Source organism: Simochromis diagramma, unplaced genomic scaffold (genome assembly GCF_900408965.1).
Source record: "Simochromis diagramma unplaced genomic scaffold, fSimDia1.1 OVJJ01000337.1, whole genome shotgun sequence".
Classification (NCBI taxonomy): domain Eukaryota; kingdom Metazoa; phylum Chordata; class Actinopteri; order Cichliformes; family Cichlidae; genus Simochromis; species Simochromis diagramma.
Window position 1 is genome coordinate 1,208,653 of NW_024386982.1, and position 72,089 is coordinate 1,280,741.

Genomic DNA, 72,089 nt, shown 5'->3' on the forward strand with positions numbered 1-72,089 from the left:
GTCCACCCGTCTTTCCTTCGTCCCGGTGCATGCTTGATACAGCACATGTGCTGTCCGTCCGCAAAGGAACACGGCGCTGGCCAGTCGCCGTGTTTTATAACATGATTGACATGGCAGCACTGAATGCACATGTGCTGTATTCAAGACATCACATATTTGCAAAAGTGCTCTAATGTTTTCGGAGATGCCTGTTATATAAATGTATTTTGCCCAAAATTCCAGAATCTCAGGTGAAACGTCACAAAATTTTGACAACCACCAAACATTTAAAACAGTAAATGAGAGCAGGTACACGGCTTCTGCACAAAGACGTAAACACACAGCGCGGACCCGCGGATCAGAATCAGTGAGACGTCGCCTTTCTCACCCGACGGCAGGGACACGGTCGGGGCTGAAAGCCGACAGCTCGCTGATTCTGATGTTTTGGCGGGTCCGCGCTTTGTGTTTACGCCCTTTTTGCGTTGATTCTAAAGCTGTTTCTCTCCAAACAATATTGACCGAACCAGCAGCAAAAGAAGATCGAAACTAAGCTTCACATAAACATCGTCAAGGACTCCCTCTTACTTTTGCTGTTTTGCTTCCACCACAATAAAATCACACTTCATGCACAGCTCTCTCTCTCTTTCTCAGTGTACTTCAAGAACAGTTTCCCATCTATCCCTGAAATCTGTTTTCTGCATTATTCGCTTATTTACAGTGCTGTCGGCCGATGTTTTTTTCCCTTTTACTTACTTCCGAAAAGAAAACCTAATTTCTGCCGTTCAATAGACTTCTGAACAAATTTAAACTTTTTAAAATTATACAAAATAGAAAACCGCTGTAACTTCAGAGGTGATGTTCATAAGCTGATTAATGGTTTTCTTTCGTTTTTGATGTACTGCAGAATATTTTTATAAAATCCCAGCCCAGGAAAATCACCTTCATGTTTTTCTGTGTTTTATCTTCAGCTACTTTGACACAAAGGCATCTCCTGTGATGCTCACACCTTTGATAAAGTCTGGAAAGTGTCAGCTTCCTTTTTATAGATACAAAAATATGTTAATGTACTGATCTGAATTATAATATTTCTGACTGTCTGAGGCAAAATTTCCCAGATTCAAATCGAATTGAATCGAATCGAATTGAGCCAGGTGCTCTGGTTGCATCTTGTTCACATTTCCACTCTGAAAGGTACCCATTTGTATGGATTACATAAGTCAAAAGAAAAAAATATATGTAATTTTTTGCCATTTGTCTGGTATGTTCCTAACTTATTTCCTGTCACTACCTGGTTTTTCCCCTAGAAGTGACTTTTCCTCAACTTGATGGGATGCATCTTCCTGCACTACCATATCACCTGACGATTGCTCTGCTCTTGCTGAGGTTATGGTGGATTCCAAGATGATAGCATCTGGTACCTCTACCCCCGCAGGACAGATTCCAGGTATCACTGTTGCTACAGGATGGGACCTGTGACCTTGCTACAGTACTACGAGTCTGCCTAGCCTGACTTTCTGCTAGGTCAAATTTGACTGCTTTAGCTGGCACTGTGTCTGACATATGATCATTTAAACAGAAGGTGTGTGTGTAAATGGAGCGGTATGCTTTCTTGGAAGATTGCGGGGTCAGAGATGAAAGTGGTTCTGAGGAAGGCCTCGCTCTGTAAGGGGCAAACAGTCTTGACACTTCAGCTTTAAAAAGGGAAAAGCAATATTAAAAAAAAACAATTCTAAAAGCTTAGATTAATTGCTATTTCATTTGCAAACATTATACCCACTTACAAAATCACTACATTGAACTAAAATTGCTTTCTTTTCGTTCACATAGATTACTCGTCTTCCATATTAGCAGAGACGATAAGACACTTTAAAACAGTCATGATTAACTATTACCTACAACAATGTAACTGTAAATAGTGACACGGACATCAACCAAGAAGACGATTATTTTTTCTTACCCTAATTTATTGAATTCTTTGCTATGATAAAAACAGTATTAAAAAAAAAATCTGTGACTAAACTGATTAAAAAACTAATTTTTGGCAGACAAACAGACTACCCAAGCAGTAATAACATATCGTTACTTACCCTGAACAGCGTTTCGTGGAGTGGAGCTAGCTGTGATAGCGTTAGCATTTGCTAACGTTAACACCTTGCTGTTTTGATGAGAACTTGGACCAGGGACCACTTCATCTCCAGTACGCTGCTGCAATACTCTCTCAGACTGAGGTGAAGACGTACAATCTAAGCGGTTAGCAACTTCTCTGAGTAACTAAGAAACGGACTTGTCTCCTGCAGCCATGCCCTTCACAAGCATTGATCCACCTGTAATGTTATTCGCGCCCAGTGTTTTACATTTGTTGGTGCCTTAACTTTATTTCGAGCTGCATACTGCCGCCGTCTGCGTAGGAGACGCACTGCACCATTAGACCTAAATTGACACTTTTTTTCTTTTTTTTTTGTTACATTTGAACAATTGAACAACAAATATACATAGTGGTGTAGTTATAGAAAGGGTATGAAAAATATCACAGCTTGCAGTATCTTTTACAAGTCATGTATACAAATACAAGTACATAAACAAAAAGGTATACTTTAGGAGAAAACAAACAAACAAAATAACCGATTAAAAAAGAAAGAGGTGCTCAAGGTATAAATAAACAACATATAAATCAAGTGAAACTATACATTCGACACAGCTCGTGTGTTTTACATGCTTTGGAGTTAGTGCTGTTCTTTAGATTCTCTAGATAATTGGAAAACAGGGCTTTAAAAGCAAATATGTTTGGATGCTGTTGAGAAAATTTTGTACAATGTATGTGAAATTTGGCAAAAATAATCAGAAGATTGATTTTTTTTTTCCCCTGGATTTATTTTATCAGTATGTGAGAGGCCAAATAAAATGTTGAAACTTCAGTTTACATGAGGAATCAATTTTGGTGTTTATAAAATTATTTGGATCAATCCAAAACATACGTGTATACGTGCATTCCCAAAATAGATGAAATATTGTTTCCTCTGCATTGCTGCAAAAAGTACAAAGAGTATCAATATTTTTCTTAAATTTAACCAGATATGTCTTTACCGGATAACATCTATGGATCAACTTAAGAGTAACTTGTCTTACCTTATTAGTCATAATAAATTTCCTTGATAGAATCCAAGTGTTTTTCCAGTCTACATCATTGTAAATATTGTTCCAATAGAATACAGCTGCAGGTTTGGAAACAATATCTCTTTGAATAATTTGTCTAATACCTTGATTTGTGGCTTTCATAAGACATCAATCAGATCAAAGGTTATCAGATTGAGGAGGTTTACAACATTAGGAATTGCTGCGGTGCTTCAGTGCAACATACTGTCATAAAAATATAAAAATAAGAATAAGAATTAAAAGTGCTAAGTGGATAGATATATACATGATATATACATGAGTGCAGGTGGTGATCAGTGCCAAGCATGGAATGATGCAGTGAACACAGCGTAGGGTCATGTGTTAGTGGTGGGAACAGTCATATGGTTATTGTTCATGTGTCCGACAGCAGAGGGGAAGAAACTGTTCTTATGGCGAGAGGTTCTGGTGCGAATGGACCGGAGCCTCCTGCCTGAGGGGAGCAGGTCAAACAGATGTTACCGATGTATATGCTAGCGGGATTTAGTTCTGGAATAATACAATTTCTACCTTTAGGAGCAGACACCAATAACCTTCTCACCCCATCAGGTATTGCATCAAAAACTACAGCATATTCTTTTGGAGTGACAGGAAAATCATAAACAGACAAAAATTATAAGAAAATAATTGACCATTATCATTCAGTAATTGACTCACAAGTAAAATTTTTCTATCAACCCATTTCTGAATATATAATGATTTGTTCTTAAATTTAATATCCTGATTGTTCCAAATGAGATATTTATGGGGCTAAAAGTTGTGAGAGTATATAATTAACCAAGATGATAAGAGTTGACTATGAAAGTTGGAGAGTTTAATCGGTAATTTGGAGATATTGTAATTACATCTTAGCAGAAGGTGCATTCCTCCAAGTGAGTTAAAGATATGATCGGTAATAAAATTCCAAAATGAATTGGGATTTTTTTTAAAGAGTTTGATCCATTTGATTTTAAAAGACACATTTAGGGAAGTGAAATCTAAAGAGTTTAGGCCACCAGAACACAACTTGTTTATCATTACTTTTTTTTTAATATAATGTATTCTCTTTTTCCAAATGAAGATAAATAATATTTTATCAATTTTTGTGCATAATTCATTTGAAACATCAAGTGCCATAGCTGCATAAATAAGTCTGGAGAGGCCTTCAACTTTGGCTACCAAGGATCTTCCAGTAATGGATAAATCTCTTTGAAGCCAAACATTAAATCTTTGTTGTATTGCAGTTATGAGAAGGTTGAAATTTTCAGATAATCTAGCATCTTGGTCTTTTTAAATGATAATACCAAGATATTTAACCTTACTTTTAACAGGAACACCTGATATAATAGTATCTGTGCAGAATTTAACAGGGAGAAGTTCACATTTTGGAATGTTGAGTTTAAGACCAGAGGTTATTAAGAAATTATTGACAACTTTGAGAGCTTCATCAACTTGATACTTATCCTTTAAAAAAAAGTGTGGTGTCATCCGCTAGTTGAGTAATAGATAATGTTCTGCCAGCAACAGAGAAACCCATTACACTGCTGTTTTTAAAATGAATAGAGAGTAACTGCATAGGAAGAAGGAAAAGAAATTGGGCAACCTTGACGGATCCCACAGTCCCACCATATGGGAGTTTGATTGAGGTATTTGCATCTGCATAAAAAGTTTGAATTGATTTTTTTAAACATACCTCCAAAACCAAAAATATCAAGTGTTCTGAACATGAATACGTGTTCAATGGAGTCGAAAACGTTATAAAAATCAAAAAAAAAAAAGAAGAATGAAACTATTATCTGTGATTAAACCTGAATGATCCAAAATATCAATTACCAGTCTTATATTGTTAGTTACGTGTCTGCCAGTCATAAAACCAGACTGTTTCATCAACAATATCATTAAGTGCACATTTTAATTTTTTAGCCAAACACATAGCAGTTATTTTATATTCATTATTCAGCAGTGAAATAGGTCTCCAATTTTCTATCAAAAGGGTGTCTTTTTGAGATTTAGGAATCAAAGTAATTAGTCCCTGAGTCAAGGAAGGAGGGAGCTTTTCATTAGCAATCCTTTCAATATATACTTTGTGTGTGATAAGTCCTTTGAAAATCATTTGTATAATTTGTAAAATTCAGAAGTCAACCCATCATTCCCTGGACTCTTATTAAGTTTCATTTTATTAATAGCACCTTCAATATCTAGTGTTGTGATGGAGGCATCACACATAGCTTTATTATTGTCACTAATTGTTTTAATATTACCTAAGGAATTATAGAATTTTTCCATGGCTTCTGTAGAAAAATTAGACTTATATAAATTTTTTTATAAAAAAGTTCACAAGTCTTGGAAATCACTTGAGGGTCTTGTGTGATGACCCCATCTGAACAAAGTTTAGTCATGCTGCCAAATGTATTGTGATGTTTTTCTAATTTGAAAAGATAAGTTTTGTTCTCCCTCTTCAAGCCATTTCCTTCTTGACCGCACAAAGGCACCTTTTGCCTTGTAAATATATATATGTTATCTAATTTTAATTGTAGAATTTGAAGTCTGTTCTGGTTATCTTCAGATAAATTATCAGGTGATCTAGGCAAAGCGATAATTTCAGAAATTATTTCTGACTCTTCTTTTTTTCTATTTTTAACTATTTCAGCTCCTCTTTTCATTAAAAGGGACCTAAATTCAAATTTCATGAACTCACAATTTTTACAAAAAACATTCTCAACACATGCCTTATATGTTTTAATTTCCTTTACCAAAAAATCATTCAGTAGAAGAGAATTATTTAATTTCCAATATGAATTCACTCTTAGACAGATTACTGGCATACAAACATATCTCCAAAAAATTGTTTTATGATCTGTCAAGGGTGTTTTTGATTTTTGATGTAGAAACATATTCGGATAAAGGATCAGAAATTAACCAATAATCAATACGATACTGTAATGAACCTGATCAATTTTTCCATGAAAATTCCTTAATTGTTGGATTTTTGAATCTCCAGATATCAATTAGGTCTCTTTCATTTATAAAATCCAACATATAATTACTACTTTCCTGACTTTTACTTGGCCATCTATCTATCATGTTATTGAGTGAATGATTCCAGTCTCCTCCTAATATAATCTTTAGATTAGCAAATTTACTTATTAAAGACTCAATTTTTTCATTTACTACAAGTATTAGGTCAATATTCTCTTGTTTGTTATTATAGACGTAAATGTTTCCCAGTAAGAGGGTCTGATCATTAAAAAAAATAACCAGCAAAATAAAATGTCCTTTTGGATCAGTTTCTGAAGATATAATTTTTCCATTAAATTTATGCTTCTAAATCAGAGTTCCCCCTGAATGGTTTGTGCCATGAGACATCCATAAATCTTCGCCCCATTGGGATTTCCAGAAGTTAGCATCCTTAGGTTCAGAATGGGATTCTTGTAAGAGACAAAAGTCAGTATTCAAACTTTTAGCACATAAAAACAGAGCTTTCCTTTTGGTATTGTCCCTTAGGCCTCGAGCATTGAAAGAAATAAAGGATAAAGATGAAATTTTGAAAAGTAAATTAACTTTTTACCCTGAGAAGAGTGTGTAAGCTTCCTTGTCTTCAGGTAGTCAGATCGCTTCACTGCCTTCCAGATGATGTCTTGAAAGTGTCTCATGGTAAATTGCAAGATTATGGCGCGGTGCAGTGGCGCAGAAGAGGACTCACATCGTTGACCGATCCTGTGGACTGAATCAAGTACCTCCGGGAACTTTTCACGGTGGTCAGGATCCATGTTTTGGCAAATTTCAATAACCCTTACTGCATACATTTTTTCCTTCTTCTTCAGGTAGCCTATGAAGTCGCGGCTTCCATCTTTGTTTCCGAGACAACTCCAACACCTTGTTTTCCAGTGTTTGAATGTTCTCTTCTGCTTTATCCACCCTTACTTCAGTACGAGACACTTTTCCTTTTAGCTCCCTGAGATCTTCTGAGATAAAGTTAATAGTAACCTTCAGGTCGCTAATACTCTTCTCGATGTTAGCTCCTTGCTCTTCGATAGCCATCTTGAGCATCGTCATAATGCTTTCCGCCGTGTCAGTTTCCATCACTCTTTTCTTACCAGAAGGTTTTGACGGGGAGGAAGTAGGAGTGATAAGAGCTCTCTTATTTGAGCCCAGGTTTTTTGCCATATAGGGCATGAAGTGCCCGATAACACTTTATGTGGTCCTAAACTTTTGGAAGGAAGAACCATACTTAAAAGCAGCTCAAAAGAAAAATGACAGTATAGAGACAGATTGCGTCCGGATGCAAATAGTGTGCATTGGAAATGTGGACCCGTATGAATTACGGTAGAAACCCTGAAGATCAACCGCTATTGACTTAGCCTGATATATTTTCCTACCTTGTCTGTGGAGTCAGCGCATACACGGCGTGCCAATTTCTAGATTTTTTTTTCCAATATATTTCACAATATCATTCTCACAGTACATGTCTGTGTCTTATTTATTCACATAGTTATTTATTTCATCATGTCCTATTTATTTATTTAATTTTGAACACTTTGGAGTTCTGTACCTTAGTGGGCGGCCAGTAGCTTTACAGTGGGGGCGCTACGACTTTTCTAAGCTACGCTAACAGAAGTGCTGCTGCTTTGCCTTTCCCCGTCTGTTTCCATTTGCGAGGGTTCTTTTTCTTTGCTGCTGCCAGCCAGTGGACAGTGGCATGGACAGCGGTTACATACATACCGGCTACATACATACCGGCTACGGGAGTTGGCTGGCGTGCATGTTGACTGACTTAATTATTAAATTAGAGTAGTCGGGCGGACGGCAATTTCCAATAATACGGTGACTCCGTCTGCTCCAAATTTAAGGTTTTATTTAGTTTGTATGTCTGGCTCTCTGTTGTTTTGATTTGTAATTTGGTTTTTGTTACACCACTGGTAGGAGGCCCTTTTTCTAGCTGTGGATCATCAATGTGTTCCTGCAGTTGGGCTAACCCCAGCGTGTGCATATTAGTTTTTTTGAAATATATTACAATTTTCTTTGTTTCTTTTATTCATGACGTGGAGGAGACTGGGGTGCCTTGGTGATGGTATCCTTTGAGTATTACACACCTGTATTTTTAGTTCATTAGTGTGAGGGTGTGACAGTGTGCTGCACTTGTGCATTGGTGAGTTTTCCTTTTCTTGAATTGTTTCTGTGTGTGGCATCCCATATTTATATATTGATATGTATGCTTGTGCTTTTATATGCCGTTTTAAATAATTATTAATAGAGATGGCACGATACCACTTTTTTATGTCCGATACCGATACCGATATCATAAATTTGGATATCTGCCGATACCGATATGAATCCGATATAGTGTTTTTTAATCAACAAAACTGTTTTTTAAAATATCTTGCTGCATTTTGCAAGTCTGCAAGTTCATACTCAAGTTTAAAACAACAACTACACTAAAGCTATTCTGTTTACTGTATACAAAAACAAATATTCATAGTTCAGCAATACTGATCATCTAATAAACTTAGACCTACACCATCCTCCCTATTCTGGTAGTTTAAAGAGTACTAGCGTAAATATTAAGCAACCTAACTAATAGGGTTCCAACTCCCAGCAACAACAAAAATAAATAATAAAAAATAGGGACCACCCCTCACGCTCCACCTCATGATGCTTAATCGACCGTAATCAACCTTAATTTGATGCAGTGTGAAAAAAAATGCACAGAAATCAATTATTTTTCAAGAAATATTAAATAGATTCAACATCTTTCTTCAACAAAATTGCAGACTGCACAGATGGTACCTTCCCAAAGGAAAAAGTACTATAGCTTACTAGGGTATATATATTAGACTTAATAGTCACTATATACAGTAATTGACTTCTATTCATTTTACATCAAATTAAAACTTTGGGTGTCAGATAATTATTTATTAAAAGCTAGACATTTTAAATGAGAATAAGAAAGAAAAGTATGTCTTTGTGCCCCCTTTTCCCAGTTAATGCCCTATCGGCCCCCCTGGCTAAACTTTGCTAGATCCGCCCCTGCACAGTTACCAGCCGTCAGCTACGTAGAAAACGATCCTGGTGTAGAAAGTAATATTAAATAAATTGTAACAACAGCTTATCAAGCTTAAACGTGCTTCTGTTGTTCAGCCGCTGGTTTCCTCTTTCTGGCGCAAAGTGGACCAAAAACAAACAAGAGAGACTCGCGACAGAAAAGCCGATCAGCTGATCATTAGCAGTTTCACGATTGAAGTAGCAGCCGGAGAGCGAGAGGCAGTCGCTCGTTAAGCTTAACGCAGGAATGCTTTACAAACATTCAGAGATGGACTTACACACTTGCTTTACTTCTCTCGGGGATAACTTTGTCGGAGATGAAATGCCAGGTTGCTAGCGAAGCTCCAAATGCTATCCAGACCACCGACAGGTCCCGCATGCCACAGCCGCTCTATCACGTGATGCATACTGCTCCGACGTGCTAACATTCTGAGGTGAGTTACGGCGTGTTGCAAGTTTTGTGAGGTGCTTTCGTGATATTTAATGGATCGGATTACATTTTTTATTTTTCTCCGATATCCGATCCAGTAATTTAGGTCAGTATCGGACCGATACCGATACGTAATATCGGATCGGTCCATCTCTAATTATTAATAAATTGTCAGTCTGTTTTATTATTGAACCACATCTCTGTACTGAGTATAACGAACCTAAGTGCCTTCTTGGTGATTAGTATCATCTCGAACTAGTAATCTCTGGGTGAAATTCCCAGGGTGGCGTTGTCGGGTTTTATTCAAATTGTGAAGAGTCTCCATTCTTCCCCACCTTATGCTGCCACATACTGTAGCATTGTCCTGTTGAAAAACCCAGTCGTTACCACACAGACGAATGCCTTCAGTCATGAGGGATGCTCTCTGCAATATCTGGACATAGCCAGCGGCTGTTTGACGCCCCGACACCTCCTGAAGCGCCATTGTTCCACTGAAGGAAAAAGCACCCCAGAGAATTATGGCGCCCCCTCCACTGTGGTGCGTAGAAAGCATCTCAGGTGGGATCTGCTTGTCATGACAGTAACGTTGGAAACCATCAGGACCATCAAGGTTAAATTTTTCTCATCAGAGAATAAAACTTTCTACCACCTTTCAGTGTCCCATGTTTGATGCTCTCTTGCAAAGTCCAAACAGTCGTTTGGACAGACCTTTTTCATTTTTGAAGCCCTTCAGTCTCAGATGCCGTCTGATGGTTGCGGTCTGCACCAGTAATGGCCTTAATTTGGGTCAAGGATTGTCCAGTGTCTTGACAGACAGCCAATTGGATCCACCGGCTCAGTGCCTGTGAAATTATTTTGGGTCTTCCACTTGACTTTTTTGTTCCATAGCCCTCAGGATCATTTAAAAAATTCCAAATGACTGTCTTACTGCATCCCGCCTCAGCAGCAATGGTGCACTGAGAGAGACCCTGCTTATGGAGTTCAACTGGGTTTTTTTTTTAGGTTTTTTTTTTGCCATGTTTCAAGTGGTCTTAAACTTTTGATCGGGACTGTATTTCAGCTGTGTGGCTATTACTCATTTGTATATCTATTTATATGCTAGCAAATATATATTAGCATGTGTTTGCTAACTTGCTATAAGGAATAATGCTAGTTCACTGAAGGTTATGTTAAATTTAATCAACTTTAAGATTCATGTTGTTGCTGGTTGTCATTAAAACTCAGTCTCAACTAATATATTATGTATGCTCAGTGAATGAGAAGACAATGATCTGTTTAGTGCTTATTTAGTTTTACAAAAAAAGAGAAAGGAGAGACAAAGAGGACAATGGATAAAATATAGTATAGAAAACTCAAAGTAACATGCCATTGTAAAGTGAAGATACCAGAGTAAAGAAGAATCTGAGTTGAAACCATTCTCTTCTCATTCTGTTCATTGTCTGTCTAACTGGATAATTTAAGTCAGGTCCACATCTAGTTAGGACAGAACACTATCTCTTCCCCATCATTTTAAATACCTTTGATATGCAGAGGAAATAATTATAGCATGTTGCTTAGAAACTGAGATATTTTAAAACACCTCCTCTTGTGAAACTTTTCGATGCCTTCTATGTAAAGTCAGGTAAAAATATAACTTAAAACAATGCCCAGGAGATATCTCCTTATAATTTATCTCACTTCTGTTATATTATTTGTAATTCTAGGCAAACTTTTCTTTACTTCAGAGAACAAGAAATCCTTTCCATTCAGTGCCTGTATAAAAAACAAGTTGGTTCATCTTGTTTTCCATTTTCTTTGTAGTAAATTAACTGTTCTTGCAGCATCCTTTAGTGTTTTTCACCCCAGCAGCATTGTTGTTATTCTAGACACTATCTCTTTACTGTAACATGGAGAAAATCTGTGTGCAGATGAAATAATCCTGGTGTCCTTGTAATATTTCATTTGGGATATTATTTAAAGGATTTGGTTAGTTGTAACCATGCAGAATCCTAGTCAAAAATTCTCTCATTCAGAAGAGAATACAAAAATATTGCTCATTTATTACAGGTGAAATTTTATTAAAGAATTAAATAAATGTTTTACAAGTATGTGGGGCGAGTCGAAAACAATTGAATAAATGAATAAGGAGGATCTTTTTGTTTTCTGCTTATTTGATGTAAAACTAACCAATGAGTCATTCAAGCATATTAAAAGTCACCCACCTCAAGGATAGACCACTGTTGTGTCTATATTTATCACAAATTGTAGACATAAATGAAATTAAAATGTATTGCACTGGAAGTAAGTAAACCACTGAGGATGAGAAACAGGGCTGGGCCTCTAAATTGCACCATAGAAGGTCCATAGATGTGAACCAAAATGAGATTTTGTGGATATGCGCTGCCCAATAATACAATAGGAAGTGACAATCCACTGCTGAATTTGCATCTCTGAAGTGTGGATTTGCAAATCCACACTTCAAACACTTGAACTCAGGACCTTCTTGCTGTGTGGCAACAGTGCTAACCACCGTGCCACCCCCTTTTAATATCTCAAGCAATTCAAAATAATGCATGTATATGGATCTCTTTTGATCAGATAACAGCAGTCTGCAGAGCACTTAGCTGTAGCCAACTTCCAGAAAGAGAGTGACCCTAACTTAGCATTACATAGCATTATATATACAAAATTGTGCTCCTATCTAATTGGTCAAAACTGTTGGGGAGAGGCCTTGGTTTAGACTTGGCGTATCCTCACTGGCCCACAGGCTGGTTCCAGCCTGTCTTTCCTGTTTCTGTATAATGACAATGTATGTAATGTGACATAATGTGACATTACCAATAGGTTTGATGTGTCACATGGCCCTCTTCCTATTGAAAAAACAAAAGTTGTATCCAAGATGCCCGACTTCTAAATGGCCACCATGGTCACCAACCATCTTGAGGATTTTGCCCCCTCACATATACTAATGTGCCAAAAACAGGACTTTAATATCACCAACCATTCCCATGTTATTACGGTGTATCCATATAAATGGCCCACCCTGTAGATCAATGTGTTATTGCCAGAAGGTTTCCAGGAGACTGCATGTTGCCATCTGTATTAGGGGGCAGGGACAGCTTTTATTTTATTTACTTTTATTTTACTTTCATTTTTGACAACCTCTATGTGGTTAGATTTTTGAGAAATTGAATCAAAATAATCATTGTCAACATCCATATAAACAAACCTGTCATGAGCAGAGCATTTGAGCAGAGCCAGTGGGTTCATCAGGTACATTTTAGATTTTAGATGTTGAGAAGTTCCTACTGGCAGAGGATGGCAGCACTCTAGTACAACATTAATTAAACCATCATATGCATGTGTAAGAGAAATTGCTCATAAAAGTAATTAAAAATGCAAAGGTCTAATTAGTGGCATTTAGCTATACTATAAAAGAATGTGTCTGTGTGTGTGCATGTTTGCTGTGTGGCTGTCTCTTTGTTCTCTCACCTGCCTAGGCAGAGACAAAGATCATTCATGAGGAAGTAGCCTGAATTCTCCTCTCCATCAGTCCTTTTAGGGTATGTATGACAAATTTGGGAAATGGTGCCAGGCTAGCAAAAATAATGATTAAGTAACTAATATGAAGTGCATAGCATGGCAAAACTAATGATCCAAAGTCATTGCAAGTGATCTTTGATCGAAAGGCATCAGCTGTATATACCCTGTGATGTAGTCAGTCAGTCAGACTTCTGTTGCAGGGTTGTTCATTACTGCAGGTTTGCCGTGATAGCTAGAAGGAGCTTTTTCGATGCCGTCCTTCCTCAGTTCCAGGTTTAAGGACAAGCGTGGCTTCTTGGAGTATTAACACTCTGTGCTAACTTGCAAAAAACCTTTTCACTTGGTTAGTCATATTATTAAACTCGTTAGTAATGTTTTACAGGCTCTCACATGATGTGAGAGTAGAAATGGAACACTAGGCAGTTGTGTTTTTATTCACCTGAAGTGGGTATTGTCACTTCGGTGTGGGGTCATTGTACTTGTCATTAAAATGAAAATAGAAGTTGTACTCCTATGTGGTACTTTAAAATAAATAAACACACACTGACATCTGATATAACATATAATATACATAAAATGTATGAGGTATCATCAAGTGCCTGATGAAGGTGGCAGATAAAGGTAAGGTAAAACCATTATGGAGCTGTCTTTGTTGAGAGAGAATACTGCATTTCGGGGGGGGGGGGGGGAGCTCTTACTGAGTCTGGTAGTTCTTTATGGATTGATAATGTCTAGCAGAAGGAAGCAGTTCAAACAGATGGTGACCTGAGTGAGAGCAGTCTTTGATGGTGTCCTGGGCTCTGGAGAGAATGTGGCTGTTCACAAAGTCTGTGAGGGAAGCAAGAGAAGAGTTGATTATTTCTTCTGCGGTGGACAAATTTCGGTGTTAGAGAACTGACCTTAATCTGTACTGGTATTGCTGTGTTAATAACACAGGCACAAAATATTTAGTAATTGTGAAATTACTAAATACCAATAATCTCACAGACCAACAGGCCTATTTACATAAGACCAGATTCTAGCAGTATAGCAGTAGAAGGCTAACCAATTCATCTAAAACAAGTACGTTTCTCTTCCACACATTTGTATGACCATTGTGTCTGTTATGATACATCCAATAGCTAATCAGTGTCAAAGAGGCCAAGTGGAAATGAGTCTAAATTCTAATGTAGAATTAAATTCTAGTAAAAATAACTAACAGCCACAACAGCGTGCAGGAAAATTTGTTCCAGTACACTGAAAAAGGACTGCAAGGGGAAAAAATAACAAGCTGCAAGAAAAGTCTTGCTCTTGTTCCTAGTTTGTATGATGGAAGTGTTGCACTGTCAGTAAGAGGGTTAGGGAAGAAGGGGATAAAGGCAACTTTAAGCTTATTAAAACACGAAGGTGTTGAATAGCCAGATTATAAGCACTCCTCCCTAATTTCACAAGCAATGCTGCAAACCACTTTTAAGCCTCTATCATCATCCAGCAGGCCACTGTTTTATTTGCATTATCTTTTTCACTTTTCACTTCTTTTTCAACTGCAGGCAGAGATGAGAGCAGCTGTTCTTGACAGGGACAAATAATTGCAGCAAACTTTTTTTTAATTTCTTATATCTCTTGTAAAGTCTTGGTGTAAGACAAGGGAGCTGCAGCTTGGTGTGATCTATCACAATTGCTGTGTGCCCATTTAATAAAACCCTTTGGTGTCATAACACTAACACCCTTTAGACTTTTAAATGTATCATCTAGGTCATGATGTATTAGAAAAATACTTAACATGCAAAGGAGTTCCAAAATGGCTTGACAAACAATGCCTACAGGCTTTTTAATGTTGTTCCTTTTGTTGACCCGGAGGGCCTCAGAAGCCATTTTATTCCATTCGTTTTTCATAGAGACTAGCCAAAGTGAGAATAATAGCGCTATATCAGGGGCAATTTTGGAATTCAGCTCAAGTATCTCTAAATATATCCTAACTTTTCAATGGATCAATTACGACTCTTTCCTTCAAACTTGATATAGAGTTTAATCATACTACATATAGAGTATTTAAAATAGAGTATCCTAGAGTATTTAAAAGTAGAATGGGAGGCAGAGCCTTCAGTTTTCAGGCCCCTCTTCTATGGAACCAGCTTCCAGTTTGGAATCAAGAGACAGACACTCTCTCTAATTTTAAGATTAGACTTAAAACTTTCCTTTTTGCTAAAGCATATAGTTCGGGCTGGATCAGCTGACCCTGACTCCTCCCCTAGTTATCCGGTCTTTAAGTCTGACATCATTAGCCGTGCCTGGGCCCAAACTCCGCTGCAGGTCCCTAAGTCACACGATCACTGCGGCATCACTGAGAGTTAAAAACTGTCTAAATTCTTTCATCTGTAATAAAATGATCAGTGTGGCTGCTCTACCAGGTGTAACAATCAAGTTTGACATCCAGGCATCCACGAAAACAGAATTTATGAAATTTAACGGAGTTAGAAGTTAGCAGGGAGTTTGCTCGCTAGTTTCCATCTAAATATAATACACCATGTTCTGACTGAGAGATTTTCGAAACAAGTTAAGACGTACAGCTCTGCTATCACTTCCAACATAAATGAAGACAGTAAAGTAAACAGCAGTGACATTTGTAGGGTTACTGAAGTTTGGCTAGCTGGTATATAATAATGTGCTATGCGATTGCTAGCAACACAGCTATGTTAGCATAATTAAACAGTGAAGCTGGAGGATGAACACTAACTTTTTTCCACTCGATAAAAGTTAACGTGAGGGTTCCTGACGGTTACGAACAAATGCAGTCGCACGGCAGGATGCTGTAAACAGACCGAACTTGAGTCGGGAGAACAACTGAGATAATCCATCCACAATACGAGGTTAGTCATTAATATACTGCTGTATGGGCTGGGCTGTAGTTACATCGTACGGTTTTACAAAATGAGCTTTAAAATGAATAGAGGTAATAAAAACCGAGAGAGGCCGACAGTGATCACTGACTGTTTTTAGGGGCTTGTTGAGATTAAATAGAAAAAGATACAAAGCATTAAAACATGTTAAATACACAACAGCCTTATTAAACGCAGAGTAGTTTAAGCCCGGAAGAGGGATTTGTCACGTCATCACTTAAAGACCGGATAGGTGCAGGCTGCTGGGGGATTCCCATGATGCATTGAGTATTTCTTCTTCAGTCACCTTTCTCACTCACTATGTGTTAATATACCTCTCTGCACTGAACCATACCTGTTATTAATCTCTGGCTCTCTTCCACAGCATGACTTTATCCTGTCTTCCTTCTCTCACCCCAACTGGTCACGGCAGATGGCTCCGCCCCTCCCTGAGCCTGGTTCTGCCAAAGGTTTCTTCCTGTTAAAAAGGAGTTTATCCTTACCACTGTCGCCAAAGTGCTTGCTCAAAAGGGGTCATATGATTGTTGGGTTTTGTAGGATTGTACACTGTAAACCCCAAGAGTCCACCTGACTTATAAAGTTTGTGGATACAACAATTAAAATGCGTCACAAAGTTGAAACAACTTAAAATATTTCTGTTCTCTTAACGATTCAAACAGTTATAATTGTACATGGCTTAGAAGTTAAGAGTAAATACTGCTTTTTTAATTATGATTTTTGAGTAAATGTTTTTTTTTTCCGAGCTCCGCATTTGTACGTCATGACTTCATGACGTTTTCTCTCTAACCTGAACGACGTTGACAGAAAATTCTGTTCAATATGGCTGCCCTTCTCGAGCGACTGGAGAACACATTTGGAGAAACTTGTAAGTAAAACGGAACCTTCGTTATGTTTATTTTTTCCGTAAAAAAGCAAGTATATTAATATGTTGCAGCCATTAACTTGTTTTTGAATGCGCCGTTGTGTTAAACAGCACAGACCCAGGTAGTGAATTGTTGTTCGCTGTTGTTCGCGCTCTTTTTCAAATCGATGATATCGTCAGTTTTACAGTTTTAACCGATTAAAACACAGTTTTAATAAGAATTGCACATAAAGAAAGTGTCTTAGTGATATTTTAACGACCCATTGCCAACGCAAGAAAGTTGGCGTTTTTACAACAGCAGCCTCATTGTTCGGCCGGGTTTTTTTCTTCTTCTCATTAGCATCATTCAAAAGTGACTTAGCTAGCAGTGGCAACTTCTATCTTAAGCAGCAGCCTGTAAAAGAAGTAGTTTGTAAGTAGAAGTTCTGTGTAATATTACAAGTATCTCACTGATGTATTATGTACTATTGCATAACAATGTGTCTTTGCAAAGATTTATCCCGCAGTTTGGCTTGGTTTTTTAAAATAACTGCAGTGTAAATTCATATGTATTCTGTGCTTTTTTTTTCTTTTTCTTTTTCCAACTTAACAGAATTTATACATGGTGAGACAATGTTGATTATATGGTAAAAACTTAAAACTAAAAGAGGGTTACTGTTTACCATGACTAAATGGAATGATGGCCTGTGACTTTGTAACATCTGAAATTCTTACCTATGTTTTGGACTGTTGGATGATCAGCCATAGAATTCAAGACTGCACTCAAAGTAAACAGCAGTAATTGTAAGGTTTTTTTTTACCATGCTAAGTGTTTATTTTGTCATGAAATGTACAGTGTACTTTTGAAATTTTTGAAAGCTGTAATGATGGCTGAGTATATAATTATCACTGACCATAATAAGGTTAATGGTATGATGTACAGTGTTTTTATATATGAGACGATTCATTTTTTAAAAATCATCTCCATTCCTTGTTTTATTCATAGGATGATGGCAGTATCCCAAAAGTTCCTGCTGAGAGTTCACCTCACCACAGATGTTGTTGTGAAGGTTTCTCTAACTAAGCGGCCTGAGTCGGTGGAAGAACTAATCACCATACTCCGTGAGAAGCTCAACCCAAGGCTGGACTTTGAGTTTACCTTACAATACGAAGACCCCGATTTTGATGGGCAACTTACCTGCCTACTGGATATTCAAGAGTTGCCGGAGAAGGGCACACTAAAAGTAGTGAGATCTGAAAGTGATGTCAGTTCTTGTGCAAGTTCTGATACAGACATCCTTCCTCATGTGCCTTTAGCTCAGCGTCTGAAGTGTTGGCCTGACACTTTCCAAGTACCTACCTTTTCTTACGAAGTTGAACATCTCCTTGAGGAGGGAAATAGAGCCTTTGAGATGTCTGGAAAACATCTGAAGTTGACTCGAGCCCAAAAGCACAACATCTTGGAGACCATGGCTTCAGTGATGCACACCTTCAAAGCCTATCCGAGTGATGGAGATGTCGGTTTGGCAGCAGAAGCTCTTGTTACCACTCATCCATGTCTTAAAGAGCCTGGAAGTAGGAATGGAAGTTATGGTTGGAAGACCAGTTTAAAATTCAAGATGGGAAATTATCGCACCAAGCTAGCCAGATCTGGATGTGTGGAGGTGTCTGTCAACGCTGGCAGGAGGAGTGTTAACAACCCTGAAGGAGAGCATCCCCACTCAAACATAAAAAGAGCCAGAAGAGCTGAGGTGAACTACCTCCCAAACTTTCCAAGAGGAGAAGATCAGGTCAGTTTGGAGGATATGAGAGTCCAGATAAAAAATGAGGTTGAGAAGACTGAGCCCAACAAAGTAATGATTGAAAAACTGATGCAGACTACCTTCGCACTTCGTCGCCATGAAATTGTTCAAGACAACCCAATGGTAAAGAACTTCTTAGAGAAATGGCCTGCTCTGCGATTTGACTCTCAGGTATCTGTGCTTTGATTTTTTTTTCTTCTTCAGTTTAACATGAAACAATGCAAGTTCAGCAGATCTCTTCAGATTCAGATAATAAATAAATAACACATAAATAAATAATAGATAACAAACAAAAATATATTTCAGCTTTGTGATACACTTGTGCTTGTGGTTCGGGTCCAATTTAAAGAAAAAAAAAACACTTCATAGGACATCTATAAAGCAAGGTTAGACAGAAGTTGGGCAATTCCTCTTTAATGATAAGATGTAAATTTGGTCAGTAATTTGGCTTCATGTTGGATGTTTTTGTCCTGTTTTATTTTAGATTTGTGCGGAGTTCCACCGAGTCACAAACATTAACCTGCGGAACCAGTTCTACGCTGAACTTGACAGACACACACCACGACTTATGGCTCTATACAGACAGAAGGCTGCACGGACTGGCAAGATATCAGAGGCTCTGCGAACCATCCTGAATCATTATGATCTTCAGGTGAATATTGATAATGATAAAATTAACACAAATTAAAAGTTTCACTGATAAAAACTCAATTTTTCCTTGCTTTGAACATTTGTGTTTTATACAGATTACAGCTCTGATCTGGTATTTTACTTTAAAATACTGTGTAGGATTTTTGTCAAATGAATGTCAAAAATGTCAAATTTTGTCTTTGTCATAAGAGACAGAAAGGTTGTGTCTTAAAAGAAATGTCTCCAAAATTATGTAGAGTCACATGTCATGCAGTTTCATAAACATGTATTCTCCCCAAAGAATGACACCTGAAAACTTTGTGTTCAATGAACTTTTCTTTTCCCTTTTTAGGAGGCGCCTGATATCAACGTGAAACGCACTGCAGTGCTTCGTGCCCTTCCTGTATACCTGCGGGAGGAGGACCCAGAATTCTTTAAGACATGTAATGTAAGTGTATTTTTGCATCACTTAAATTCTGCCAGTGAGATAAAACACCATGGATTTTTTTAAATACAATTTAATACCCTAGCAGCTACCAAATTGTACAAGCAAAATACCCTCTCTTTAGAAAACCCTCACACACACACACAGGGTCAGGAGCAGGGCACAGGCGTATCACAGCACTTCGGCTACGCTGCAGGTGGCCCCAAAAACAAGGCTGAAGTCAAGATTTAGTTTCTTTTTGAGATAAAGTCATAAAATAAAAAAATGACTTCTTTTTTTTTTTTTTTTTTTTTTTTTAGAAAAATAACAAACATACTAATTATGTAATGCAAGAAGCTAACGTGTTAATGTACATTTTTCAAAAAAGTAGAGTACCCTAACCCGTTACAAAGTAACCCACTACACTGGTGAATTTTTTGCTAGATTACAGGTCTTGCTTGTCACATTCTCTCAAACCAACCTTACTTATTGATACTGTGTCTATTCCAGGCGGACACATTGGATGAGTCGACCCTCATTGACACTCCAGTTGCCCTTCTCACAGTGGTTACCGACGGCGCTTCCCAGACCAGTCCAGTCCATTTTACTTCCTCAAGCATGGCCATTGTGGTGGAAGGCGACTTGGTGATGTGTGATATTCCCAGATTTGCAGATGCATTTGCCTTATTGTTTGGCTTGATCTATGCTCTGCATTTAGACTACCCCAGGAAGCTCGTTCACACATTTACCTTTGTCCAAAAAATCTTCATGGGGCTTGTTGACGGCAAACCTCTGAAACCCTGCCTACATGCTCTTAAAAATGATTTGTTGCTGAAAGAGTAGTTCTGGAAGGAATATAAGGCAATGTTTGTTAGGACATGCACTCTGTTACTGAGCATTTTGTTTTAAGCACTTTATTTAAAGCACTTTAAGTTTACTACAGACTTTGGGTGGATTTAACTCCATCAGTTTACCTAACTTTGCTCTGGTTATTTGGAAGATGATCATCTTTATTTGTACCCATTTTATAAAATTGTTTTTCATTTCTTTTCCAAACAAAAGTGATTAGTATTTGACTTTTTATTTTGAATTTATGTATTTTGAGAAAGATGCAATTAGGACTGATGTTGTCCTTTGTGATTTTATAAAAAGATACATGTTCTACATTGAATTTATAATGCTCACTTTATGGTGCCAATGTCCATGTTAGTGGTTTTATAAAAACACTAAGTGATGTTTTTACATTTCCATAAAAAATGTTAAATAAACAAAATGTAAAGTAAATGAATTTCTCTAATTTTTTTTACTAGTCTACACTCAAACATTTAAAAATAAATATCTTTTAATTAATAATCATATAATTTGCGTTTAGTTTGTAATATAATTGCATTGTGTTGGATCAAAATAGTAAACTACAAAAAACACAAAAATATTAAAATTAAAGTATATAGTTTTTAAGTAAAGCTCAATTAATAAAATAAAAATATAATTTAAAATTTTTAAGTTAACAATAAATACCAATTTTGAGTACCCCATACTTAGAAAAGATGAGTTTGTGTACTTAAAATTTTTGAGGTAATCAGTTTCCACAAATGTTTTAAGTTCAGTCAACTGATTCGGGTTTACAGTGTAGGGTCTACCTTACAATTTAAAGCGCTTGTTGTGCTGTTGTGCTTTGTCACTGTATAAATGAAATTGAATTGAACTGAATTGAATTTATATATCAAATGATCTACTGGCAAAAATCCCTTTGCACTTAGCAAATTTATTTGAAAAAGCTTTCAATATAGACTGATATCCAAACCCCCACACGATGCATTTTAACAGGTATTTGAACCAGATACTGAAAAAGTGTAAATGCATCTGGGTGGAAATTGATATGGGTGAATGATCTGTGATTAGTCATTATGTTTTTTTTTTTTTTTTTTTTTTTAAGCAACACAAGCTCAAATGTTGTTGTATCTTATGACACCTTATAACCTTCATCTTTTTCTTTTAATATCAGGGTTCAGCTGTTCCTTCTGGACTGGTTTACTTTCTAGCTTTCCTGTTGATATATAGTTATTTATTTAAAATTCAATTAACAGTAGTTAATTTCCTTAGGTAAAGTCTACAGAGCTGCAGATTTGCAGCATGTTTACATAAAATGTGGTTGATAGTATTTGCATCTTCTTTCAAAAGAACCATTTTTATTTTCTCCAAAACTTAGGGTTAGTAACTAGGGTTGACTTTGATCTCAGAGGGTTAAGCTCTGTGTAGGTGTGCCCCAGTCTATCTAATGACTCTCCCTGCCCTCATAGTCCTGCTCAAAGAAAACCTCTCGGGTGAGCAGAAAAGCGAAGAACCATAACACGGAACTAAAGTTAGATATCAACGATAAACCCCAGCTACTCGGCACCAGTGGAAATGTACTCAAAGCAAGAAGTAAAAAAGTAACTTTTCTGAAGACTTTTCTATCAGCTGCTTTTATGCTAAGCCTTGTGCTATTTTAATGTAATAAAATTGTAAAAGGGAATATCAGCTTTATCCAAAGGTGGAAAATAACGAATTACATTTACTTGCGTTACTGTAATTGAGTAGTTTTTTTGTGTATTTGTACTTTTTAAAGTCATTTTTCAAGTCGGTAATTTTACTTTTACTTAAGTATATTTTTTAAAAAGTATTGTACTTTGCTACATTTTCAATCACACCTGTTACTGAGTAAATTAAAAGAACAAACAAAAAAACAACAACAACATTGCACTTCGGAAATACTGCAGGGAATGATGGGTAGTAGAACAAATTGGCGTTGGGTCACGATAAAGATGGAGTCTGACATCAGTGGTACGGATCCAGCGAAAAAAGAATTCTGCTGACCCTGAACTCGAAGAAACCGATGTGAACCCCTGGCCGTATTTAAGGGATTTCGGCTTCAAGTGCAAGAAAGGCAACAGCTTTATTATGCAGTGTAAGCTGTGTTTGCCAGAGAGACCGAGTTAGCAGCTTTTAAAAATTCCACATCAAACCTGCGCAAGCATGTAGAGGTAAGTTAAATGAAACTTGTACATTTATTTTAGCAAAAAGGCTGTGCTCAAGTTAATCACATTAAGTTAAGACATAAGCTGTTATTGGGCACGTTGTTGTCCACGCAACTTAAATTTTTTTTTACTGGATTGGTAAATTGCCAAAAGAAAATGTGTTTACTTACATTTTTCCTGTTTGTTAATAATAATAATTTATTTTTTTTATTAAAAAGTTAAATTAGACAGAAGACAGAAGCGGCTACTTTCTTACTTAACCCACATATGTTCACACTGCAGGCAAAAGAATATCATGTGCTATGTGCAGAGGTGTTTTTTTCTGTTCTCAAACTGATCTCCCTGTTGGAGCTCAGTCTGGAGGAGTTATTTTTTTCTCCTTATCTTTCCTCATGTTGTGCGTTTTCCATTGTTATACCTCTCTGACCTGTCTTCCCCATGTTATGTTTGTGTAATGTATGTATGGTCAGAAGGGTAAGATGGCGCTGGCAAAGGTCGGCAGCCTTAACCCAATTTCCTTCGAGGTCAACCTTCAGGATCAATAAAGTTTTATTGAATTGAATTGAATTGCTCCTCAAAGTTAACAGAGCAGGGCCAAGTTTAAAAAATTAAAACACGTTTTTATAGCAGCTGCCGTACAGCTCAATTCAGTACTTGTTCTCTTATTTGACAGTTTAGAACACATTCTCATGTAAAAGAATTATATGGTTTTGACAGTTTGGTTGGTTGGTTTGGTGACCATTATCCATTTTGATGTATAGACTTGCAGTTTAACTGCCACTGCACTTTAATTTGTAAAGTTTTTCTTTTAATTAAAAAACAACTACTTTGAGATTTATCCCATTGTCTTTTTTGCACTGTTCAGAAGAGGCTGTCCTCCTGCTGACAAAAATGTAACTATGTAAAATTTCAGCAAAGTAATAGTACTTTTACTTGAGTAAAATATTTTAGTACTCTTGTATTTATAACACAGAAAGAGTTTGTTAATATGAAAAAAAATTCTTTATTTAACTGAAATTTCTATAGCAGACAGAGGAAAACTGGAATTTTCCTATCATTCAATTTTTTTTTTATTATCTATTACTTAATTACTTTAGTGTAGTATGGGGAGGTCTTTATCAGCAGGAAAAGCTGTAAAACTGCTAAAAAAATACAGGCCAAAAATTTATGCCCTTCTTCTTATTTTCCAAAGTCATCCAGCAGGGTGTTTGCAGGGCTGATTCTGGCCCCGGGCCATATATTTGACATCCATGCTGTAGAGGGTAAATTTGCCTCCGCACTTAACCCTTGTATGATATTTGGGCCAAATTGTCCTGGGAATGTCATTCTTGCTGTTGTCTACAGATCAAGAGCGGAGCTGATTGAAAGTCTGTGGCATTCTGAAACATAGAGAGATATTTTTAAAACTACGATATCTCTTCATGTATTCTCAAGGATCATCAGATTTGATGATTGGGAATCAAGACCTGTTAGAAGGCAGAGTCAATCTGCACTGTGTGGGACCAATGGGTGGACCAGCTTCCTGGCTTCATGACACTGGGCCCAATGTAACTGTGCACAAATGGCTTGTGGGGCCACTGCCATTTCAGGCAGTATACACCTTCAAAACCAGCAAAGTATGGTATCAAAATGTGGGCTGCTTGTGATCTTGCTTTATTTTATGTATGGAACGTGTAAAAACCAGGGAACACAGGTGGTGCTAGATGCCCTAATGACAAAAAAGAATCATGCTTTCGTAGTTAATTATTTTCTGGATGAGATCAATTGCAATCATTAAACAAATATGTTTTATCTATATCTATAATCTGGTGCGCCTTATTTATGAATTCTGGTGTGCTTACTGACCTCGAACCGATTTTGTGTGGTACACTCTAAAAACTAAAACTGACATTTACTTAAAATTTTTGAGGCAACACTTTTACACTTAAAAATATTGAGTACATTGGAAACCAGTCAAATCTGTTCAATATACTTGATCAATTGAATAACTTAAGCTTAAACATATTAAGTTGAAATGAACAATTATAGTTGTTACACAAACATGAAAAAATTGAGTAAATAACACTGACATGCTTGGTCAATGTAACTAAAATATAGATGTCAGTTAATCAAAAATTTTGTTCCATTTACTTAATTTTGTAAACTGAACGTAATCAAAATTGTACTTAATATTAAATATGGTAAATGGCCTGTATTTGTATAGCGCTTTAAACTAAGTCTAAGTCTTGTGTGTTTCATAATACATGTATGAAAAATGACCACATGTTAACATTTTTCCAAATGAAAATTTAATTTTCATAAACATGGCAATAACTCGAAATAAACAAGCACTAAAAAGTAGGGGTGCAACGATATTCGTATCGATATTGAACCGTTCGATACAGTGCTTTCGGTTCGGTACGCATATGTATCGAACAATACAACATTTGTAATTTATTTTATCAATTTTCCTTCTGACAATGCTGTCTGTGTTGAGCGCTCAGTGAATCTGTGTTCGACTACTCCGCCTAGGCTGCACTGTCGAGCGCAGATCCACTGAGCGCTCAACACAGACAGCATAGTCAGAAGGAAGAGCGCAGGGCAAGCTAGCGAGACAGAAGTTAAGCTCTACTTGCAACAGCAATGAACTCATTCAGATCTGGCGTTTGGAATTATTTTGGTTTTCATGTGACGTATGACCCTGAAGGTAAGCGAGTCATGGACTAAAGTAAAACAGTATGTTGGATGTGCCATGCAATGCTCAATTACATTGGTGTGAACTAGTGTGTTAGCGCAGTTAGCTCGTTAACGTGTTTGCCGTCTAGCCCCATGCACGGAGCGATCGGCGGTAGCTCGTTAACGGAGATTTGCCGTGTTGTGGCGTTAAGGTCATTTCAACGAGATTAACCTGAAAGCACTAGTGGGAACACAACGAATATGACTGCACATTTACGCCGACATCATCCTAGTGCAAAGACAAGTGGAAGCAGACAAAAAAAAGCAAGCATGCTACTAACTTTAGCCGAGTCATTTAGACAGCTGTTAGCACATGATTCTCCTTATGCTGCTGAGAATATAGCCCAGAAGAAGCGGATAGTATAGCTTTTATTTTGGAAAGAGACATTTCTCTGTAATAAACTCTCTTTTCCAAAGATGAGTGATTCCTCAATCAGATACAGGGCTTGCAATATCGCTAGCCCGACGTCCCGGAGCTAGCGATTTTTTTCAGTCGGGCTACCAAAATCTATCTCTTCCCTGCCCGTTGGGCTATTGTAGGAAAAATATATGTCAATGCTTTTGCATTCTTTCAGAAATGTAGCTGGGTAATTATGTCATTGGCATCGGTGAGCCACTGTCAATATGTGACATATTGAAGTCGCGTTTGAATTTGCGCTTGTTTTTTTGCTTTCACTTTGCAATCGTGCGAACTGTGTATAGAGAGCGACAGCACTGATCTGTGAGTGATGATAATTTGTGCACCAATTCCTCTGACATCGTCTTATTAATCGTTAGCTTACTATGCAAACATGACAAGTGAAATCTCCCGCAGCAAGCTTAAACATGTGAGAGGTTGATCGCGCAGAGAATCGCTGAGCTTATGTGAGTGAGCGTGTAAAAGCATTTCAGTTCTGCTGAGCCAAATAAGACAGGTCAGGGTGAAGAAGTGACAGCCAAAGAAAAGCTTACCACAAAACGGAGAAGTTATGACAAATCAGACTATAAGGCAAAAAGAAAGTGCAGCTTTATGGTTTCATGGACAAAAGAATTTCTGTGGCTGCAATATGATGAGCTAAATAACCAGGGCTGCACATAAGTGGTCCGCAGGTGCGCATTCGCTGTCAAAATAAAAAACACGCACAAGGGTTAGGGTTAAATTTAAAAACTGTACTTTTGAGTTAAAATATATATTTATAATTTTAATAAATGACAAATTAAAAATGCATGAACATTTTTTTGTATCGAAAAAATATCGAACCGTGACACCAAAGTATCGAACCGAACCGAACCGTGAATTTTGTGTATCGTTGCACCCCTACTAAAAAGACAAGAGCCTTTTCCCTTTTAGCTCAAAGCCTTACATACTTGAGGGATAAATGGCAAACCAGGAGAGCAAACACAAAAGCTCAGAGTATTTAAAACATTTAAAACTAAATGAACAAAAACAATGAAAAAGGCTCATGGTACTCAATTACTCTACGTTATCGTGTTTTACTTACACTTTTCAGTTGTAGTTGCTGACAATAAATAATATTGATTTGAATAATTAATGATTGTAGTACAAGATACTGATGAGTATAGATACCTATTTCTCAAATATTTTGATTCAATTTTAAACAAAAATATTAAGTTAATGCAAAGAAGGTATTCTGTGAACCACATACGGAATTTATTGTCTAAGATAAATGTAAATAAATACCTTAATTTAACACAAACGTTAACATTTTAGCCATTTATTTCAATTTATCAAACTCGAATAATTACTAAAAGGATATTCATAGATTTTATCAGGCTCATCTAACTTATATTTATAGTGATATTTACTAAGCCTCTGAATTACTTTTTAGTGTATTTTTAGTGTCTTTAGTGTATTACTTGTTAAATAAGAAAAACCATCCAGCAAGATATAATAATACTTGTAAAGCCCAGCAATCATTATGATTGTTGGGCTTTACTCACTATTATTGTAGGTTTTTGACCTTACAATATAAAGTGTTATATAAATAAGATTCAACTAATCCTAATTGACTATACAATGTGGGCAAATGACAAAGAGGCAGGAAAAGAGAAAACAGACAACTATACATTGTTGGGACTCTACACTGTACATTTATACAAGCTCTGAACACACTCAGACTCTGGTTGTTGTACTCTGTTAGTACAGAAATACAACAGCAGAACAGATCAGCCATCAGCCATTGCTAAAAGTAAACTGTCACATGCAGAAGTGCAGTAAAACTAACATGTCGCAACCAACAACTTTACTATGTGTACTGTACATAATGTCTTTATATATGCTGATTTCCTGTCCCAGTACACCCCTGGCTGTAGCTCAGGTCATCTACTTTTGAGAAAGTTACTGGTTTGACCCCAATGCTCCACCTGCACGCCAAATATTCTTGGGAAAGATACTAACTCCAAGTTGTGTTCCGATGACTCCTTCGGAATATGAAGGTGTATGAATGTCAGATAGAAAACGAGTGTTTGTATGAACAGAGGTAAATGAGGCAAGTTGCACAAAGTGTTCTGAGTGTTCTGTTAAAGTAGAAAAGGGTTATAAACTATTTAGCTACCAATGTCTTGAAATTCTTACAGACAGCGGCAGCATCATAAACCAAGTATACTTTTAGAAATCAGTGTAATCAAATACATATATCATATCAGTATGTAACTCTACTTCTTTTAATTTAATTTCCTGTGAAACCACCGTTTGTGAAGAGCTTGTGTGATCTTATGTTCAATTGAACATACTAATTTGGCATCAATGGTAAGTCTCAGTTTCAAGAAAGTCCTAAACTTCATCAATAACTGGAAAAGTTTTCAATAGGGCCTTGAAACATGCTGACTTATGCAGTGCTTGTAGATGTTTCTGTGGAAAAAAGGACACTTTGAAGATCCCACTTCCATCTTATATCAAAAGAACCTCTACTGGGATGCAGACCTGAGACCTGACCCAAAGTCACTGTTATGTGTTGAGGTGGGTTTTTTTGGGGGGTGGTATCTACCTGTTGCAGACTTTGGCAGTCTTGGCTGTCCTTTCAAAGTATTAATGTTTTATTTATGCCTGCAGTTGAATTGAAAGTTTAATTAATTATGACAAGAGGGTTAATTATCTTAATAGAAGGCATTTAAGATATTAAATTAGCCTTAGCTTAATGTCTGTACTGTATACTGCAAGAAACATATTCAATTAAACTATAACCCAGTGCTCTTACAGAAGGATCTTAACCACAGCCTGAGTGTGTTCAGAGCTTGTATCATTGTACAGTCAAACTGGCCTAAGGGTACGACAATCTATATTTGTCTCTTTTCTCTTTTCCTGCTGTTTTGTCTTTTGCTTTTGGTTTGTCTCTCTTCTTTCACAGCTGCTCATCCTGCTGCAATGGCAGCACAGCTTGAATCTTCCACTTCCTCTCCTCTTCTTTTTCCTTCTCAAAGCCTGGGAAGGATCGATAAGCCAGTGCACACGCTGCCTGATGATCTAGCCTCAGAAGTGTCTTTTGGGAAACTTTAAGGGGTAGCTGGCATGCTGCCGAGTACCTGCTTTCCCATAATTCCAGAAGCCAGCAGGGCATTAAGAAAACAAGAAATGGGGATAAGGTAGAGCCTTGTTTCACTTTTTTTAGATCAAGAGTTTCTTTGAAAATTCAAACCTATTTTTGTCTTGAAGGTAGTGAAGCCAGTCGGTAAGAAGAAATAAATCATTACTAAATGAAATAGAGTGTGTATAGCTACCTAACAAGGCAGTGCTACATGTTGTCAAAGACATGTACATAATGCACATTTCTTGTTTTGTTTTTGAGTTTTTTTGTGGGGGGGGGTCACAGCTGGATCACAGGTGGGGCAGTGTATTCATTTTACCTCTCTCTTATATATATATATATATATATATATATATATATATATATATATATATATATATATATGTATGTATGTGTGTGTGTGTGTGTGTATCACTATATCACACACACACACACACACACATATATGTGTGTGTGTGTATATATATATATATATATATATATATATATATATATATATATATATATATATATATATATATATATTAGGGGTGCAACGATACACAAAATTCACGGTTCGGTTCGGTTCGATACTTTGGTGTCACGGTTCGATATTTTTTCGATACAAAAAAAATGTTCATGCCTTTTTAATTTGTCATTTATTAAAATTATAAATATATATTTTAACTCAAAGTACAGTTTTTAAATTTAACCCTAACCCTTGTGCGTGTTTTTTATTTTGACAGCGAATGCGCACCTGCGGACCACTTATGTGCAGCCCTGGTTATTTAGCTCATCATATTGCAGCCACAGAAATTCTTTTGTCCATGAAACCATAAAGCTGCACTTTCTTTTTGCCTTATAGTCTGATTTGTCATAACTTCTCCATTTTGTGGTAAGCTTTTCTTTGGCTGTCACTTCTTCACCCTGACCTGTCTTATTTGGCTCAGCAGAACTAAAATATATATCCTGCTGCTTTTACACACGCACTCACATAAGCTCAGCGATTCTCTGCGCGATCAACCTCTCACATGTTTAAGCTTGCTGCGGGAGATTTCACTTGTCATGTTTGCATAGTAAGCTAACGATTAATAAGACGATGTCAGAGGAATTGGTGCACAAATTATCATCACTCACAGATCAGTGCTGTCGCTCTCTATACACAGTTCGCACGATTGCAAAGTGAAAGCAAAAAAACAAGCGCAAATTCAAACGCGATTTCAATATGTCACATATTGACAGTGGCTCACCGATGCCAATGACATAATTACCCAGCTACATTTCTGAAAGAATGCAAAAGCATTGACATATATTTTTCCTTCCTACAATAGCCCGACGGGCAGGGAAGAGATAGATTTTGGTAGCCCGACTGGAAAAATCGCTAGCCCCAGGACGTCGGGCTAGCGATATTGTGAGCCCTGTATCTGATTGAGGAATCACTCATCTTTGGAAAAGAGAGTTTGGGGCGACCGTGGCTCAGGGGGTTGGGAAGCGTATCTGTAACCGGAAGGTCGCCGGTTCGATCCCCGGGCTCTCTGTCCTGGTCGTTGTGTCCTTGGGCAAGACACTTTACCCTACTTGCCTACTGGTTTTGGCCAGAGGGGCTGATGGTGCGATATGGCAGCCTCGCTTCTGTCAGTCTGCCCCAGGGCAGCTGTGGCTACAACCGTAGCTTGCCTCCACCAGTGTCTGAATGTGAGAGTGAATGAATAGTGGCATTGTAAAGCGCTTTGGGTGCCTTGAAAAGTGCTATATAAATCCAATCCATTATTATTATTATTATTATTACAGAGAAATGTCTCTTTCCAAAATAAAAGCTATACTATCCGCTTCTTCTGGGCTATATTCTCAGCAGGATAAGGAGAATCATGTGCTAACAGCTGTCTAAATGACTCGGGTAAAGTTAGTAGCATGCTTGTTGTTTTTGTCTTTGCACTAGGATGATGTCGGCGTAAATGTGCAGTCATATTCGTTGTGTTCCCACTAGTGCTTTCAGGTTAATCTCATTGAAATGACCTTAACGCCACAACACGGCAAATCTCCGTTAACGAGCTACCGCCGATCGACCCGTGCATGGGGCTAGACGGCCAACACGTTAACGAGCTAACTGCGCTAATACACTAGTTCACACCCATGTAATTGAGCATTGCGTGGCACATCCAACATACTGTTTTACTTTAGTCCATGACTCGCTTACCTTCAGGGTCATACGTCACATGAAAACCAAAATAATTCCAAACGCCAGATCTGAATGAGGGTGGGGGAGGTCCATGTTGCAAGGAGAGCTTAACTTCTGTCTTGCTAGCTTGCCCTGCGCTTTTCCTTCTGACTATGCTGTCTGTGTTGAGCGCTCAGTGTATCTGCGCTTGACAGTGCAGCCTAGGCGGAGTAGTCGAACGCAGATTCACTGAGCGCTCAACACAGACAGCATCGTCAGAAGGAAAGTTGATAAAATAAATTACAAATGTTGTATTGTTCGATACATATGCGTACCGAACCGAAAGCACTGTATCGAACAGGTTCAATATCGATACGAATATCGTTGCACCCCTAATATATATATATATATATATATAAAAATTCCCCGCTCACCCCTGTGGGCGGTTAATCCTTCAAGCTCGGGTCCTCTAACAGAGGCCTGGGAGCTTGAGGGTCATGCGCAGTATCTTAGCTGGTCCTAGGACTGCGCTCTTCTGGACAGAGATCTCCGATGTTGTTCCTGGGATCTGCTGGAGCCACTCGCCCAGCTTGGGAGTCACCGCACCTAGTGCTCCGATTACCACTGGGACCACAGTCACCTTCACCCTCCACATCTTCTCGAGCTCTTCTCTGAGCCCTTGGTATTTCTAGAGCTTCTCTTGTTCCTTCTAATTTAGCCATTTAAATCAGCTGTGTTGGTTCAAGGACACATCTAAAACCTGCAGGGACACCGGCCCTCGGGGCCTGGAATTGCCTACCCCTGCTGTACACTATGCCGGCCACTTGGTTATGGCGTTCCATGTATGCCTTGCCTGCTAGCATCTTGCACCCTGCTGTTATGTGCTGGATTGTTTCTGGGGCATCTTTACACAGCCTGCACCTGGGGTCTTGCCTGGTGTGATAGACCTCAGCCTCTATGGATCTTGTGCTCAGTGCTTGTTCCTGTGCTGCCATGATCAGTGCCTCTGTGCTGTCTTTCAGTCCAGCTTTGTCCAGCCACTGGTAGGATTTCTGGGTGTCAGCCACCTCCGCTATCATATATATATATATATATATATGTATAAGTTTATGTATGTATGTATACCTAAGGGCCTTCATCAGGAATGGGAATGTGGTGTTCAACACTAGAGGTCAGCTTCAAGCCCATAGTACAGGTTGCCATCAAATGAGGGATTTACCAAGGAGAAGCGATGTCCCCGCTGCTGTTCTGCATAGGCTTGAACCCCCTCAATGAGATCATTAACAGGACTGGCTACGGATACCAAATACGGAATGTCCTTCATATCCCGCACAAACAATTTGCAATGAATTCCAGATTAAGTTCAAAATAAGAACGCATGCAAGGCTAAGCAGTGCTAGCCAATAGATCCTCCTCGCACTGTTTGGCTGTTACTCTGGGGAAAGACGAGAAAGACAGTGATGAAAGCCGTGACTGGATCTGCAATGTAGCCTCAAATCTCTCCATGGCTGTCCTAAGAAGGCAAACACCTCAGTCTGCGTGCCAAAAGATGAAACACGCCCCTTCCAACCACAGAGGAGAGAGACAGATGAAGCAAGCCTCCTGAAGCTGGGCATACACTACGATTTTTGGCCCATTTTGAGACGATTTTTCAGTCGTTCAAGTGTTTTGGGGAACGGCCCGAGTTTCGCCTTAATCTTGTGTCGTGCATCATGTAGTATAAATGGGGTAACGAGAAGCGATTAACACCTCACGACCAGCTCCCAATCATCAATCATATGGTTGCAAGAAAATCAAACTTGTTTGAAATCCGGTCGCCCCTTGTGAGGGGGTGTCTCACACTGCGCACGCGCAAACACAGAAATACATCGTGGGATCTGGACACAAGCGATGGAGGCGCAGCTTGAAGAACTTTTGCAAGATCATCCAAATACGGAAGCTTAGAGCTGCCACCCAGGCAAAAGAAAAATAGAAGTATTTCTTGTTATAATGTGACAAGTTTATTGTTCTAACAATATACTATCATGTTAGTAAAATATACTTTTCATGTTTGTACAATATACTATCACATTATTACAATGTACATAATTATCACATCATGACAAATATAAATATTATATAGTACGAATGTGATAATTATGTATATTGTAATAACATGATAGTGTATTATACAAACATGAAAAGTATATTGTTAGAACAATATACTTTTCACGTTATAATGTGATATAGCTCTATTTTTCTTTTGCCTGGGTGGCAGCTCTAAGCTTCCGCATCCAAGTCTTTTCAATGTGGCCTCACAAAATTATCACGACTACAACAACCGTAAAAAAGGTTGGATGGACATTGCTGCTCAATTGCAGCTACCTGGTTAATGTTTTTCATTAGCAATCTAGCAAAGTTGATGGTATGTTTGTGTGTCTGTTTGAGTGAAAGACAGAGAGAGGGAGAGCGAGGGACAGATTTTGTATGATAAGCTTCATCTTATGGACGCACAGTTTCAGCACTCAAGTCGCATGAGAGCATCAGGCCGTATAGTGTGAGACCCTGCATTGTGACCTATGAACTTCTAACGCCTGCAATTCAATCGTACAGTTTGAGAAGGAGCTGAATAACGTGACTGAAAAAAATTGCAGTGTTTGCCCAGCTTAATGCAGACTGTTTAAACTAAACAAGCCGTTGTTTCACATGATAAACCCTGTCAACCGCAGCATTTCCTTCTGATTTAACAGTTAAAGCAGTAGAGACGAGCTGTGTTTACATGTGCGTGGAAGTCTACCTTCATTAACCAGGCTAGCTGTTAGCTTATACCTCACGGTAGCTAACCAGCGAGCAGTTAAAAGCTGCGGAAAGAACACCCACAAACTTATCTCACTACAACGTAGCGCTGAAAATATGTTGTGATTCTAGTTTAATCAAACTGCCGTGTCAAGCTCAAACTCGACACAGCTGCTGTAACATAAGACTGACATCCAACTAACCACAGCTAAAAAGATATTTAGAGTAAACTTACCGCAACACGTTTCCTCTGGTTAAATGAGTTGAGTTTTTTCACGCTGAAAAGTCAGTTTGTTTTGGCTCACACTGAAGAAACCGACACTGAAGACATAGGTGTTCTTTTTTACTTCTTTTAAGCGAAACAATCTTTGTATATGAGGCCAAGGGTGTTCATCCTCTTCAGTTCTAGCCGAGACAGCTGACTCTGCCATGTTTTCATGTGTTTCTTCTTTCCGTGTGTCCGCTACTTTAAAACGCTTGGGCTGCTCTGACCGCCACAGTTTCAAACTGGTCATGCGACTGCATGGCCACATATGATTGGTAAAAGAGTTACAGGAAACTCCACTGGTGGCATGATCCATTATTAGTAGTATTATCTAATGTGTGAAATGAATCTCTTTTTTTTTTTAAAGTAACGAGTCGAATATTGCCAAATGAAGCAGAGTAAAAGTACTGTTTCTTCTTCACAAATGTACTCAAGTAAAAGTAAACAGTATCATGCAAAAAATGTACTTTAAAAGTACGTTGTTTTTTCAAAAACTTACTCAAGTAAATGTAAACGGAGTAAATGTAACTCGCTACTACTCACCACCAAGTACCTGAAGAGTGTCAGGGAAGTCCTGAGGAGTCAGCTGAACGGTAAGAACAAGATCTGGGCTATAACACCTACGCCCTGCCCGTGATCAGATACCCTGCTGGGATAATAAGCTGGCCAAAGGAGGCGATAGAAGCCACTGACATTAAGACCAGGAAGCTTCTGGCCATGGATGAAGGGGTTTCATCCCGTTCAGACTGTATGCAAAGCAGAAGGAAGGAGGCCAGGACTAGTGAGTGTCAGAACCACTGTCCAGGATGAGACAACAAACCCCACGTGCAGGTGTGTAAAAATGCTCCTGAGACAATCCAGCACATAACAGCAGGGTTTAAGATGCTAGCAGGCAGGGCATACATGGAACGCCATAACCAAGTGGCCGGCATAGTATACTGTGAAGTACTGGAACTGTGCCGAGTATGGCCTGAAAGTCTTGAGGTCAAAATTGGAGACACACCCTAGAGTGGTTGAGAATGACCGTGCTAAGATCCTGTGGGACTTCAGATAGAGACGGACAAAATGGTCGTGGCTAACCAAAAGGACATAGTAGTGTTGGACAAGCTCAGGGAGATGGCTGTACTGATAGACGTAGCAATACCGAATGTCAGCAATATCAGGTAGAAGGAACACGAGAAGCTGGAGAAGTACTGAGGGCTCAGAGAAGAGCTTGAGAGGATGTGGAGGGTGAAGGTAACAATGGTCCCAGTGGTAGTCGGAGGACTAGGTGCGGTGACTCCCAAGCTAGGCAAGTGGCTCCAGCATATCCCAGGAACAACATCGGAGATCTCTGTCCAGAAGAGCGCAGTCCTAGGTCCAGCTAAGATACTGCGCAGGATCCTCAAGCTCCCATGCCTCTGGTAGAGGACCAGAGCTTGAAGCATAAAGACCGCCAGCAGGGGCGAGAAGGGAAATTTACAGAGCCCCTCTGATGACATGGTCCAAAAAAGAAATAAATTATGGCCACAAAATACTACTTCGTGGGCACGAAATGGGTATAACGTGCCCACGAAATACTATTTCAAGGGCACGAAATAGGTATAACGTGCGTACGAAATGCTAATTTGTGGTCACGAAACACTTGACCGATAACCGTGATCCTTCCCAGGCCCTTGCAGTTGGTTGACAATAAAATCTATCCCGGCGTCCAGGTCATACTTACGTCTGTAAAGCAACTGTCATGGACCTGGTTCCAGGGACTCGGGGTCCGTGAGCAGTATGGACTATGATGATGATGATGATGATGATTATTATTATATTATATGGGTGTGTTCTGCTCTGCTGCTTTTCCTGCGCTCCATGTTTGTGTTTTGGCAGGTGTGTGTGTGTTTGTGGGCGCGGTTGTGACAGGCACCTTCAGGCCTGGTGGGTGTGGCCCTGCCAGTTGACCGGTCACACCCAAGGATCTCCACACACACCTGGCGCCGATCAAGCCTCGTCAGAGGAGCTACAAAGCAGTGTGGCTGAGAGCTCCTCGGCGCTGGATCATTGAGTAACTACTCGTCAGTGTTTCCAGCAAAGTCAGTGCATGCTAAGTCTATCGCTGTTGTGGGTTAACGGCTGCCTTTGTGGTTTTCCAGCAGGAGTGCGGGAACGGGAGAGCAGCGAGCACAAGTTTCACGGGAGCAGAGACACGGAGCACGGGCACTGAGGAGACACGGCACGGGAGTTGGAGACGCACGGGGAATTTATTGTGTACTATTTACTCCACTCTAAATAAACGCATCGTTTGCATCGCAGAGTCCTGCATCTTGGGTCCTCCTTCCCCACACACCCACGGTCTGCCACACAGACCGTGACAGCAACTGGGCTCTCAATATTCTGTTTAAATGCCTCTCCGTAATAATGGTTCCCTGCATTGCCAGGCTTTTCAAAATGCATTTGTAGCTCATTCCCAGCCTAAAATCAAACTCAATCATACTGTCTCTGTCCGTGGTTTATAGGTTTAGCCTACTCTCATGCTTGTGTCTCTACGCAGCTATCCAGGAATTGTATCAATATGATGTGCGCACGTTATCTATTTCGTTGCCACAAATGCGTAATTTGTTGCCATGTTATACCCAATTCGTGTCCACAAATTAGCATTTCATGCGCATGTTATACCTACTTCGTGCCCTCGAAATAGTATTTCGTGGCCACAAATAAGTATTTTGTGGGCACGTTATACTATTTTCAGGGCACGAAGTAGTATTTTGTGGCCACAATTTTTTTATTTTTTGTACCATGTCATCAGAGGGGCTCCGTAGAAATTTGTTGTATGTATGTATTTTTTTTTCCTCAAATGTGTGGGAGTGGAGTGGAGTATATACAGCTATTTGTAACACACAGTAAAGACCAGTATTCATGAGCATCAGAATCAGATTACTTTTTTTAATCGCAAAGGAAATTATGTGGGTTACAGCTGCTTCAAGACAAAAAGCATCTTGTTGAAACTGATAGAATTATAAAATCAAAAAACATATTGTCAGATATTTATCCACAACATTATCTAGAAAGGACTTAAAACTGTACTTGGATATAAAATCCCACAATTTAACACTATCAATGCAGTCACAGCCATCAGGCATTACAAATAGCAGATGTGCTATGTCAGACATACTGTATGAATTTCCCTTTGGAATCAATAAAGTTCTTATTCTTTATTTTATTTTATTCTTATCAGTCATGGATTGACCTCCCCAAAGCCAGAAACCTCAATGTTATTGAAGAAGTGTGGGATCATCTTGATATAGAACAAAATAAAAGGCAATCAACATTCAAAGAAGAGCCTTGGAATATCCATCAAATGTCCTGGAGAACTTTTCCTGAAGACTACTTAAAGAAGCAGATATAACACCTAAAATAAGAAAAATGAGGGACAAATTTAATCCATAGATGAATAACTTTGACACATATACATTCAGAACATGAATTCAGCTAAAATAAAACTAGTCTTTTGGCCTAAGGGGTTGTCTGTTATAAGACTTTACTATAACAATTTTATTTATAATAATTTATTTATTAATTTATTTGATTTTGGTATATGGGTGAAAAAAAATACCACCAAAGTGGGTAGATGTGAACCTATTTATTTACTAGAACTCATAAACACTCAAAACAAAACAGTTTAATTACATGATAGGGGTCTATCTATATGGAACTCCCTAATAAACACCATATTGCAACTCATACAACCCATAATTCAATACTTTTAATTTGAAAACAAGTCTAGTTGCTTTAGTGTATAACCACTCTCTGTTTAATTTTTTGTTTTCCTATGTCAATGATCCCTACAATCATACCTACAAATACACTTAATAATAAAAAAAATTAAGGTAAACAAAGAGAAATTGCCATGCGTCAGCAGATGAATTAAATGGCCTAATATCTAAGTTGAGTTTAAATGTTAGATCTTGGATATATCAAAGTGAACCTAAGGCAGATTTTGGTTTTACAAATCATATATGTTTCATAAAATTACAAAATGCCTGTAAGGTTGTCAAACAAAAGGAAGGTCTTAATTGATGCTAAAAAATAATATTGTATTAGATAGTTGCTAAAATATTAGCACCCATCAACCATTAGCAGTTACCTGATAACCCAATTACCCATCTGTTGTGTTATCAAGGTAGCATCTAGTGGCTGTGACAATTAATTAAATGATAGGATCAATGTTGGAACTAGGCAGCAAACATGTCTGTAACATTAATAGACAGTTTTGAAAGCACTTTGAGTTCTCAGTTATAATAGAAAAGCATTATATAAGTATCAGCCCGTCTGATTTAATCATCAAACAGGATAATACATTTTTGGGGGGGGACTGAAAAGTAAGTCCCGACTAAATTTGGGAAAAGTCTATATAGAAAGAGTGGACGTCTACCAACTCCTTTTGATCACAATTTTATGGATTATTGAGCTGCTCCAGTCTCTTTGAAAAAATTAAATAACATTAAGAAACATCACTGAAATGAAAATGGCATAATAGACTAGTCTGCAAAAACACTTACGTGTCTAACTGGGTCATAAATCAGCACGGAGCAGAAACAGTGCATTTTGGTCATCAAATGACAGGGTTAAACTAACCAGCTATAGTGTGCTTTTGTGAACATATGGCTTTGGTGTGTTGGTGTGCACAGCAAGGGTCCAGCCAGTCACAAAGAACAAAGTGCTGCTCAGCAGGCAGCCTCTACCAAGCTACCTGTCCATCACTCTCTTTCCTGGTTTCACACAAATGCTCTGCACTTCCTAAAAAAGTGCTACAGGATACAGGTTGTTAACAGGACATCCAAACGGAGCCACTCTGACGTCCTACTGTTACAACAGAAAAATGAAAAAGTATATGTAGTGTGGCTCTCTGAGATGTCTGTGAATATAGTACATTAAACTTATAATACAAAGCTATGCAGTATCTATGTAAGAGGATCTCACAGGAGAATCTGATGAATCTTTTTTTTAAAGTGGCATTATATATTAATTTGACATTGTGATTTAGCTGTGATTTGGAACAGAATGACAAATGCTCAACAACACATTGGTCTACAGTCCTGTTGTGGCTTAAAGAATGGTGTAAATTGGCACACAAATCTGTAGCGTTCATCACAAGGGTGTAGATTTGGTTTTGGCATTGGTGGGGACGGATGCCCTGTTTCTTATTTTTTCCTTTTTGTTTTTGCTTCTTGATAAAAGGAGAAATATACTTGCCTACATATGCTATTCTACATGCTTTTAAACCGTTTAAAATTACAATTCATAGTTTTATATGTGAATTATATAATGTTAAATTACTATTAAACAAATGACTGACTAAGTATTTTAGACTTTAGTTTACTTCAGCCATATTCCATATAAATCAGGTATCATACAAAAATAAAAATAGCTTCAAATACAGTCATGACAATAAAAGAATATGACTTTAAGGACTTAACAACATTACTTCAGTTATAGTACACCAACATCTCTGACACATTAGCACTAAGGGAACACTGCATGACCTGGTGGGTTTTGTCCATAAAACTACTCGTCTAAGATTACCACAAAGTAAAAGATCTCTCTGCAACATTATGCAACATTTTAGGCACTAGTGATGTGTCGTTCGCGAACGAAATGGCTCTTAGAGCCGGGTCTTTGACGTGAACGACGCAAGCCAGCTCCTTATCGCGAGCCGTGTGTTTTTTTCTTTCTTTCTCTCACCCTCTCTCTCACACTTTTTTCCGCTTCACTCCGCATGCGAGCCTTGTGCTTTGCGCTGGGAAGAGGGGGGAGGGGCGGTAGTTACACTCAGTAGCACAGGAACGGAGCGGGAGAGAAAGAGAGAGAAAGAGAGCCAAGGGCAACAACGTCACATTAGAAAGGTATAGTATCTACATCTATTTTCAGTTGCAGATGATAAAGGATTCAGAAAGTTTATTCATGCAGGCCTATATGACAGAGAATGTGCATCTTCTTTTTGTTTTTATATTTTAATTTATATTTAATTGTGTTGTGGTTTGCAGCGTTTTGTGTTGTTTCATTTTAAATTTGTTTAAAAGCACAAAGCTGAAAATTTAAATAGTTAAAAGTTGAACTGTGACTAGTTGGTTTTTGTATTATATGATTTATTTATTACATTTTATGTGGAGTGAATAAATAAAAGTATATTTATGGTGGCCCCTACAGACAAAACACGTACAAACTCCAAAACAAATACAAAACACAACAGAAGTGCTCCAGAATGCTACGCCCAGTGTTGAGCTTTTGTTACCTAGAGGCTACACAAGCCAGCAAGTACCAACGACTGGATTTGGTGTGTGGTAGTAACAGGTAAATGAATTATTTGAATATATATGAGTGCTTGTGTAGAAATACACAAACAATTGTTTGTGTATTTATCACTTAAATTACATATGCATATGTGTATTAATACACATATGCTTTCAATTGTGTAATTTAAGTGATCTAGGTAGCTCTGTTTTGAAGTTCAGTTAACGCTAGAAATGTGTTTTGGAGTTTGTACATGCTTTGGAGTTTGTATGCGTTGTCCCTAGGGGCCACTGTATATATTTATATATAAACATATATAAATAAAACCACTTTTTTTTTTTACATTAGTAATTCCTTTTGTGCATAATTTTATATTATTGTTAATAATAAATTAATTAAAGCAACAAAACAACCCGAAGAGCCGGTTCGGAGCCAAAAGAGCTGGCTGTTTTTAGTGAGCCGAACCGAAAGAGCCGGATCTCTAAAAAGAGCCGGAAATCCCATCATTACCATCAAGTGCAGGATCTACCAAGGAGATGCTCTGTCCCTGCTGTTGTTCTGCATAGGCCTGAACCCCCTCAATGAGATCATTAACAGGACTGGCTATGGATACCGAATACAGAAGGGAGCAGTTGTCAGCCACCTCCTCTACGTGGATGACATAAAGCTGTATGCCAAGAGTGAACGAAACATCGTTTCACTGATCCCCACCACCAGCATATATACCAAAGACATCGAAATGTTGTTCGGACTGCAGAAGTGTCTTCGGATGATAAGGAGAGAGAGTAGTTCCTACCAGACGGCAACATTGCAGACAATGAGAACAGTTACAAGTACCTGGGGATCCCACAGGCAAATGGGAACCATGAAGAGGCTGCTGGAAAAGCAACCACCAAGTACCTGCAGAGGGTCAGGCAAGTCCTGAGGAGTCACTTGAATGGTAAGAACAAGATTTGGGCTATCAATACCTATGCCCTGCCCGTGATTAGGTATCCTGCTGGGATAATAAGCTGGCCAAAGGAAGGGATAGAAACCACTGACATTAAGACCAGGAAGCTCCTGTCCTTGCATGAAGGGTTTCACCCCAAGTCCGGCACCCTGAGACTATAAACTAACCACAAGGAAAGAGGCTAGGGACTGGTGAGTGTCAGTAACACAGACCAGGATGAGACAACGGACATCCACATCAGGAAGATGGCCCCAACCGACCACGTTCTCAGTCAATACCTGAGTAGAGGTGGAGGAACCATCGTGGAAGGACAGGCCCCTGCACGGTATATGCCACCGGCAGATAGAGGAAGTGGCTGACATCCAGAAGTCCTACCAGTGGCTGGACAAAGCTGGACTGAAAGACAGCAGAGGCACTAATTGTGGCAGCACAGGAACAAGCTCTGAGCACAAGATCCATAGAGGCTGGGGTCTATCACACCAGGCAAGACCCCAGGTGCAGGCTGTGCAAAGATGCCTCTGAGACAATCCAGTACCTAACAGTAGGGTGCAACATGCTAGCAGGCAGGGCATCCACGGAACGCCATAACCAAATGGCCGGCATAGTATACAGAAACATCTATGGCCTGGAAGTCCCATGGTCAAAATGGGAGATGCCCCCAGATCTTTGTCCAGAAGAGTGCAGTCCTAGGAACAGCTAAGATGCTGCACAGGACCCTCAAGCACCCAGGCCTCTAACAGAGGGAGCTTGAGTTCTTTAAATGTAATGAACTGGATTGTGATGAATCGTTAATTATTTATTTTTTTCTGGCAGAATAACTTAAGACAATATCATTTTGAATTTGAAAGAAAGTTTTCTTGAGGTCAACATTGATTGGCCAAAGGCAACACTGTGTAAAGTTAACATTAATATGGTGGGCTTTTGAGACTGAAACTTTGTGCGTATGCAGTGTTACAAAGAAATAGTTCAAAGATAAAGTAATATCATGGACAATGCTAGTAACTATATTATATAAAAATAACATGACTTTTATTTTCTGATGAAACATTAGAATGTTTGTTGCTGGCCAGAATAAACTGTTGAAATTGAAATATGTCAACTTTTCCAGAGGTTTTGTGTAAGTGCATTTCTGCCTTTTACCTTTGGTTATTCAAAACTGGATCAATATTATCGACAGTCCATTATACTCACTAGGACCATTATTTTTAAACCTATTTACTCAGTGTAGCTTCTTGCTTGCAAGATTTTCAGTTACATTGCAGAATCACTACCCTAAAGTCCACTGCAATTATTAATGGGGGAAAGATTTTGCTCCAGCCAAAGCTAAAGAAATTTTAGTGTTACTCATTAAATATAAAAATAAATTAAGGATTTTTTTAGTCAAATACTGTCTAGCTTTGCACACTGCTAGCTTGCTTATTTATACTAGTTATTAATTATCAAGTTAATCATCAAATCCAGTACCTATGAAGATGTTACTGTTAGATTGTAAGCAACGTAGAGATGAAGAGCAATTTTCATCAGTTTTGCAAGGTAATATAAAAAACAAACAAGAACAAAACAAACAACATCAAAAAACACAATGATGTGCTGGTCATTATTCGGTTTCTAAATGAAACTCCAGCTTGTACTAAACGCAGCAGATAATTTTGTATTCGTCTCAAAACCTCAATAAAGTTCTCAAACTGCCACCTTTTTCAATCCACATCCATTTTTTCTATCCCTCCTAATAAACTCTTCTTGCAAGGGGTGAGTATTACATTGTCACTGTTTACTTTGCTCTGAGGACTCCCAGATTGCTTTGGCTATTTGCTCCTCAGGATGAGCTCAGTTTCCAGAGAGGTTAGACTTTGATGGACAGAGGGGAGGTAGCAGCCTTTCAGCAGGCAGCTAGTTAACCTGCAGTGCCCTGGCATCTCGTCTTGTTTTGCTTCAACCAGACCTTCATCTGTCTCTGCTGCTGAAAGACTCCACAAATGAGAAAATACCAATTGTCAGCAAATATCAATTTACTTTCCCCACTCTGCACATGTCTCAAAGGAGATCTACACCAGAATAATTGCCTGTGGTTTATAGGTGTGTGAGCACAGAAGCAGAACAGGACTGTGTGGGAAAGCTATTGGCTGAAACCATGATAATAAGATTAATATAATAAAAAGACAAGAGTTTGCTTTCTAACTGACATTTAACTAGAAGTCATAAATATTAAATGCACAATAGATGGTAAAAAAAACATTGGCAGAGAGTGTAGCTGTCTCATCTCTGATGCTTTTGGCTACTGACAGACTGATCTTACCTCTCTTCTGTTGTTTGCTGCCCTGTCTCTTTGTTTAGCTGCATGTTATAAAGTGAAGCTGCTGCAATTTTTCCAATTCCAGTGTACTTTAACGCCTACTAGAGGGATGCAATTTATATTTATATGCCCCCTCTCTGAAATGGTGTGATCCTGTGAAATGTTCTCGTTCTCTTTGCCTTTCAGGTCAGAACTGAGGGGCAGACTGTATATCAATCACTAATAGAAACACACTCTAAAATGCACTCCAGCAGAGTATGTGTTGTCTTTACTTGGTTTCTCATATACGCATTTGTCACCCAATATGTCACAGTAACCTTTCGAGCTGAAAGGATTAGAAAGAAAGTGCAAGCATTTGATCTTTGAAAGTAAGTTAGACTTTTACATCTCAAGATTTGTCTTTTCATGTAACATTTCTTTTTGGACTATGGCATTATGGCAGTTAGCCAATAAGGGGCACCAATATCGATGCTCTCCAACTCTAACCCTGCTGATTTCAAGTTAAACAAGACTGAGCTCAAAATTGACATTTTGAAGGAAAACAAGTGGTATGGCTTTAGGGTAAGTTCCCAAAGTGTTTCCTTTTAGCTCAAAAAGTCATCACCACATTCCTGCATAACCTTATGTAGAATATAATACAATATATGTAGAAGAATCTGTAACAACCTCAAATATTAAGGGTCTATTGAGCTAACAGTAGTGCTATTGAATAAAAAAAAAAACAATGGAATATTTAATCTTTGTAGTCAGCAGTGGAAAAGAGCATTAAACACTACAAAATGTAGTTTTATAGTCATAACTATAGTGGGTTAATTTCAGAGATGTAGTTAATAAAATGAGTTGTATCCTTTTTTTAACTCTTACATTATAGGAAAAATGATTGTTGATGACCTGACCATTCATAATAGCATTTTATATCTGTTCTTGGTCTATCACTACTTCAGTCAAAGACAAATAACATGAATGTTCCTCAATAGAACCCTTCCAGCTTTAAGCAGACAGTGCTGGTACTAATCTATCAGCCTTCAGTGGTTTCCAGTCAACATTTTTTAATTTTAATGTGTAAAATCACAAATATGTGGTGTTCTACCCTTCCTTCCATGATGCCGATTATAATTCCAGTTCAAAAGGCACTCTTACTTAATTACAAAAAGTTACCAAAAGGTGTCATGTAATGACTATTTGACAGACAGGATTTAAACCTATATGCAGAAAGATTCAAAAAACAGCTTCAAAAAACAATGAAGGAATCCAAAACTAGGGAAATAAAGAGCAGGAAGACAAACAATCATTATGGAGGATGCTACAATGAACTAAGACAAACTGAGAGAATAAATACAGAAGATTTGTGGCATTTGTGACACCTGGGAAGAAAGCTAAACCTGATTGAGAAAAGAAGAAAATGGATGTAACTAAATACAAACACAGGTGACAAAAAGATCAACAAAATAAAACAGGTGAGCAATTGAACAAGGGGAACAGAAAACAGAACAGAAACGCAGACTTGACACAGAGAACAAACAAAACTAAGAATAAAATCACAGAGCTGTAATCTAGAGATAAAAAACTAAAATAAAATGGCCAGAACTATGCAGACGCTGAGCAGGATGATAAAAAAAATAAAATTCTAAAACTTAAGCAAATAAAGAAGCAAATTGAAGATATTTTACAATAACTTAAACTGAGGCTACGGTATTTTTGAAAACGGAGATTTTCCGTTTTCGTTTTAAAAAAATAATCCCGTCCACATGTAAACGCAGAAATGAAGAAAAACGCTGCTAGGAACATGCCAAAGCAACAGGTGGCGATATATTCCTAACCGTGTAGAAATGTTGGCCAATCAGAAATCTAGAAGCCTCGGTGGGAAATAGTAAACACCCATGTAATGTTTTTGAGCTTATTTTGTGAGGTGAGGATTGCTACAACCCTTTCAACTTATTGGAGGAGTTGTGTTACCCCGATAGGTCAGTAGGTCAATATCATGCAATATGGTTGAGGTCTCACCCAGACAGACTGAACTTATCAGCTTTCACACTTTTCTCTTGTCAATGTTCCTAGCAGGACTTTGCATCCCCTGGACTTCTCTAAATCTATTACATTTCCTAGTAACAAGTAGGGACAGGTACATGTATTTTCAATATTGATGGATAGATAATGCTGCTGTGGGGGAGGTGAAGAACAAGAAATTGTTCATCATTAAAGCAAAGGTAAGTGCTACATAGCAGGGCCGTGCAGAGATGTTTAAAGGGGCGGATGCTCAAAGTTAAAAAAGGGGCACATAGAACCAGGCTGAATAACAACAACCCACATTCATCAAGAATCTAATATGGAATCGCATCATACTATATCACTGCCATCAGGTGGAGACAATGCAAAGCAAACGTAGCCCATGTTTTACCTGATGGGTACAATGTTGCTGTTGAGGGGTTTCTGCTGCTCCTGCTACTGATAGTACTGGAGGGCAGGGCTGTGTTGATCTGAGACTGTAGACTGTAAAAAGTCCATAGGACAGATGGTAGCTGATTAAACAAGTAGCAAGAGATTAAAACAAAAAACTGGGGGAAATAAACTAGCCTCTGCCTGTGACTCACTCTTTGCCTCTCTTCCTTCTTCCATCTCCTCATCTGAGCTATCACTATCCACTTGCTGTCCATCTGAGAACAAGGCACTATTTGCTATTTGCATTAAACTATTATTTAATTATCCACACTTATCCACATTCCCCTCCAGAAAGGCAGGGAAAAGCCCTGTAAGTTACTTTAAAACTAAATATGTTCCCTAAAATGGTGGACAGAGATACAGATCCATGACACCCTTACCCAGTTAGCTAGCAGCTAATGACCAGTACTACCTGTGCAGTTAATAAAAGGACAGGTAATGTTTTGTTGCGCTGTTGCACACACAGCACCTCATTTGTTTCAATTCGTCAGTTGCTACAAGACAACTTACCACCGTCTACATAATAAGCTAATACTCAGTTTACTCTACAGCTCCGCAAAAAATGCACGCGCTCTTTGCCTGCTCGTAGCCAGCGTGCTCTGGCGTCAAGTGCAAGCATTGCTGAATGGTAGTCATGTGACCGATGCAAGCCGGATTCTTTTATTTAGCAAAGATATGATTATTAGTTCAATGTTATTGTTGAGGGGCACAGGCACAGCGGTCTATCCCAGATGTGATAGGGTAAGAGGCAGGATACACCCTTTGCAGGTCGCCAGTCTATCACAGGACTAACATATAGAGACAAACAACCATTTGTACTCACAGGTATTTTAGAATCACCACTTAACATAACCCTAGTAACTACAGGACTTTTAACTGTGGGAGGAAACCAGAGTACCACCAAGATGTTAATCCAGACCTATCAAAAATAGGAACCAACCTCAGTGATTTTCCTGTGGTTTGAAATCTTGTGTGATCGTGTGAATTCTGTGATTCCAGTCAACTAACCATTCTTACTAGATTGCATCATGTTATCTGAACAAGAACAAATTAAGTTGCTGAATTTCATGCAGATCCTACATGATTTAATTGCATTCACCATAGAAACATGAAATTATTCTTGTTCAAATTCTAAGTTTGAATCTTGTACATGTAACAACCAACCAATTTCATTTTTTTGGAGTGTAAGTGAACACAGACCTATTACTTAATCAAAGCGCACCAGATAAGGTTAGAATGACCTGATTTTCTTATGCTAGTTACACTTAGGTCACTTATTTGCATCTTAATAATCATTTAGAATTATGTAGAACAAAACTCGGCTTAGTGGAAATTGTTGACATAACTGTATTAAGTAAATTGAACAAGTTATTTTTTTTGAGTGTTGACCTCAGATCATGTGATTGGTTTGAACATTTATGAATATCTGATTTCTTTGCCTTGGGATATTTTGAGTCATTTTTGCAGTACATTTTGAGTCCTTATGGAGTTGTACTGTTAAATGCAGTCCAACCAACTGCCAAATCTCTGAATGTGAGCAGAGATTATAGTACTGCACTGCACACTTCTGAATTCATCCTGCTGCTTCTGTCAGCAGTCACATCATCTGAGGGGACCAGCGACCTGATTCCACTGCAGGTAGTCCTATGCCATAACATTACTTCCATCATGTTTGACAGATAATGTGGTGTGCTTTGGGTTATGAGGTGTTTCTATCCTTCTCTATACTCTTCCTGTTATTCTGGTACATCTTGGTGTTTTTGGATAATGTCACAGCTGTCTGATTTTATGAGGCTATACTGGATAAAAGAAGCTAGTGCGGTGTAGAAAGTTTAATTTGCCAGTTTTATTTGACTTTTGACTTTACAACATTTACGGAGAGAATTTTTAATAAAAATTTCATAAATGCAGTGGCTTATTTAGTTTAAGGGTTAGGTATGCTTGGTGACACTGGGAGTCAAGGTGATGAGGATGACGTGTTGTGCGGCAGGTACATAGCTGGACTGGCCATCGGGCATACCGGGCATTTGCCTGGTGGGCCGATGGTGATTCTTCGTTTTTATGGACCGATGTCTTTTTTTTTTTTTGTAACGGCATGAAGAATGAAAGGTGGTGGATTGGCCAGATGCTGGCCGATGTGTAAAAATAACTCAGTTGTTTGGTGGTGGCTATGGCAGAGCTTCCACACAGCAAAATCTCCAGTGTTAAATTAACACTAGAGAGTGTCTATATGGGTCCACACCTCTGAGTGTTAAATACAACACTGTTGGGTGTTAAATTAACACTTTTGACAGTGTTATATGTTTAAAAGTAACCTAGTCAGTTTTGAAGATTAACAAAGACTAACACTGAGCAGTGCTGATTTTCTAACACTGGAATATTTCTAACATTTTGAGTTATTTTCCAGTGTTAGAAAATCAGTACTGCTCAGTGTTAGTCTTTGTTAATCTTCAAAACTGACTAGGTTACTTTTAAACATATAACACTGTCAAAAGTGTTAATTTAACACTCAACAGTGTTGTATTTAACACTCAGAGGTGTGGACCCATATAGACACTCTCCAGTGTTAATTTAACACTGGCGATTTTGCTGTGCACAGAGGCCAGCGGGTGGATGAGGGAAAGTGGAGGAAGGAGGAGGGGAGACCCGAGGCGGCCGCCGGTCTGAGTATCAGGTGAACTGAACTTCAGGTAAGAAGTTATGACCTGCAGTCTATCTGGGTCAGATATAAACCAAGTTTAGGTGCAGTTTATTTTCGTTGTGCTGACTTTTTACAGTCAATTAAAACAACTCGTACTGCGTACCATGTAGCATGACGGAGTTTCTATACAGCTGGGTGGGTGCTATGATGTTACTGATAGTGAACTTTATTTTATTCATAAGGTTAGTTAGTAGAGTTGCCAACCGTCCCGTAAAAAACGGAATTGTCCCGCATTCAGAGAAAATATTACGAGTTTTGTATTGAGCTGAAAAGGAACACAGTTTGTCCCGGACTTCAGCTACAATGGAAAAAGACACAAAGCTGGATTTATTCTGTGTTTACGCTGCACAGCTGCCTCTTCTTCTCTCATTCTCTCCCCTCCCTCTCCTGTTGCTACTTCAATCATGAAACTGATCAATGATCAGCTGATCGGCTTTTCTCTCTTGTTTGTTTATCTCCCACTTTGCGCCAGAAAGAGGAAACCAGCGGATGTCGCGTTAAACAACAGCAGCACGTTTAAGCTTGATCAGCTGTTGTTAGAATGTATTTAATATTAATTTCTAGTATCAGCTGATGTTTGCTGGAGCCACAGCTGTAAAGCTGCTGGTCAGGATGGTTTGGATATGTGGTGAGAGGGAAACATGAAGATGAAACCAGGAGATGTCCTTACTGAATCATCAGAGCTGAACAGCTGATGGAGAAACAGGTTTACCTTTTAGGTGACATGAATGAGTTGAAGGGAAGTTATGAACTGTTTCTGAGAGACAAATAACACCAGGATCCTTCGTAGCTGACAACTGGTAACTGTGCAGGGGCGGGTCTAGCAAAGTTTTGCCAGGGGGGCAGGTAGGGCACAGGGGGGCACAGAGAAATACTTTTCTTTCTTCTTCTCATTTAAAATGTCTCACTTTTATTAAATAATTATCTGAATCTTACAACCAAAGTTTTTATCTGACGTAAAATGTATAGAAATCATACATATAGCAACAAGACTGTACATCACTGTCACAACAGCGTTTGTTTTCATTCAAAGGCTTTATTGCTTTAACACCCGACCCATTCTTCAAATCTGGGGAAAAGGAGGACTTATTTGTCGGCCGCATTTGGAGGAGCACGTACTCTCTAGTACTTCTAGAGAAGGGGGTATTTCTCTGCTGAAGACAGACCAGAAGAACTGTGCCCACACCCTGGATGTCAACAGCCTCACCATCACCAGAGTCATCTCTGCCGTTTATCGAACAGAAGACAGTGAGATGACAAACCGCTGGAGAGTCAGGGAATACAGCTTAGAAGGCAGAGGTATCATGTCGGTGCTCTGCCAGTTTCTAAAGAGGTTTGCACAGGTATGAAGAGAAAGGCTACAAAGGAAGAGAGCAGCAGCCCGAGCCCCACTCCACCAAACAAGTGCGTCAAACTGTGATTAATAATGAAGCCTTTCCCAGAGAACTTGTTTTCTCAAGACTGTATAATAGTTTTAAGGCTCTGGCACTGTTTCTGTGAACTGCATTGGGCACATATGGCAGGGTTGTGCCTGGATCTTGCACCAGGGACATCTTTTGTAAAGCCAATTGAACTAAGAATCCATAAAGACAGTGCCAAGTGTACATTATTCTCACCTACATTTCAGACATAAGCAAGAAAGAACAAAGTGGTAAGTAATAAATAATATTTAAGGTTACCTCTAAAATTATGTCCCAAAAAGTTAGAAAACATGTTGAGGTTTTAACTTTTATTGTTGCTTTTCTGCCTTTTGTTTTTTAAAGTCAGAAGAAAAGGAGAAGTAAGAAGAGATACCACACAAAATAATTTCACTCTAATACCATACCAGCTGGTATGACGGTGCTGCCTGTAGGCTCCTGCTTTTATTCTCAGATCCTGATTCTCGTAATTCCAGAGAAGGCAGATATTTATGTGCTGTTACCATCATCTTTCAACATCTGATAGAAATCTTCAAGTAAACTGATGACACACATCTCTCGCTGTCTTCTGATTGGACCTTTCTCACCGAAGTCAGGTGACAGCACAAATACAAGGAAGTCTGCATCGACCTTGAAAAAAGAAATGTATTAAATGATTATACAAATGCTTTTATAATAAAAGTAACAATACACATAACGAAAGTTAGTAATGCAGTAATCTTTGCACAATGCAAATTTGTATTTATTGTTTCTTCAGTCCACAAGAAATAGATACCATAACTAAAAACTATATATTTTTGTGAGCCAGTGTGAGCCAACTTTACTTACATCCTTTAAATGTACAGGAACACAGAACTGCTGGCACGTTTGGTGGGTGTGGGCCCACAGCTCATCTAAACCATAGAGATTGGTTGAGTATTGGGATCAGCCGCACCACTGCATGCAATGTGATGGCACTAATAGACATGGAGGAAATAATACTTGAATTCATTCTGAATGAAGGCATCATGCTAAATTTTTTGACAGCCATTTCAGTAATGAGTACACAGACTTTTTCTTCACCTGACTGACAAGCTGGAGTCAGAATCTCTATTGACTAATGTTATATGCTGATGTTGTTTTGTTGTTTTGAGCCAAACCAGATTTCTCTATAGAAATTCTGTGTTAAAGAGTCAATGCACCAAATTGGGCTTTTGATAGCAATGTATTGCTCATGGAAGGAAAGACAGAAACTGCTCAGAGGGATTAGTAGTGGGCACAAGTTAGACAAGCTCATATCACTACATTGGCTTTATCAGCCCTGCACTGAACAGGCAAGTCTTAGATGTGAAACTGAAGGTTTTAGATTGAATCAAGAACCGAAGCTTAAAGAACAACCTAGGTGTGTAATTTGGAACAAAGTTGGGTTAACTAAAACTATCTTGAACTATGGAAGGTTAAGTGTGAGCTACTGAGCTGCCACAGATTTTGTTTTGTCTATGTTTTTTGTTTCATTTAAAGGTTTCCGGTTCTGGTCTCTTCATTTTGCTTTGCTCCACCACTCCTGCAAACCTAGAACTTTTCTAGTAGCTTTTATATCTGTCTTACAGTGACATAAGTGCTACAGACATAAGTTTCTATCTCTCAATCTCTCCCAGTATATTCACTATATATGATGTAGGTAGGGTTTGGATTTTCACCCCTAAATTGTGATGGTCTGGCAGTCTCTACTGGTCGACCTGCCTGTGTGTATTTTTTTCTATGTTTTGTTTTGGCTCCCCTTCCAGTCTCCTGCCTCCTCCTTTATGTGTGTGTGTGTGTGTGTGTGTGTGTGTGTGTGTGTGTGTGTGTATATGTATGTGTGTGTGTGTATATGTATGTGTGTGTGTGTATTCCAGCATGGCAGTTTATGGGCGTCATCAGGCCGGAAAGGGTTTCCCGCGCTGAAGCAAACCACACCTGTCTTCCATCTGGATTCAACAGGTACACTCTCAGTTACCATGTGCTTTTCAAACCTTATCCTTTAAACTGTTTAATATAACGGTCATTCCATCCAGTCACCTTTGATCTTTAATAGTTTTTGAGATGTTGGTGAAAAATGTGTTAATCACAGTGCAGATTTCTGGCATGTTGTGTAAATTTAAAAATCTGATTATTTCTAACAAAAAAAGAGTGTGAAATTAAGGTTAGACTTGTGTTTGTAAATGAACCACCCCATGTTGTGTAGCTTTCTGGATTTTATACTTATTGGACTACATACTTATTTATTATACAAGCTATACAGTGCATAAAATCAAAATTTGCATGTTTTAAGTAACTGAAATGGTTAATTACGTGAGCTAAAGAACATAAGAAAGTTATAGAGTATATTTATATGAAACATGTGTATACTTACTGTATTTGATGTGTTTTAACCATATATAATACATATTACAGAATGTTACACCTACACATGTGTAAAAAAAACATGGCTTTGATTTTGCCACCCTGTTTGATTTCCATGCCACCCATTTTCTAGAGAAAATTTCTCTAGATCCACCCCTGTTTGTCACACTGATATCATATCATAACAGTACAGTTGACAGTATTTTTCCAATGTCAAGTAAACCATTTCTACAGTTTAAATGAGCTGGGTGGCTGTGGTTAATTTGGACTGCAAGGCAGGATTGGGAGAGATGCGCTCATATGTTTGTGCCATACTCTATATTCCTCTGGCAGCTGTAAGTAAATGTTGATTAATCACACAGCAACTATCTGGCATTTTAGCTAAGATAAACACAAAGGCGTTCAAAGGATGGTTGGAGGGCAAAGGACTGCAGTACTGTACCCTTTACCTGCCAGGTGGGCATGTCCTGCTGATATCACGTGAAAACTATGGATTGACACATAAGAATGATGGTTTGTTAACATCCCACAGTGTCACCTTTCAAGATTTATTCCTCTGTGTACAGTGAATCTTCACTTGCTTCTTTCTTTCACAAGTTTAATAAAGTGCAGTCATTCATCAGAGTTTACCTTGGAGGAGAAAAGATGGTGTCACAATTCCAGAGAATATAGATGTTTGAAGAGCAGAGCGGTGGGCTGTGACACCACTGCGGTGGGTATGTTTGTGATCCAAGACCCAAGGGCAGCATAGGCACACTGCGCTTTGATATAGTGTTGATAAATTGGTGTAGAGGCTTTGATGTTGTGTCAGGTGTGTGTGTCTTTGTGTATATGCTCCCATTGGTCAGGCATCTGTGTGTTGCCTGTGACACATGGGATCAAAAGACAAAGTAGTAAACATACTAGCTCTCTTTTTGGAGCTACACGTGATCGCGTACAGCACTTTAAAAGTTGACATGTTGATGTGCCCTTGATGCCACAAAAAACAAAAGTCCTTTAAGTGAGACTGTTTTAGTGAGATATAAAGTGATGGAAAACACTTTAAATTCTGAGTTCTGTATATGCTTTGTATCTGTTAACTAAGGCTCAATGGGTGGGTGGCTCAAGTAGGGGAGACCGGGGATAGTTGTAACATTTTTGACATTTCTGTCTGTAAATTGGAGCTCTTTTAAGTAGGGATGGGTATCGTTTAGGTTTTATCCGATACCGGTGCCAAACCGGTACTTTTGAAACGGTGCCGGTGCTCAAACAGTGCTCAAACCGGTGCTTAAAGAATGGAGAACACAAAATTGGTCCAAAAACCTCTCATGTTCAGCTGTTTTTTTGTAAAAAGATAACAATGTTAGCCTTTTCTGCAGCTATGGGGCATATATGGTATCACTCTTGGCTGGAAGCAGTGCTTAAACAATGGAAAAAACACAAACTTTGTCCAAAAACCTCTCATGTTTAACTGTTTTCCACTTTTTCTTTGGTCATTTTAGCCTTTTTGGCCAGGGTGAAGGGAGTATCTGCCATCAAACAAGAAGACAGCCGCATGTAGCTATGATGATGTTTGCTAGTTCACCTTACATGCATTAATTTAATAATGTGGTTAGCCTACTCAACGTAAATTACACACAAACAACATTAAGCTACTCACGCAGAGAAGAACGGCTGCTGCTGCCATCATCATCCGTCATCATTTCTGCTACACTGGCAGGGCTAGGGGCCAGGACTCTATTTCTCGGGTTTTTGGGGGATGTTGCTCCGGGTCCGATAACTGGCGACCCACCCGCAGTAGATGTGCTCGGTGTGAGGTCTCGCAGCAAGCTATCAAATACGGTGCATTTCTCGGCTTTTAAAAAAAACGCTATGCGTCGCCAGGTGTTTCATCGGATTTGAGGTGTTACCTCCTTTGACAGTATCACAGTATCAGCTTAAAGCACTTGTTGCAGGCTGCTGAGTTTGCATATTTTGCTGTGAAGTACAGCCAGACTTTTGACCGCTTCGCTTTGGGCATTTTTAATCTGTAGCGCTGCTCTAAAAGAACGTACGTACCTGGACCCGCCTACTATCCTCAGAAACGTAAAATGATTGGCTAGAATCTAAAGTGTATCACAGCTCAGGAAAAAAAAGCACCGAAATAAAGCACCGAAATGTGCGCTGCTTTTCGGTCTGGTTGCTACCGTTTATGTCAGATGGCACCGGATACCGGTACCCATCCCTACTTTTAAGGTAGTGGATTCAAAATGTAATGCAAAGTATTTACATGTCTCTGCTATTAAATAGTGCAGCTATTTTCTCTGCAGCACAATTACCCATTGCATGGTATGGTCTCAAACACAAAGAGTGAAATGTTACAATTAACCCCATAGTCTGGGTTAGTTGTAACATATCCTGGGGTGAAATGTAACACAATGAAATAAGGGTACTGACAAAACATTAACATGTAATCTTTTTATTCAACACATGAATGCACTTAGAGCCATTTATGTAGCTGTGTGTGTGTGTGACAGAATGCAGAAATCTAGCTTTTGAACATATTCCAACCCCCCAAAAAAGATAAATTATGGAATTTTCTGCAACTGATTTTTTCATTAATTTTGGTTGGTCTTCCTTGAGTTTGGCCTCATTGGCTCAGTGGGCATTATAACCTACAACTCTTGCACCAACTTTTGAACATAACAGTGAAGCTGAAAAAATGTAGTTGTGCACCAGCATTGCAATTCCATTACTTTTTATCATGGCTTACCTTGGTGTGGTTTGCAAAGTGCTTCAGAAAGATGAGGAAATCTGTTTCTTGCACCCATCCTGATTTATTTCCACTACCAGTACTTCCTACTGGTTCATCTCTGACACAGTGGTCTGCATAATGTATGTGTGGGAACACAAACAGTGGAGGAATTGTGTTGCCAATGGCATTAACCGCATATACAAAGGTGACCAGTGAACCTCTCTCTGCTGATGTCGTTGCCCCAACTTGTTTAATATGGGTTAAAGTAATAGTGTGGTAAGTTGTAACATCTGCATTATTGTTACAACTAACCCAGACTGTTGCTGACTCCTATAGACATGAACTAGCCAACATTACAGCCAACGGCTAAAACATTAGCACTAAAGACCTACACAGAATATATCCCCATAGGCATACAAATAACACAATTTAAGTTTGATGAGTTTAACTGCAAAGCAGATAATGCTATTAGAAATTGAAATAAAGTAGAAAAATTTACTTTTTGGCATACAAATTACTTTTTTTCGTGTTATATTGTCTGTGTTTGACAAAATGTGCTGATTTTTCACATGTGATAGCAGAACTGAGTTGGGCATGTACAGGATGAATCACATCATTTGAAACTTCTCCTGATTGGAGAAATTTGAAGTGTTACAACTGACCCACGTTACAACTATCCCCGGTCTCCCCTACATTTTTGAGAAAACAATGTCAGTTTACTACATTATTGCATCTTCAAAGCCAGAGTACTTACATGATTTAAAGATAACAAAGTAATAATAACTAATGTAATCTGAGTTCTTATTTTTATTCATATTTTAGTTTGCAGATATCCTGTGTAGTACAAAAAAGAGACTTAAAAAAGTGGTGTGCATACTGTCTTGGTACGATAGACGTATATAAAAACAAATGGACATAGCCATCACCCATTGTCACCTACTGCATCATTGACTCAAAAATTGATGTACTACCAGATCTGAAAAGTGAAGCCAATGTAGAAATGCATTTAATCTTTTTATTGCCCATTCAGAAGTCTTATATATATAGTATATATATCTATATACTATATATATATATGTCTATATATATATATATATAATGTATATAGAGACACGTGTGTGTGTGTGTGTGTGATTTACATTGCTGTGCTTGAGAGCCTCCATCTACCGGAACCAAATTCCTTGTATGTGTCTGCACATATACTTTGCCAATAAACACGATTCTGATTACAGGGGCTCACGTTTGACTTAGAATAAGATATGAATAAGATGAAGCGAATCAAAACGTAGCAGCCAGATTTCTGTGGTATGACCTCTTCCTGCACTCAACATCACACCTGGCATGCTTTGATGTGTTATATTAATATGTAGCAACAATTATTTTCCGGTGTAAACTGGAATAAGGTAGAATGGGCGCAGTTGTGATTGGTGATGACCCTAACTCTAATCGTAGCCCTGCTTCTAACCAAGGGTAATGTGAAAGTCTTTTTTTTTTTTTATGAAATTATTACTCTCGTAAGACTTCGCAATCAAGGAACAAAAAAAGAGAGTTTAATATTTCAGACACACACAAATATAATAATAATAGTAATAATTTTACCTCCAAAAGTTGGTGGCCCTCACACCAATTGTGAGTAAATTCTTCGAGCGTTGGTTTTGAAGCACATCATGGACAGTCTCCCAAAAGACCTGGATCCCCTTCAGTTACAGAACCAACCGATCCACAGAAGATGCTATCTCTACCACACTCCACATTATGCTGTCCCACCTGGAGAGGAAGAACACCTATGCCAGAGTCCTTTTCGTCGACTTTAGCTCAGCTTTCATTCCAGAGCAAGCAGTTGGTGGAAAAGCTGATGCTACTAGGCGTGGACCCTGCAACCTGCAATTGGCTTTTCAGCTTCCTGATAAAGCGGCAACAGACAGTCAAGGTGGGCAGCCACACATCAAAGACTATCTTAGTGAGTACAGGCTCTCCTCAGGGGGGTGTCCTGAGCTCGCTGTTGTTCAATCTGCTCACACATGACAGAAGGGCCAGATTCAGCACTAACCACACTGTGAAGTTCGCAGACGACACAACAGTGATTGGTCTCATCACTGACAATGATGAGTCAGCTTATAGAATAGGCGTGGAGCAGCTTGAAGTGTGGTGTAGATCCCATAATCTCACCATCAATGTGAACAAAACAAAAGAGATGGTGATCGATTTCAGGAAGTCTTACAGATATCACCACACACCACACTATAGATGGTGCTGCTGTGGAGAGGGTCAGCAGTGTTAAGTTCCTGGGTGTGCTGATGATCTGTCCTTCTCTACTAATGCCACAGCAGTTATCAAAATAGCGTCTCCACTCCCTCAGTAGACTCAGAAATGCAGGACTCTCCACCCTTCACCTCACAACTTTTTACAGAGACACAATGGAGAACATCCTGACACAAAGTTTTACGTCTTGGTTTGGCAGCTGCAAGTCCTATGAGAAGCGACAACTCAATAGGACTGTTAAGAATGCCAGGATGACTGTTGCCCCTCTCTTGTCTCTGGAAGAGATGTACAAACAGCGCTGCATACGCTGCAGCGTAAGCTGTCTCCATCATCAAAGACTCCCACCACCCCTCTTATGGCCTGTTCTCCCTCCTGCCATCTGGCAAGAGGAACAGGAGCATCAGCTGCAGAACCACCAGGATGCTGGAAGGGTTCTTTGCACGAGCTGTGAGACTGGTAAATGGACTGTACCCCCTCCCATCCATTCAGCTATTCACACACCTATACTGTAAGAGCCACAAGCAGATTGTGATGCCCCCTATCTACACACGCACGCACACACACATACGCATACAATATAATCTTCAGATACACACATTATCTGATCTACTTATCCCCTTCTGTGAAAGGACTGCTGCTATCTGAATGAGTGTGACTATTTAAACTTGAGTTTGTTTTAGAATTTAGATTTAGAATTTATGTTACTTATCCTTAATTAGTGCTGCGATTTATTACTGCCTTTTTACTGCTCTTTTTTATCTTTTTCAATTTGTATAGACTATCACACTGTAGAGGCTGTTGAGAAACAGTATTTTGTTTCAACCTCGGTATTTCTCGAAATACCACGCAAAATGACGATAAACTTCTACTTGAACTTCTTGAAAATACATGGTTTGTGTAGGGTTATGGTTAGGATTGTCATTTATGATGATTTAGACCAGAAGGTCAAAAGGAAGGTATTATGTTGGGTTTTTGACCACTCGAGGTCTGCTGGCAATTTAGGGCACAGATTCTTGCAGTAAACACTTGCTATCAAGCAATAGCCATTTCATTTTTATCTTGTGATTTCGCTGTAGATTTTTTAAATCAGATTTTTGCCACTGTTTCAGATTATCATATATCTTGGAACTTTCACTTTCAGAAGTATGAAGCTACCTGTAAGACCAGGGGTGGCATGACACCAAACTGTTACGACAGTAAATTGCCCTTAAAAGTTTCATGGTAGTTTTTCATGAGCTGCAGAGGGGGCGACATCATGTAACTCTTTCCTATCGTTTTGCTGATTGGATTTGAGGGTAGTGCCATTTGAACAACATGTATGTTAAAGTTAGTAATAGAGTTTCAATATGGTTTTCAGAACAGTGGGCAGTGCACACACTGGAATTCTTTCTGTCCTGTTCCACTGATTTGCACAGTAGGAAGTAGATTATGAAACAGAGTAGGGGAGACCTGAGCATGAAAGCTCTAGTGCGATTTGATCTCAAGCCAGTGGGGAGGCTCAAGAATCCAAAGCCAGTCAGTTATTTCTGTGCACTCAAGCTGACGTTAAATATTGCCTCCAACTGGGAGAAGGCGATTATGCTTGGGACTGAGCAATTTCATTGTAATTGCTAACAACCAGATGGACAAAGTCAAGCCGAGTGATTGTTCTCATCACAATTTGTATCACCTCTGTCCATGTCAGTGCAGTTATCCATCTTCCCCAGAAGAATCTACAGTAAGTGCAATGTAGCATACCACATTATGTCAGATCAGAAATACCTGTCCAACATTTTTATTGCTAATGAACACAGCAGCCTGTTGTGGTATCTGCAGTATATGCTCAATTTATGTTGTATTAATATGCTGCAACAGGGGAGCAGATAATTAAGAAGTCTAAGTTCTACCTTTGGAACTTTTATTCTGCTAAACCATCTTGGAATTATCTCGGAAAAAGAAGCCATCTATGTCCACTGTGAATGACACTCTTTGAACAAAGGCGGTGGCTAACGACACCAACTGTCTGCCATCTACAATCCAGTTTTGAGAACCCTTCCCAGATACCTTAATGTCCGCTCACATCCTGGGTCTTCTGACTTCAGGAAATCACATGATAGGGTGGGTCTAGGTTTCACAATTAGTTCACCTTATACCTTGTGACTTATGCCCGTTTTCACACCTTGGCTCGTGTGATTAGGTAGAGGTAGAGGATCATTAGGAGGTCCATTGTCCCTCATAGGGCTTAAATCTGGAACTCTCCACAATTTGACCTTAGAACTAAAGAAGCTAGTTCTAAGATAGCTTACCTGGATAAGGAAAAATTATTCTAAATTACAGAGTAAATGCACATAATTGTGTTTTAAGACTGTACACCAACATGATGCAGTGATTTTGAGTCAAAAGACAGTAATTTGTGCTTCGCTATTATTCCAAAACAATAACTTGCATTCTCTAAACTCCATAAAGTTTACAATTTAGCATGAAAGCAGTAGTTTAGTGTGTGCGGAAAGTATTGAGTAGAGTTGTCCATATATATGAAAGCTTATCTTATTGCATCAGTAAGTTCATCGGTTTGGTTCGGATTGTCTACTCTGGGTTTTAGAGGGTTTAGCTTAATTGAAAACAGTTTCAACTGAAAATTATGCAATTAATGTGTTATTATATATTTTGTCTCCAAGCTGTCAGACTTGTAATTTCTTTTAGATAATTTTGAGCAGTAGTTCTTTAGCCTTTTTGAAGGTCTTTCAAAGCTTCTTTTTGGACATTGGCTGCTTTTTCACTCTTTTTCAATCCAATCCTTGTACCTGGCTGTTTTCAAAGGAATGGTTTTTGTTGTTGTTGTTTGTTAAGCCGCTTAAAGCTGTGTTGTAAGTGCATCCTTATTCAAGCATAAACAAGGTCGCTAACCCAGGGGATGAACTGGTGTCGTGGCTAAACATAACACATAACTTAAAAAAGGACCAGTTTTAAATTGTATTTTTAGGTTTTTTGTTTCTAGCTGTTGGATGCAAACACAACATGCCTCACCATCCAGGGGTGTGATCTTTCCAGGATTCCTGTCCTCCTCCTGTACACATCTGAAGCAATCAACCTCACCTGTTTGTCATCTGCTGATCAGCTGGCTGATACGTATGCTTGTAGCAAACCTTCAGTTTTCACCTCAGCATCAAATTAACTGTGGCAGTGAAATCCTCTCTGACCTTAAAGTCTGTTTCCTGTTGTTAGCTTGTTGATCACTTACGTATCTTCTCCTCCATGCAGAAGCCCTGGCGTTAATCTCTGTGAAAGTAATTGTGTGAGAGGGAGCAGTGGATGAGATTCTGTTCCTGTAGTGGAGATTCTGGATTTTACTATCAGACTGCCTTCCCCTAAGGACTTTGTGAATTGAGACTGTGGATTTTCCCTGCCTGAGGACTTTTTAAATAGTTACCTTTTCATGTGCACCATAAATAAACTGAATCTGAGTCCAGCCTGCCCATTGATTATGACAATAAATATACCTGTCGTTATTTAAACTTAACGTAGCCTCTTTGGAACTAGAACTTTACCTCATTGAGGACAATAATATTAAAATGAGGTGTACAATTTCCAACTTCAGTAGTTTTCTTTTTACATTTTGTAGCAGGCCCCTTTTCTGGGACCTCTCAAACTCCCATTTGTAGGTTCAAGGTTCAAGGTTCAAGGTTCTTTATTTGTCACATGCATAGTTATACAAGTATAACACACAGTGAAATGTAGCCTGACACGCTCCTCGACATGTGCAAAAATTGGGGGGGGGGGGTGTAGAGGAAGAACATTATATATATATATATACAGACATATAGTATATACACTGGGTGAATGTGCAGTAGTAGCAGCAAGCAGGTGAATTCTGTACATTAATATGAATAGACATCTGATTATTTTACAGGAGTATTCATGGAAACTGAGAGGTGAGGAGAGCAGAACCTGTGCACAGAACACATCAGGCACCAGTGGCGGCAAATATGACATTCGGAAAGTTGGAGAGGTCATGCTAGTAAAGCAGATAACGGGAAAATCTTTCAAAACTGGATACAAATTCCAAATGAGCCTGCAAATGATAATTTGTTATCATTTTCTAATATGGTCACCACAGGAAATAACTATTACATTACAGAAGACCAGCCGCTGGATCAGTTTCAGAGTTCTTAGTCTTTATTCCTGTGTTTTTCATTATGGCGAAGTCAATGTCGTAACAATGCTTCTTGGCTATAAAGAAACTTGAGATGCACAAAGGGTTGAGAGAGGAGACTCTGTGAAGGTTGAAGGCGACAGTGTTCCCCATGGTAATGGGAGCACTCAGGGAAGTAACCTCAAAACTGGTGGCAGATCCCAGTGCAGTCCTAGGAACAGCAAAGACCTGATCTTGGAGGATACAGATCACCGGCAGCCAAGTGGGGATTTTTTTGGTATCTGTATATATGTATGTTTTATAATTCCATCCTGGAAAAAGAACATTTTTCATTAAAAGCCCAAAACTTTCATGACATTCATATTCATGATGTCTGCGTGTAAACCTATGACCACAACTGTATATATGATGCAAAGATGCTTCTGATTAATTTCGGACTTAAGTTAACTTCTATGGGGTCAAACATGTATGATTATAAGATCATTCAAAAAGGCAAAGTCTTGTTGACTTTGTCCCATAATAGACAGACATTGTTATGTTGTGATGGTGGCTAGTGTGAAAATGGACACTACTTTGCAAATATACTTATGAACTGAATTTAATTGAATTAATTGTAAATAAATGAGTATTTGTGCCAGACCTAGAGTGGAGGTGGGCTGCAAAGAATCACCCCCAAAAATATTTTGACTTTTGACAGGATCTCAGGTTAATACAGTTCAGATAAAATGTTAAATGTCTCCTGATTCCACCTAGTTCTTCTATGTCCTGTAATACTTAACACTTCGACTTTATGAGTAAAATACAGGCTTGGGTGAAGTCAGATGTCTAAACAAGTTTCTTTTTAATATTGCATAGATACTATGAAAATCACAGAACTCCAGTTCTACTCCAAGCTTGCCCCCACAACTCCTGCTGACAAGAGGCACCAAAAGTGGATTACATTTCCAGGCTCTGGACTGTAATCAGAGCCGACACTGCCAATAGAGCCAGGGCTGGCCAATTGACCAACAGGCAGTGGCCTTTTTTCATCATCCATTTAAAGATCAATATGAGGGACCTCATGCTCATCGGCTCAACTATACTGAAGATAGGATGAAATAAAATTGAATAGCTGCGTCTACAGAAGAATGAAACGGCAGCAGGGCTTAGAAAAAAGCCCTGAACATAATAGAAGTTTTTTTTTCCTTTTCTCTTGGGTCAAGTACAAGGAGAGAATAGATTGGAGTGCTTCCAGTGAGCAGTGAAAGATTTTATTATAAATCTCAGGAGGGCCGAAGGAGGTAACACAAAGATAGTAGCAAAAGAAATAAGCAGAAGGGAAAAAAACATATAGAGGTGAGAGAGAGCTGAAACTTGCAGAAGAAACCTGGCAGACTGTTAGGTTGGCTAGATGTAGATGTGATGACCTGCAGCAACAATGAACAAGCTTGTAGACTTTTCTAATGGTCATTTTTAACAATAGCTTCACCCAAAAAAGTGAAAAGAATGTTATTAACCCATCTCAGGTTAATAACATAACCATGCAGAAATCCAGAACAATCCAGAAAAGTTTGGGTTTTTATTTTTATGACAGTGTCGATTTCTGACATTTTGTTTAAATTTAAGCTTGTAACAATTTGATCGTTTCTAATAAAACGAGTGTAAAACCTAAGTTAGACATTTTTTTTTATCTATGTAGACTATGTTTATATGAAACGTGTATACTTACAGCATTTGATGTATTTTAACTATATACATGAATGCAACACCTGCATATGTGTAAAGAAATGGCTTTGATTTTGCCACCCTAAGAACATTTCTCTAGATCCACCCCTGCAGTGACACAACATTTCATGCATTCTAGGCAGATTTATAACGTGTAAACACAGACTTCACACCAAAACATTAAGAATTGTACTGATATTTTTATGGATGGTAGGAAAGTGTGACTGCAAGAGCTATTTGCTGCAGGTGAGGAACAAAAACTGGTACCCAACCCACACTCTCCCTTAGTCTATGTAGAGATTAACTTCAGTTCCGTAATAGGTACGGAACTTATTATCGTGTAGATACAGACACTATTTTTCCCCCTCACACTTTGTCAGGATTAAAATATTTCTCACATGAAAGACAAATATGACTAAAATACACCTTTGGACTTGGAAGATGAATGCCAGAGAGACTATGCAGTGGTGTTTGTGTGGTATGTTGAGGTGACACTGAAAAGGGATCTGAGCTGTGCTCCAGCTCTGTTCCTCACATGTTCCTTCCCTTTTACTCCCTCGATGAAACTTTTCATCTTCTGGTATGACTGCAGGAAGCACACTTTCTTAAAACAATCACAGTTATGACATGGGAAGTGAATGAAATGAGAGAGAAAAATAACACAAGTCAACTTTCAGTTTTTTTCAACTCTTGCAAAGTTGTCCTTTATTAGTAAAAAGGTGTAATTTTTATCAAATCAATATTTAAAGTCCAAACATTCTGAAGTACTCTAAGGCTACGTTCACACTGCAGGTCTTAATGCTCAATTCCGAATTTTTGATCAAATCTGATTTTTTTGTCTGCTTGTTCACACTACAAATAAAATGTGACAGCAAACGCGCTCTAGTGTGAACCCTCAAAGCGGCCCGCATGCGCAAAAGAAGACGTCACACACGACGCGCTCTGTTTAGACCCAGAGCAAACAGTATTGTTTGACTTATGGCCCTTAATGTAAAGAATTGTTTCGGACTTTACGTTTCCCAATTTTGCTTTAAGTTAGAAAGTTATTTTGTTATTTACATTTGGCCTAATAATGATCCTTATTGCTGTTTTAGAGAGGAGCGGTGCTTCAAAGGATAGTTGCAGATTTCTGTCAGAATCTGCAGATTATACAGTACAAATAAAATGTTCACGTTTCTCCAACGTTGTCTTCCCAACAGTTTCACTAACATCTACACTGGATGGCCAGGAAGCGTTCACGATGTCTTCTCCAGCGCTGATAATTGGCGTCTGTCTTGTGTCAGTGACGTAAAAGACGGATTTAATGCGACATGACCGTTCAAACAGCAGTCGCTTTCTAAAACATCAGATATGTATCGGATTCAGCACCACATACGAGAGTGACCCAGATCGGTTTTGAAAATATCGGATTTGTGCTGTTCACACTGTCATACCATGATCGGATATGGGTCGCATAGGGTCAAAAAAGTCGGATTTGATGCGCTTTCGCCTGCAGTGTGAACGTAGCCTAAGTTTTATGTCTAGGACCATCTTAAGCACGTTTACAATCTATTTTGAGTTGTGTTTCAGGACACATGGTGCATGCATGAAAGTCCATTAAAGTACTCCTGAGAAAAAAGGGTTAGTTCTTCTCCTATGTTCACCAGTTAGTAGCTGCCTTGACTGTCTTCTGTTTGGTTCTTAAGAGGTAAAATAATCAAACCCTTTTTCTTCTACTACTGGTACAAGAAATCTGAACCGTGATTATAATAACAAAACCCCAATAAAACTCAGTGTTTTAGCTGTCTTATAGTAGATCTGTTTTAAAGTTTGTAATTTTTGTTCATTGTCAATATAAAATGTTGTATTGTTTTAAAGTCATGTCTATACGGATGCTTGTTTTCATGTTCATTGCACACGTCTGACAAATATACACAGATCATTTGCAAAGGAATGGTTTATTTGAAGAGTTTCAGTCAGGATTTAGAAACAGCACTAATAAACGTAACAAAGGATCTTCTTATGGCCTCTGACACTGGAGACACCTTGTGCTTGTCCTACTCGACTTCAGTGCAGCATTTGATTTTTAGAGATTTCAGAGATAAGAACACAATGTTAGTATTAAAGAAACTGTGCTACAGTTGTTTGAATTCCAACTATGTGATTACATCCAATTTGTAGTCTTCTTTACACAAAAGTTAGTCACAGACAGTGTTGGTCAAGTTACTTGAAAAAAGTAATCAGTAACTAATTACTGATTACTTCCCCAAAAAAGTAATCCCGTTACTTTACTGATTACTTATTTTCAAAAGTAATTAATTACTTAGTTACTTAGTTACTTTTTAAAAACACGATTTACAACCTGAATAGGTGATAAAGCGATAGATCTTTCAGCCCAATTCTACTTTTTACAGAAAAGTAAATCCCTCGTGCCCAACTCTGTGCTGCCCTGGGTTCCTTTGCTAGCTTTTCTTGTGACTATGTCAGTAACTTGGGTGTACTGCTGGATAGCTCGCTCAAACTCGATAAGCAAGTGTCTGCTGTTGTGGGATCTAGCTTCCACCAACTGCGCCTTATCTCTAAGGCTAGGCATTATGTTCCGCATGAGGACCTGGAGAAGCTTATTCACGCTTTTGTGACCTCCAGGTTGGATTATTGTAACTCCTTGTACTATGGTCTTCCCTCTTCTCTTCTTCTTAGACTGCAAACAGTCCAAAATGCAGCAGCCCGCCTCTTGACTGGTACCAGGAAATTTTGCCATATTACTCCTGTCCTAGCTAGCCTGCATTGGCTGCCCATAAAGCACCGTATTCAATTTAAAATATTACTCCTTACTTTCAAAACTATTAATAAATTAGCGCCAAGTTATCTTAGTGAACTTCTCAAACCACATACTCCTGCTAGAACACTCAGATCTGCCACTCAACTACTTCTGACCCAACCCAGATCTCGACTGAAGTCCCGGGGTGACCGTGCGTTTTCTCTGGCTGCCCCGGTACTGTGTAAGTAAGTATTTATTTATTGTCATTGTCAGAGAACAATGAAATTGCGTTTGGGGCTTCCGTACAACCCGTAAATAAAATAGTGAAGAAAATAATAAATACCCCTTAAAACCCAAGTGTAAATATTTAACCCAGTGTGACTCCAGTGCAATAAGACAATCCTTAGCAACAACATGAGAACATGACAAGTAATGTTCATAAGAAATTCAGACAAAGACCTGAGAAACATGACAAAGTACAACAATGCAACCCGTTCAATATTATTGTACTGTGAGATATGATGTCAGATATGATACTTATCTATTTAAGAAAGAGAGGGGGGGGGCAGGAGGGGGAAAGAGAATAAAGATATGATGCACCAATGCAGACCAGTTCAGTGCTATTAAGAAGTTGGATATGGTTATTGTCCGTGAGAGGGGGGCAGAGAGTTCAGGAGCCTCACAGCCTGTGGATACAGGCTGTTGGCCAGTCTGGATGTTCTGGCCTGTATAGACCTGTACCTTCTCCCTAAAGGCAGCAGGTGGAAAAGGTGGCGCGCAGGGTGATGTTGGTCCCGCAGGATACTGTGCACCCTCCTCAGACAGCGAGTGGGGAAGATATTACTAATCTCTGGCAGACTTGTTCCAATAATTCTGCCAGCTTCTTTCACCACCCACTGGAGTGCTTGCTGATCGGCCTTGGTGCAGCTGGGGAACCACACTAGAAATCCATACGTCAGAACGCTGCTGATGGCACAGTTGTAGAAGTTCAACATCAGAAATCTGGGAATGTGTGCGCTCCGCAGTCTCCTCAGGTAGTAGAGGCGCTGTTGGGCCTTCCGTGCAACTGAGGTGATATGGTTGCCCCAGGACAGGTCCTCGGTCACAGTTACCCCCAAGAATTTAAAACTGCTCACCCTCTCCACCGCCTCACTGCCAATGAAGAGAGGCAGATGGTTGTTATGACCCTTCCTCCGGAAATCTACAATGATCTCCTTGGTCTTTTTGGTGTTTAAGACCAAGTTATTGTCGTGGCACCATGACTCTAGTTGTTGCACCTCTGTCCTGTAGTTTGTCTCATCGTTGGATATAAGTCCGAGCACTGTAGTGTCATCGGCAAACTTAACAATGAGATTGGACGCGCAGGAGGAAATACAGTCATGGGTGAAGAGAGTGTATAGCAGAGGGCTCAGGACACACCCCTGAGGGGCACCGGTGTTGACCACAAGGGTGGAAGAGGTGTTCTTACCCACTCTGACACTCTGTCTACGGTTAGTGAGGAAGTCCACAATCCAGTTGCACAGAGAGGAGTTAAGTCCCAGTTGGTGGAGTTTGGGACGGAGTTTGTATGGCCGGATGGTATTAAAAGCGGAGCTGTAGTCTACAAAGAGGAGCCGTGCATAGGTGTTCCTGTGTTCCAAGTGCTTCAGTAATGTGTGCAGCACTGTGGCGATCGCATCCTCGGTTGACCGGTTCTCCCTGTATGCAAACTGGTGCGAGTCCAGGGATGGTGGAAAAGCAGCTCTGATGTGTTTAATGACCAGTCTCTCCAGGCATTTGGCGGGAATGGGGGTGAGTGCCACAGGTCTGAAATCGTTCAGACATGTGACATTTGACTGTTTTGGGATGGGAACTGTGGAATACCCTTCCTCTCGACCTCCGCGCATCTGATTCCATTGCACTGTTCAAATCACGATTAAAAACCCACTTATTCAATCTTGCCTTTCCCTCTAGTTAATATTTCTTTTATGATTTTATATCATGCACTTTTATGCTCATTTAAATTCTTGTTTGCTCTGTACCTGTTGCTTTCCTATGTATCAGTGACAGTTATCTGCTTGCATATTTAGTACTTGCTTTGGTCCTATTTCTATTATCCTCCTCCTATACTCTATCTTACTTGTTAAGCACCTTGGCATACCCTTGGTTTTTAAGTGTGCTTTATAAATAAAGTTTATTATTATTATTATTACTTTTTCTACATAATCCATAATCCAAAATGTAATCAAAAGGAAAAGTCTCTATTTAAAACTTGTTTTATTAGTTTTAATCTTTTAACTTTATGCATCAAGCAAACATTAAATTATATGCAACATTCTCTGACTGGAAAAAATTTGTTTAATATTTAAACCTATTTTCTGCACATTCCAGCACATAATTTTTTTTTTTTTGTTACACTCACTCTTTCAAATAGATGCAAGTAAAACACAGCAGAAAATAAATAAAATCAAAGACTAGCGGTCCTGTTGCTCTATTTTCACCTGTAAAGCAGGAGTGGCGTAGGCGGAGGTTTACCCTGGTGCAGGTGTGCCGCAGCAGTCAGTGGAAGAATTCACGAGTTTCTCTGTGAATTTCCCATTACGTCGTAGCGCACTCGGTGCTTGCTCGGAAGTTTAGGGGGTTTTTTTGCTGCAAAAAGAAGTTTTCTTCCCACGCACAACGGACACTAATGTTTTTGTCACTTTTTATGGAATCAAACTTAAAATAAGGTCAGTACTTCCACGCTTTAAACGCTGCACGCTCATACTCTCTCCCGCACTCGATATATTATCCATTGTTGATCTGCACACAGCTGTTGTCACGAACGTCGCACTCGCTTACGTCACTGTCGTGAGACATTCTTGCAAAAAAAATCACGGTTTTAGTAACGCAGTAACGCAGCGTTCCTACGGGAAAGTAACGGTAATCTAATTACCGTTTTTGCAATAGTAATCCCTTACTTTACTCGTTACTTGAAAAAAAGTAATCGGATTACAGTTACGCGTTACAAGTAACACGTTACTGCCCATCTCTGGTCACAGAGTCCACAGGTTTTCATACAGAGACCAATAATTGTTACTTAATGAATGCTTCCCCTGGAAATATTATTAGAAGACACTGCATGCAGTGCTATGCAGATGATACCAGCTTTATTTATTCATGAAGCCAGATCATACTAATCAAACAGTCAAAGGACATTTATGAAGATACAAAGGCCTGGCTGACCTCTAATTTCTTACTTTTAAAGTCAGACAAAATGGAGGTTATAGTCTTCCTAGGTTATTGTAATAATAGGAACATGATGTCAAACCAGATATTTACTATAGATAATATTAATTTGGCCTCCAGTAATACTGTGAGGAATCTTAAAGTTATTTATCTCCTTTTATCAGGGTCCTTCAATGTGAACATTGAACAAAAAGGACTAATAATATTTATTTTTAGCAATTATTAAACTCTGGTGCTTTCACCTATTGTTTTATCCTGTATCTCTTTGCTCTCCTCTCTTTCCCGTTACCCCAAACAGGTGGTGGTAGATGCATTCTCCTCACTGACCCAGCATTTTGAGTTTCTTGTGTTTCAATGTCATTTTTTCATTATGGTTTATTTTTCAAGGTTGATTTTGTAGTTCTGTAGTTTCGTTTCTGTGTTTTTTTGAGTTAAAATCTCACCTATGAGTCTGCTTAAGTGAACCAATAATAAATCTAAGCATATCTAAGTGTTTTTTTAATTTTTCTTTTTTTTTTTTTCAATTAATTTGACTTTTATTCAATCAACATGTTTGTACCAAATTCATTTAAATTGATGTTATATTGTTTAAACACTTTGGCACATCAAACGTCAAACTTGTTACATGAACTAGTAAAATATTAGTTTGTTACACCAATGATAATCTTGTTGAATGAACAAATGTAACTTATGTCTGTAGTACATGATGTGTTCATATTACATAATGTTCAACAAAAAATTCAATGGATTTACAGCAGCTTCCTTTTTCTTCTTTTGGCCGCCTGCCCCGTTTGGTTCTTTTGCCATCAGAATTATTGTCTAAAGGCAAAGAGAGAAGCCCAACGGAATTACTTTACCAAGTGGACCATCCCTGCCTTGCCGTATTGGTCCATTTGATTGACCTTTGTTGTTATTATTTATTTATTTTATTTTATTTTCAGTTGTTACAGACGGCATAGACATGACTGGGGGGAGGGAAGGAAACAAAGACAGCAGGGAAGAGGAATAGTGATGAAGGCCAAAGAAAAGGGCAAAGAAAGAGGGAGGGGCGCAAAACCCCCCCCATATTTTTATATATATCACCTGGATCGCCTGTTCAGAAAAAAAAAAAAGAGAAAACAAGCAAACAAAAGCAGCACTATAATAAACACAACGCGATACACTATATGTATAGCAGTAAATATTAAATATTGAATATTATGCAGCACGTAAGATTTACAGCGTGCAGTGTTCTTTGAGGTAGGAGCCAAAAAGGGTGTAGTTTGTGTGTGTGAGCACCCGTGTGTACACCTGTGAGCATGAACACGCTTGTATTTAAAAGGTTCCTTCATGTAATGATCTGCTAGAGGGTGTGGGGGGCCACAGCCCCGTCCTCCAGGGCATGAAGCAGGTATGGAGGAGATCCAGGCCCCAGACATCCAGAGGCCCCCAGAGCACAAGAGACCAAGGAAGACCAACAGAGGGGCAGCCGCGCCACTGTCCCAGAAAGAGCTGAGGAGAGCCCCAGATGAGGGGTCACTCAGCAGCCGCGGAGCAGAAGCCGGGGGGGGGGGGGGGGTGCAGTGACGTGCCCGTGAGCTCCACCGGCAGTCAGCTGTGCCAGAGTGACCGAGCCTCAGGCCGTGGGCACCCCACCCTCGAAGGGGCCCGAGCGAGCCCCAGGCTCCAGGCCCCGACAAGCAGCCACCAAGGAGTGAGCCGGTGGGTACCTGGACGCCCATCCCCAGACACAAAGAACCACCAACGCACCGACGTCTGAGGGCATCTGCCACTGGCAGGGGAAGTGGTGGGGGGAGATAGGCCTCCATACCATGGAGGGCCTGAGATGTCCCCAGAGAGGTGGCGTCTGATACCCAACCTGACATATAGACACAAACAAACAGGCACACACAGATACAAACATCCATTCCCACCCTCATGCTCTCATATGCACTTACTCCACACTCAACCAACGTGTAGACAGACATAAACAGACACTGTACACACAATCACACTCCCCAAGCGTACTCTAAGCCCCGGGTCTAGGTACCCTTGCCCCTGGAGGGGGAAACTGCACCCAGACCCAGGTAGTGTTACCCTCTTCCCTGGGGTGGAGAGAAGCAGACCGCCACAACTCCGCAGCAGCAGGGTTTTTTTTATTATATTTTATGAAAAAAGCACAATAGCCACAACACTGGTCATTCCATTTTTTGTGAACAGCTCATCAAGCTTCAATTTTTTAACCTCCCAGAGCAGAAAATGCTTAATTATACATAAACAACAAATATACATAAACAACAAAATACTCTATACTATTTATTCACAGCATGGAAATGTAAATAGGGAAAATACCTTTGTTGTGTGGACATGTGTTTACTAAGTATACAAATAACTGCTACATAATTAAAAAAAGGCAAGTTTCTACCAGCATGATGACACTGCTTGCAGTTGTGTTATCACATCACTTATGATGTCAAGCTAGCCAATGTGTGGTGCAAAAATAATACAATTCATTATCTCCAATCAGTCAAAGTCAAAAACCAGATGGAGTTAAAATAAGGACAGGGTTGCAAATAAAAGAGGACAATGAAAAGTCAGAGCTACAGCAGCCCGAAATCAAAACTATGACAGCATAGTAATGACTATCATAGAGGCTGCAGGTGGTCAGAGTTATAAAATAAGAGTATTAGCACAGAAGTTTAATGATCAGATATTCTTTTCTTTATTCTTTTTACAGATTCAAACCTTTGTATCTAACATTTCACCAAAGCCACTAAAAATAAACCAAAACATAT

At 39.0% G+C, this 72,089-nt stretch overlaps 1 protein-coding gene and 1 long non-coding RNA gene across 4 annotated transcripts; both read left to right on the top strand.

Annotated features, from left to right (window-relative positions):
- The first annotated feature begins 16,763 nt into the window (after nt 1-16,763).
- On the top strand, nt 16,764-21,029 carry LOC120738387. Of its 3 annotated transcripts, none has more exons than XM_040039593.1 (5): nt 16,764-16,867; nt 17,850-18,816; nt 19,130-19,297; nt 19,628-19,723; nt 20,210-21,029. In XM_040039593.1, the coding sequence occupies exons 2-5, from the start codon at nt 17,851-17,853 to the stop codon at nt 20,540-20,542; spliced, it is 1,563 nt and encodes a 520-aa protein (XP_039895527.1). In that variant the 5' UTR covers nt 16,764-16,867; nt 17,850; the 3' UTR covers nt 20,543-21,029. The 3 variants fall into 3 exon arrangements, with proteins under 3 accessions (XP_039895527.1, XP_039895526.1, XP_039895525.1); XM_040039592.1 differs by lacking the exon at nt 16,764-16,867 and adding an exon at nt 17,446-17,647; XM_040039591.1 differs by lacking the exon at nt 16,764-16,867 and having other exon boundaries at nt 17,686-18,816.
- Nucleotides 21,030-40,618: 19,589 nt separating this feature from the next.
- LOC120738391 lies at nt 40,619-41,568 on the top strand. The gene is made up of 3 exons (XR_005696965.1): nt 40,619-40,628; nt 41,267-41,481; nt 41,528-41,568. It is a non-coding gene; the product is annotated as an uncharacterized LOC120738391 (long non-coding RNA).
- The last annotated feature ends 30,521 nt before the right edge of the window (nt 41,569-72,089 follow it).

Coding starts and splice junctions, on each gene's coding strand:
- LOC120738387 (XM_040039591.1), top strand. CDS start 17,692: ATGTACAGTGTACTTTTGAAATTTTTGAAAGCTGTAATGATGGCTGAG. Junction 18,817..19,129: donor CTCTGCGATTTGACTCTCAG/GTATCTGTGCTT, acceptor GTTTTATTTTAG/ATTTGTGCGGAGTTCCACCG. Junction 19,298..19,627: donor TGAATCATTATGATCTTCAG/GTGAATATTGAT, acceptor TTCCCTTTTTAG/GAGGCGCCTGATATCAACGT.